Source organism: Sorghum bicolor, chromosome 4, assembly GCF_000003195.3.
Source record: "Sorghum bicolor cultivar BTx623 chromosome 4, Sorghum_bicolor_NCBIv3, whole genome shotgun sequence".
Lineage (NCBI taxonomy): Eukaryota > Viridiplantae > Streptophyta > Magnoliopsida > Poales > Poaceae > Sorghum > Sorghum bicolor.
This window is the reverse complement of record NC_012873.2, coordinates 51,464,228-51,518,147: the sequence shown is the minus strand read 5'-3', so window position 1 is coordinate 51,518,147 and position 53,920 is coordinate 51,464,228. Positions and strand designations below refer to the sequence as shown.

The following is a 53,920-nucleotide window of genomic DNA, read 5'->3' as shown; positions in this document are numbered from 1 at the left end:
AAAGAAAAGAAGGGTATAACTTAATGAGACCAAATAAGAGGACCTACAGCCAGTAGGGGGTACTAGATTTTTCATTAGTGAATAGCTTTGTGTTTGAGAGACAAATTAAAGAGAAGAGATGTCTTATATAATATGTCATTGTTGTTCTTGATCATATGTTCGAATTCCTCATGGAATTAGGCCAGTCATCAGCCTTTTGCATAGTAGTTAGATGCATATGTATCTTTCTAAAAGTTGCCTCAAATGTAATGCAATTAAGTTTATATATATATATATATATATATATATATATATATATATATATATATATATATATATATATATATATATATATATGCACATTCGCTTTTGGAGCTACACTTTGAGCAATTAAACTTCAATCTGCTATTTGTGTTAAAGTAGCCGGTCATGTATGCTTTCAGGGCTAGTGCAGGCGAAAAGCTGCACATATGGTTGGCAGTAGAAAATGATAACTATAGACCCTTGTTTGAAGGAGCGTCTATAGTAACTATAGAACCTTGTTTTGAATAAGTGTCTGTAGTATAATTGTTATAATACGGACCCTTGTTTGAAGGAGCGTCTGTAGTAACCATAGACCCTTGTTTTGAATAAGTGTCTGTAGTATATCTGATGTACTCAGACCCTTGTTTGAATAAAGCGTCGCTGGAATTTTCTTACCACAGACGCGTCTTGTTTCTTGTTACAGACACTCAAACTCAAACGCGTCGGTAGTAGTTTATTATTACAGACGCGCCGTAGAGTGTCTGATCAGTTATTATCACAGACTCCTTATTAAAGACGCTCGTACATGCGTCTGTGATGACACTTAAGGCGCGTCTGTAATAAGCTTTTTTTACATTGATTTTGTACCTCGTATACGTCTATAAATTGATTATAATACTGTCTCTACTGGTGGTTCATGATGCACTCGGAATAACCTTAGAATTATCTAGTGGATAGCCTTCTCGTAGTTTTTTTTGAGAGAAGTTACATTCTCATAGCAAATTAATGTAGCACTGTTTTACTACGGGATCGGAATATGGAGATATTGGTACAAAGGGGAAAAAAGGACAAAGCCGAGTAATCTGCAGCAGATTAATTTGCTGGAGTAGTGTACAGCCACTAGTTGCTATATATACTACAGTAGTTGGTAATTACTTTGTGTCGACTATCATATTTAATTTGTTTCGGCTAACTACATGCTCCTGGAACTAAACAATTCGTAGAAAAAAAAAATTAACCCTCCTATATCGGTCATCCTTTCTCCAATAGGCATATGCATATGTACTGTACTCGCAACTGTCCTCTCGATGGTCAGACGATGGTGTGTGATCTACAATCATATTTCAAGTGGCTACTATACATGTACACCCGTACGCGGTGCTAATGTTTGGTATGTACAGTGAGCGCAACAGTACTTATTTTTTAGCCTTATTTTTTTTTAATGACTGATGAGGACTAGCTAGCTATACATTGACTAGTCGACAACGTGTACAGTAAATTGAGGAGAGGAAGAATCTGTTCCACAAACGGAAAGACGATCGAATGAAAGAAGGGCAGGAGGCCACGTCGGTAAGACGTTGATGCAGAATCTGGTGAGGATCGGATTCATCATGGAAGATCTAAAGCTGCGCTCCTGCTGGTTAGTTCAAGCCTCAGCTCGCTACAGATATTGTTTGTCTCTCTGTCACATTTCTCGGTAGTTTATAAAAAAATCTTACAATATAGGAGTATGGAATTAAGCAGCAGGCATGCATGAATTCATGATTAGGAAAACCCATGAGTGCATGCAATAGCACACACTCCGTGTTTAGGTGCTCAAAAAATTCTAGATTGTGTTCTAATAGATGGATTTTGGTGATATATATAGATGCTTTGATGGAATGAAGCCAAAAAAAAAAATGAATTGGGAAGATCGAAACTATATATGATGACACAGCAAGAACTCTAGCTCATCCGCTGCAAATAAACAAGCAGATTGCTTAAAATGGTGATCAACTACATTAATTACAACCACCAGTACTAAAGCATGAGTATAATTACTCGGTGGTGTGTATTATCACCACCGATCAAATTCAATATATAGTCCGATCGATCACGCAGTAAAGATTCAAATAGCTAGTAGAGTTTGAAAAGCATGTATATATGTACGCCGCCGGTATAATCATCATCGGATCGGATCGGAGTAGCAAATAATTAAAAAACAAAAGCAGTCTCAAGTACTGCATGCGGCGCCCGATATGCATGATAGTAGCCGACGACGTACGATACGAATCGCCGATCTCAGGAGCAGCCGTTGTGCACCCGGAGCGGGCGGCCCGTGGAGGCGTGCGAGACCGCGGGGCCCGGGCGGCGCGCGGTGGCGCACTCGGCGACGAGCGCGTCGCGGGCGTTGAGCAGCCCCGTGGTGGCGGCGAGCGGGCGGTCGAAGACGGCGCAGTCGACCCAGTCCTTGAGCAGCCGCTCCTGGCCCCACATGTCCGGGATCCGCACCCGCCCCGCCATTTCGGTGCGGTGCCGCTTCAGCCGCTCCCGCGCGCTGATCTCCTCCGTCCGCCGCGCCGCCATCGGCTCCCCGCCGCCGCTTCCCGCCGCCAACGCTGCAGCTTCTGCCGACGCGCTGCTGCTCTTCTTCTCCGCGCCCTCCGCCTCGGCGGGAACCACCGCTGGCGCCTCGGCCTGTTGGTGGTCGGGCTCGGTCCACGACGTCCCTGCCGCCGGCGCCCGATCGCCGCCGCAGCTGGCAGCCGGCGTCTGCTGCAGCAGCAGCTCGTCCTCCGCGGGCAGCCGCTGCGTGCATGGCGCCTCCGAGTCGTTGGTGGGCGGCGCCATGGCCATGCAGTGAGTCCCTGCTGCTCTCCGATACAGATGTGGCTTCTTCAGTACGTAGGCGAGAGGAGATAGGAAGAAAAGATCGGCTGGGTGGGTAGTGGGTGGGAGTTGTGGGACTTGGGAGCGAGCGGAGGAGGGAGGGATCGGGAGGTCGACGGGCGGGGTGGCGTTGTCTGGGTATATAGACGTTAAAGAAGCGCTGGGCCGGGGGCGGGGGGAGCGGGCGAGGCGAGGTTTATGGTGCGCGGGAGGAGAGCGTGGCGGGGCGGTGTGTGGCTGCGCTTGCCTCGGCTACGTGGTGCGCGCTGGGTAGTGAATATGCATGGCTGCGCGTCGCGCTGCGTTCATTGGCCGGGGCGCGTCGTGCGTGTCAACGTGTGGGCTTCACTTTTGTGATGCTGGATCGCCCTCGCCCGGGGGCCGCCAGTGGGTTGATGCGAGATCGACGAGTAGCTAGCTAGGGGGCGGATTTTTTTTTTGGAGGGGCCGCCACCGCCACTTGCCTGCCTACGCCGGCCGCTCTCAGCCGCCCGCGCCCGCGCCCTTCAGATTCTCCTCCTGGCTAGCTAGCTACCCTCTCTTTCGCGGTCCGCGCCCTCGCAGTTCATCACAAAACCTGCAGGCGATGGCAGGGCATAGTACCTAGTACGGCGACATAGATTGGGTCCTCTTTAATTTGAGAAGTCCGCCATCAAGGACGGAGACATTTCGCGGCACATATACATCGAGATTCCAACGAAGGGTCGCCCAACGCAGGGACGGTCGACATCGCCTTCGCCTCTCCGAGATCCAGCGAGGTGAGCCCCTGTTCCTCCCCGCAGGTCCATGGTATTGCAGGCACACCAAAGGTGCTTTACGCCCATGGAGGAAGAAGCCATGATCCGGCAGATCCATGACATGGAGACACCACGAGTCCATGACCCCCCGCAAGATCTGTCTTCAATGTTCCCCATTCAACAGTTAAGTATATGGCCATATACGTGATGGAAAAGTACTTCTGCTTAATGATGTACTCCAGTAGTCTAGATTGAATTGATTTAGGTAATTTATTTACCCTTCTATAGAATGCTAGTACACTGAATTTGGTTTGAATAATCTTGCCTGTAACTGCAAGTGTACATGCAAGCATACACACTGGTATCCTCTTGTGTTCAACTGCATTTTGCATTCAGCAAGTACTCTTGCATAGTTATTTTTAGTATGTGATTTCTGCACAATGTTTGTGCTGTCCAGACAATCTTTTAAATCTAAACACTTAAAGATAAGTTCGTGTGTGCTTTTGGTTCTAAAAAATACTTTTAAGTGGGAAACTGCTTGCTGTAGTTGGAAGTCTTTTACTACTATGCATACAAGGGAATCCTTTTCTTAATGTCTGAAACTTCATGTCATGCACAGACCTATAAAAATATCATAGCACGGGACAGATTTAGCAATGTATCATTTTCTAACAATTCAGAATGAGCGACATGGTTATTTAGTACAAGAAGTTTAACTTGCTTCACTGCTGTAACGTTATCACAGAAAATGGATGCTGATTATTTTTGTCTAACATAGAAGAGCATGTTTCTGAAAATGAGCATGTCCATCAGTGTTTTAGACTGTCCAAGCAATTGCAGATGTTTGTTTATCCATTAGTGTTTTAGATATTCACTCTAGCTTTATGCTTTCAGTTTGATTGCTACAAGGTAATATTGCTACACAGATTGATGTGGCCGGTTTTCATCCAAACTTGGTAGTACATTCTGCTCCATCTATGATGAAATACTGCTTTATTGGGCAGCTGCATTTTTCACCTTTGTGAATTTACATTTGGCAAGTACTCCTGCATAGAAATCTGAGCAATTTTGGTTCTAATGTTTCAGGTGCTATGGAAAACAGTGGACAGTGCCTTCACCTGTGGAGACAAATCGTCTTCGATGGAAGAAGATGGAGGAACAATTTTGCAATTTGGGTTTGCTTTATTTTTCAAGGCCTTCACAGTGTACCTTAAGATTTGCTGACATTGTATGAACAACTTCAATGATGATTATATATGTATTAAATAGTTGAGTGTAACATATAATGTTGGCTGGTGTGTGGATGCATATAGTTAAATTGAAAGGATCGACAAATGAATAATTTGAATAGTTCAGTGAGCTTTATTGATATTAAAATTGTGGCTGATGGAAGGTTTGATTCTTCCCTGATGGGAGATGTCTGCAAGGGTAAGTTTCAATCATCCCTGACGGTGATGCCACTGACAGGGTAAGTTTTTAACCTTTCCTGACGGCATGACACCGACGGGAAAACTATCTCGTGACGGAAATAAAATAACTGACACGAAAATTCTCTCCTGACGGTAGTAACCGTCAGGGATGATTCTATGACGGTTTTCCATCAGGGAAGGTTCACTATCCCTGACAGTCTATCCCTGACGGGCCATCCCTGACGGTAACTGTCACGAAAACTTTTCCCTGACGGTTTTTGGTACCTTTCCTGACGGTTTCAACTGTCACGGAAAAAGTTTGCTGGGGTAGTGACTCCACAACATCGATGCATTATGTTGGGACAAAATACTTCTTGCTCTGATCCATCCAAGTTTTTCACTATGCCTCCACCCCACCCCCTTTATTAGGCCCCCACCCATATCCCAGCTACTCCACATCTTTAGACATGTGGACGACAATTGAACATTGAACGAAAAAAATAGATGATGATCTTCACAAGGGTGGTGATCTTAAATAGCTAGTCAGTCACATGTTAGCTACTGGATGTAATAAATTATGATGTAGGGACAGTATACCAATGGATAAAAAATAGAATGTTATATGTAAATATATTACTAGAAAGGCTATCTATCATGGGCTTAGCTAGAGGGCGTCGCAACAGTGACAAACCAATGAGGAGCATTTTTCTTGAGGTTTAGTTTGTCATCTCCAAGTTGTAGCTTGTAGAGGAGGTGATGGCAAGGAAGAGAGAGACATGAAAGAAGTTGATAGCTCGGCCCCTATGATACAGTTATGTTTATAAGTTCCCTCTTAACAAAATTAGGATCATTTCCCCCCATGAATATAAAAACACCATGGTGGATTTTGTTAAGAGGAACTAGGGGTTGTTGTTGAGTGCCTAGTTTTAGAGTTGGAGGTTGAAAGTCAAGCTTTTGAGACGGTTTGAGAATCTGAATGAACTTGATAACTATACTTGATGCTCTAAGGCACGACTCTATGGCTCATCCCACATATGATCCAAGGTTTTAGGGCCTCAAAGGTTCTCTCCTCAAGCTTCTCGAATGACATGTCTCTATCCCACTATTCCTCTATGAACTTTGCTTGATTCAAGTATTGAAAGGCTAGAAAGATATCTCAAAATACATTAGGTGTGAATATCATCATGATAAAATAACTACTGTCATAAATTTTTTTGAACTTCACAATTTGGGGATATTTCATTGAAAAGATTTAAGAATAACCAAATCTTGGGGGCTTTGAGTAATCTGTGCATGTCTGTACTTGCAACTAAAGTAATATGATTGGTTAGGCTATAGGAAACTACATACTATGATATTAGGCATAGCATGTGAATAGAAACGGCTTAGTATCACGTATGTAGTAAGTTCAAGTGTGATATTGGTTTCAGTTAGCTCATGATGCCAAACAAGGAGTTGACACTTCAACGTGTCAGGCATCTTTCAAGGCTAGAGAGGAATCTGATTTTGCTTTGATAGAGACTATGATGATAAAAGAGAAGGATGCACGGTTACAGATGGAGTCTATGATGAGATTCATCGGTCAACTCTCGTTGAGTGGCAAAGGCAAAAAGAAAACTCAAGTCCACTGTAAACATGGAGGTTCAACATGATGGTTTCTAGCTGTCAAAACATTTGCCGAGGTGGAGTTTCTTAGATATGTGTCGGATATTTTGTACGAGTTTGATTTTATTTGATTTGTACTCCCTCTATCCTAGTATAGAAGGCATAACTACCTCTAGTCAAAAGACCACATAGCATATTTAGTTCTTTCCCACAATACTAGTATGACTGTGGATGCACGTGCATCTTGATGAGAGAGAAAGAGAGTATGCCTTGTATTATAGGACCTGGATAAAAGTGGTTACATCTTCTACATCCGACTCGCCAACTCTATCCTGTATTGCCAAATAAAAGTAGGATAGAGGGAGTTTTGGCAATACAACGTAAAGTTAGAGTTAGTGTTTTTGACCCAATCTTATAAATGTGGAAGGAGGACGACTGCTATTGTAATTATGATGACAACAAGTGAGGAAGGCGGCGTCTTACCGGGACCTTCGAATGGGGGTAGCACTATATAGTCATGCCCTAGAGAAGTGGAGATATATGTTTTGGTTGAACCTCATCATAAATATTATGCTTGTAATGCTGTTCGTGATCTCATATATTCGTCTTAATAGATTCTGTCGACACTTTCATGTGTGGGGATTATCGAAAACTTTTGTTGTCGTGGGGCTAATTTCTAATCGGAAGAACTATTCCTCTCGAGCGCGCATTTTGTTTGCTTTTCTCGCGATAATGACCCTTGCAATTTGAAGGGTCTGTGTCGCCTTTATGACAAGAGTTGAATCGCTTCAAAGCTGTTGCCGCAGCAACCACAAGTCTTGGCGTTATTACAGTAAAAATACTGTAGTGCGTGGAAGCCTGCTGCAGCAATCGGCACCGATCGGAGCCGAAGATGTTGGTGCCGGGCAGCTTGTTTTTCAGATCCCTCGATGGCCGGGCTATACCTATATCTGTGGTGTTCAGGTGCCCGACGACGATGCATGGCCTATGAAAAATCGACAGCTGTGAAGGATACCAGTACTGCATGCACTTCCAGTGGCCTGGTACACACATTTTGTAGCTGCAAATCAACTAGTGTATATGTGGTACTATTTGCTTTAGGAGATCTTTCAGTCACATTGGAATAAATCTTGACTGACAAGCAGATGTGCAAAGCCACAAATGCCTATTATGCAAAGGTTAGCGGTCCTTTCTACTACCAGCTAAAAGAAAGAATATGCCTATTTCAGTATTACAACTAGAAGCTACTCCATCCATCCCAAATGATGTTTTATGTTGGTCTTAAGTCAAGCTATTCCAAATTTAACTAAATTTATAGAAAAGAACACATTAATATTTAGGACACGGAATAGGTAGAATATGACAAATATATTTCATGATCAATCTAATAATACTTTTTTGGTATCAAAAACATTAGTAATTTTTTATATAAATTTAGTCAAATTTGAAATAGTTTGATTTAGAATAAATCTAAAATATCACTTATTTTAATTTGAGACGGAGAGGGTATCGGAACTTCGGCATAGTCAAGAAGAATGAGCACGACTAAGAGTCCATGAAGGCAAAGAAACGCTCCAATACGTCCACTACTAAAGTATAGTCTAGCAGTTCTAATTAATTTTATCGAAGTCAAATTTATAAAATTTTACTTAGTTTAGAGAATAATATATTGACACCTACAATATCAATTAATTTTATTATATATAAAAATATATAATTATATAGATTTTAAATAGTTTAACTATAATTTAAAATAGAGAGTACCAGCCAGACCAACTAGTAACTAGGTATTTTCTAGAAAAGCTTGTGGTCAAACATGTAGAGATGCAAGCAATGGTGGTCAAACAAGTAGCCAACCAGACAACTCTTGAAGAGTCTTTCTAAATTTCACTCTCTAAATCATCATTTAGAGATGAATCATTATATATAAAAATTGTTTTCGATGTTTTTTTATTCTCCAAAAGTTTTTCTATATGTCGTATACGCACTCTAGAGAGCTATTATGGTCTTATATATTTGGCTAGCGAAAAATACAGAATAGAAGATGCCTATATTTGGATAACCATTTAAATAAGTTGTTAGAGGACAGTTTTTCATCAAAATCTATATTCCTAGCATTTAGAAAGAATATGGAAAGTCTCTTGGAGATGCTCTTAGGGCACTCACAATGCAAGACTCTATCACAGAGTCCAAAACAATTAATTACATATTATTTATGGTATTTTGCTGATGTGGCGGCATATTTATTAAAGAAAGATGTAGAAAAAATAAGACTTCAGGTCTTATTTTGACTCTAAGTCCACATTGTTCAAGGTAATAAATAATTTTAGACTCCATGATAGAGTCTGCATTGTGAGTGCCCTTATCCTCTAAATTTTAGAGATCTAAAAGCACTTTAGCTCACTTTAAGCTCTAAAACTCTAAGTGAGGTGGAAAAAATTTTAGAGCTAATATTTAAGATCACTTGTTTGGAGCTTTAGCTCTAGCTCTAAAGTTTAGGGGAGTAAATTTAAACAAGCCCTTAATTGTTCAATTAGCTAGTTAATGATGCTATTTGTGCTTTGTTTTCTTGTGCTCGCTCCACATTAATTTCTAATAGCATCTTATATAATTAAGAATTAGGTCTCTACACTATTTTCTCTATCTTTTTTGTTCTTTTTTATTAATAGCCAATATGCCCCGGCGCTACAATGAAATCCAATACGTCTTAAAATTGGATTCCGTATAATGGTTGGATGCAAATCTTTCTAACTCGTATGACTAAAGGTCGTGAGACCACGTCATGGAGGAGACAAAGGTATTTTGAGAAATAGAAAAGTATGGGTTGGAAGAATCTTTTTGCTCTTTAATAATTGGTATAGATATAGATTGCCCACTAAACATCTAGTCTGTTCTCACATTACACCATCTAATTGGCTAGTTAGCTATAAGTGCTTTGATTGTTTTCTCTCCCTGAACTGATCTTCAATGGCATCTATATTATTTACAATTATTTTTCCTATTATCTTCCTTATTGTCTCTTTTGTTCTTGTTATTGACATGATTCTTTTTTTTGGCCCAAGAATTAGACTTATCGGGTGAAGATTAATGACCTATACGAGAGAACTCTTTTTATTATTAAGAGGAAGATGCCCTCCTCGGATGTTGGGCTTTTACCCTAAACGAGATCTTAACCTGGTTAAGTCCTCACCTAATCGATTTTATTAGGTTGTTGCCCTCTAAGCGCGTCGTCACCTTCTTGGTTCATTGTTCGCCTCTCTCATTTGGGAATAAAATTCTTGGAATGTGAAACGAGACCATTTGTCAATTGTCACGTTCTAGACACCGCTGTCCTGAATATATGACAACTTGCATTGAGGCTTCAACATGGAGCGCGCGTGATTGAAATGAATCGATAAAGATCTTGGAAATGGACAGGACACTGGTGTTTATATCAGGCTGGCCTGTGAGCACCGGCCTGGGTATCGAAGAAAGAATTCATGAAAAACAACGAATCTACGTATATATATATATATATATTATAAAATAAATGCAACAACAATTTGAAAGGTACTTGCACGTTGAAACAAAGGCATCGAAATGCTATGCCTAAAAGGATTTTGAGAGGCACGCAAGCTTTGGTATTCAGCCACAAAATGCCAGCGGTTTGCTGTTTGCATCAGCCATTCCGCCGTATGCGCAGCAACGTTGCTCGAGATATGACTTGTGTCCATCCATGCCGCCAAAATCGTTTGCCATCTCGCAAAGAGACAAGCGCCGGTTGACACTGTTGGCTAGTTTGGAAGCTATTACTCCTTTCCTTTGGAGTTTGGAAGCTACTACTGCGCTATCGTATCGTCTGTGAAGACTGAAAGACTGTATTGTGCAATGAGCCCATTACATGAATTAGGCCCCGAATATTTGATATCTTCGCAGCCCATGAGCCCATGGGAAGCTCTTCACCCAGAAACTGAGGAGATGTACGAGATTCGGCCTGCCTGTGTGCCGCGAACCTGTGCTGGCCTTTGAGTCTCTCGACCATGTATCTAGTAAACCTTTTATTTTCCACTTAATAAAGTATAAACTTTCCTAAAAAAATTAATAAACTATAAACTTTTTATTTAAAAAATACTAAGATTCTGTTTGAATCCATAGGAGTAGCAACTAGTTAACTAATTTTTAGTCCCAAAATTTCTAAACAATCTCAAAATTTCGAGTACCGAAGGAAAAATGCTTGGGTCTTTTGTTCTATGCTCCGCCACTGCCATTAACTAGTTGTCAGCCTGCTAGCTCACAAATAAAAGCTAACGGTCCTAGTCTATATAAAAAATTATGTCCTAAATTAGTCATCTAAGCCGAGCCGGAATGACATGCCCTATCTACTATGGTCGCATCTTATGCATTAATGTGAGTATGTGAGCAGGGGCGGGTTTAGGCCTAGGACCAGCCCTAGTCGTGGCCCAAAAAATTTAAGAGCAACACTTTAGATTTGGCTCAAAATAGAAGGCCATTAAAGAAAATAATTAGGGCAGACAGGAGAGAACTCAGACGCTCACTCACCCGACGCCGCCGCACGCTCGCACGCCCGCAGGCCGCAGCTTCGCTCGCTCCGCCCGTAGCCAGGGCCATGCTCTCTCGGCGCCTTTGCCTCCCTCCTCTCTCGGCGCCACCCTCCTCGCGGTCGCAGCCAGGGCGTGGCCGTGGCCCGTGGGCGCCTGCAACAGCGCAGGCAGGCAGACGCAGCGCAGCCGAGCATGCTCCTTGGCGCCAGCTCGCAGCTGCGGCGGCCAACCGGCCCCCAAAGGCGCAGCGCGCAAGTAGGCAGCGCCGCAGGGGCCACGAGACAGGGCCGTAGGGACGCAGGCGTGCAGCGCAGGGGCCACGGCCATGGGGCAGGGGCGCAGGGCGTGGCCTAGCCGGCTGCCCGGCTGACCCCCTCGGCAGTGATTGAGTGAAGGTAGTTCTTTAATTTTTCAGTAGTTCAGTAGTTTTTTTCTTTTGATTTTTCAGTAGTAATTGAGCGAATGTAATAAATCTTCACTAGACAATAGGTATTTATTTTTCAATGTTCATTGATATTTCTTAGCTATTGTATCGTATTATTAATTATATAGTTTAAGAATTTATCTGAATTTGCAAACTTTGCTTGAGAATTTTTATTTTCTATGATATACATGTGTATATATGGTCCTATAAACTATACTATAGGTTGTATTTTTTTGATTTTGATCACTGGGATTTGACCCTAGTCTTGGTCGAATCTTGAGTCCGCCACCTGTATGTGACCATTGTCACATGTGCGTGTCAGGCCATTGCGATGTCTTAAGGCCATCCGAACAGTCCTAGCTAGTTGCTAGCTAGAAGCCATCCACGTCATACATGAAAAAGATAGCAGTCCAAAGAGCTATCTATATTGCTAGCTATTTATATTTTTAATACTGCCATACACATAAAGAAATAGATATATTGTGCATCATCTTTGTGCCTCTTTGTGTGGAGGATTCATAACCAACCAAAGATAACCAACAGGTAGCCTACACCTCAGGCCATACGTTACATAACCAACTAAAAATAATAACCAACCGGTAGCATAGCCAACTAAAGGTTTTAAACATAACTGGAAATTAAAATGTCCATTCGTTACTACATGATGAACTAGTTAATAGCCATGGCCCAAGCAATACATGTTTATCCAGGCCACAAAAGCAAACTGGACAACTAGCTGAACCGTTGAGGAAGAAGCACCAAAAGCCATCTATAATCCAACAACCTCCGTCATATCCTGCTGGAAATGCCAATCAACCTCATATCAACGATTCTAAAAAAAGGAAACAAACAATAAGTCAACTTACTCAATATAATTAAATTTTCTAATAAGAAAAGAAATTCCATAAAATATCTTACATAACGTTATTATAGAGAATTACTACTGGGGAGCCCTATGGCCAAAACATTGCCAAATATGCTCAATTAAATCATCTTTTAGTTGAGTGTGTACTGAGTGAGCACGGATATCAGAATTTCTATGTCGAACATAATTGAAATACGGGTTGCTGTTTGAGGCCTTTTGCACTTCTAGAGGAAGCACAATTGATGCTTTCATGATTTTTTCCAATAATCCTTGTGCTCCAAGATCATGCTGGACGACGCCTAATGTTGAAGCGAGCTTGCAGAACGCCAAAAGCACGTTGTACATCTTTCCTTGCACCTTCTTGTTCTGCTACATACACCTTGTGCTTTTCTAGCTGAGGTGAATTTATAGACTTCACGAAGGCTGCCCATTCTGGGCAAATTTCATCGGCTAGGTAATAACCAGTGTTGTATTGCCTACCATTGACAGAAAAATGAACTTGAGGAGCTTCACCCTTTATCACCTCAAGAAACAAAGGGGGCTAATTGAGCACGTTGATGTCATTATTAGACCCAGCAACACCAAAGAATGCATGCTAAATATGGAGGTCATGTGAAGCTACCGCTTCAAGGATGATGGTTGGGAATCCATAGCGACCGGTGGTATATTGCCCCATTCATGTTGTTGGGCAATTTTTCCATCGCCAATGCATGCAGTCAATATTATATAATGTTCCAGGGAATCTACGAGACTCTCCAACTTGGAGCAGACGCTCCATGTCTTCAACTGTAGGGCGTCATAGGTACTCGGAGCCAAAAACATCAATCACCCCTTGCACAAATTTTCTCGGAGCCGACACCCCTTGCACAAATTTTTCCACGCACTCAAGGGCAGTGCTCTCTGCAACCTTCAAGTACTCATCAAGCATGTCAGCTGCAGTCCCATATGCAAGCATACGGATTACTGTTGTACACTTCTGCAGTGGTGATAACCCTAGGAATGAATGGTTGTCCACATTGAAAAAAGCTCATAAAACCACCAGGTGGACAGTAATCCATACCTTAGCAGCCGGGACGGGAACATGGGCACGTTTCCCGTTCCGGGAACTTCGTCTCGAAACGTGGAACGGAAACATCATGGAACATCGTTCCCAAATACGGTGGAACACGAATCATATATAGGAGCAATCATAGGAACGTCAGTCCCAAGCGACTATGGAACTTCGTGGTGTGTGTGCATACTGCGCCATGTCCGTCCGTGAGCGGTTGGCGAAAAATCTAGATGGTGATTGACTCATTGGCCTAGACCTGCAATGAGCCTTAAGGTTGGAGTTGGACAACCCTAAATGAAACAAAAATACAATAGTAAACTATATCACGCTAGGAATCGAACTCATTTGGTTCAAAACAACACGTAAAACTATCTGAGCCAACCACTACGTCCCAAACACGTTCCTTTAGAAAGTGGAACGCGTTCCGCAACTTAAAGAAACGAGACGAAGCTATATACCCCCTACGTTCCATAGTTTATGAGAATGTCGTACCGCGTACCACGTTCCCGTACCACGTACCTTATGTTCCGGGAACTTGGCTGCTAAGATCCATACCACTGGAAAATCAAGCAACTCATATCATTACTTCTAATGAAACTAATATAGTCAGTGAACTAACTATTTATGAAAAATAATAAAACGACAAGAGCAACTCCCCCAATAAATTAACTATACATTCTACCAACAAATTATGGATATGGCAGCAAGAAATTTACATAAAAAAGAAACTTACCAATTTGTGGATATGGTTGCTGAAGGTGTGGCTTGTGGCAGAGGGCTAGTCCACCATGCTGCAGAGAAGCCAAGTCATGGCGTCATACCATCAGTCAAGAGCAATTCCCCCAATAAATTAACTGTATATTCTACCAACAATTAAGCCTATGCAGATCAGACAAAGTGCTAGAATTATTTGAGTAGCTTAGTCCTGGATGGTACGTTCAGTTGTACTCCACATTGCAATCCTTGCATCCTTATACATTGTCTCCTGAAATAGCCTTCTCAAAAAGCACAAGAAAATAGAAAAACTACTACTACGGATTTTGCATAGCTAACATGGATCTATGAGTACCCTTGTATAAAGAAATAAATCCCCAAGTAGAATACCTGATTCACCTCCTGAAGTAGGAACAATAGTAGGAGCAGAGCCGGTCTGATATGCAGGAGCAGGTCCGTCCTAATATGGTGGCGGAGCCATTTGTTGCTTGGTTCATTGGTTTATCATCGGCAGCCACGACTTCTCACGCCCTCGCCGGCGTCGTCAGCTTGCGCCTGCATCAGCTTTCGTGCCGCACGCTCTCTGCTCGCCGAGCCCTCTCCATGCCTCTGTGTCGTGCCCTCTCCACTCCTTATGTTGGATACGACTCCATCTAGGGTTTAGAGTGGGGAATAAATCAGAGGAGGAAGCAGGAGTAGCAATATTGAGAAAGATTTTCGCGCGCTTGCATAGAGGATTCACGAGCAGCTATGAAGAATTCACGGACAACGGTGGAGGATTCGTGCGCACAGTGGATCCGAGTACGGTAGAAAACGTGAGTGAAAAAGCTAGCAGCAGATGATTTGGTTGGTGATTTGGCACATCATGTTGTGTGCGAGATAAGCGACGAAAAAGTCGTTGGCTCGATTTTTTGCATGTTATCTTTCCTCTAAAGGATACATGCATGTTGAGCTGTACACCCAAATAGCTAGTTGGCTCAGATTTGTTGGGGATGCCCTAACAAATACCAAGTTAGCTGACTCATAAGTGTACATGTCATCATTTGTCCTAGGTGGAAGAGAGAGAAAGAAAGAAAAACAAACCGACAAGCTCTTATTCCTATTCTAGGCTCGCTCAGAAAACGAGAACGCTATGAGTCAGATGCTCTTCTGGTGAGATCGGATCGACTCCGCTCTGTGCTCCCTACATCTCCCTCCTGCTCCCCACCGCATGCAATGAAGAGAGCTGCCTTTTATCACAAATCGAATTAATCCAGTTCATTGCTTTTTTTCTGGCCCCTTTCTCAATATGTTCCTGACATGACTATTTTTTTTGTTTGCTTCTCAACCTTGCTGAATGATGTGTGCTAACAGTTAGAGGTGAGTTCATTCACGAAGTAAATTGTTGTTGTTGTTGTTGTTGTTGTTGTTGTTGTTGTTGTGTTCACTCCTAGATGTTAGCAGCACACATGGGGCCATAGAGAATGGTGTATTGTTTATTCAAATCGAATTAATCCAGTTTATTGCTTTTTTTCTCCTTCCCAATATGTTCATGACTATTTTTTTCGTTTGCTTCTCAACCTTGCTGAATGATGTGGGCTAACAGTTGGAGGTGAGTTCATTCACAAAGTAAATTATTGTTGTTTATGGATGTGTTTACTCCTAGATGTTAGCAGCACAATGGGGCCATAGAGATGGTGTGTAATTTATCCAAATCGAATTAATCCAGTTTATTGCTTTTTTATCCTTCCCAATATGTTCTTGACTATTTATGTTGTTTGCTTCTCAATCTTGCTGAATGATGTGGGCATACAGTTGGAGATGAGCTCATTCATGAAGTAAATTATTGTTGTTCATGGATATATTTACTTCTAGGTGTTAGCAGCACACATGCATGGGGCCATAGAGATGGTGTGTAGTTTATCCTCATGTTTTTTTTTTGTACATACAGCCATTAACAACAACAAAGAGACAACCTCAGATAGCTTATTGAAGAAATTAGCTTTTGCATTATATCTTAGATGATGTGGCAAATTATGAGCTAGCAAGCTAGCTCAACTGTTGAGGGTGCCCTAAATTGCATGACACGGTACAGTAGTCGACGTTCCTTTGCTGTTTTAAAGTTTTTTTTTTCTAATCCAAACAGATAATTTATGAACCTCAGAAAATGCTGTAACTTTTAAAGTAGATGCCAGAAATCAAGAGCAATTTCATTTTATTTCTACCTAGTACCTAGATCATTGCTTTTCTAGGTTTGGAACTAAAATTCTTCCCACAATGTGCTATAGTTATTTTTTTGCTTAAGTTGTTTAGCCTCAAAATGGTCTCCAAAAACCCAGAAAAAAACATCTAAATTCATGGTTCACAATTAGTGTCTTATCATATAATTTCCCAGCATATGGACTTAAGTAATTCAAAGTTTCTTAATAACAACTCACGTCTTTAAAATGGCAACACAAAAGGCATGCCAACACAAGGACTTGCGTGTGCTTAATCCATGGTGTGGGATCTCTTCGTGTTCATTGCATAGGTGGTTGTACTCTGATCACTGATACAATGTTAATCTTTGGCCTTGTTTACTTCCACCTAAAATCCAAAAACTTTTCAAGATTCTCCGTCACATCGAATCTTTAGACACATGCATGGAGTATTAAAAATAAACGAAAATAAAAACTAATTGCACAGTTTGGTCGAAATTTACGAGACGAATCTTTTAAGAGTAGTTAGTCCATGATTAAACAATAATTACCACAAACAAACGAAAGTGCTACAGTATCCCAAAATCTTTTCGGAAAGGAACTAAACAAGGCCTTTAATGAAAAGGACATATCCTGTACACATTCTAATCACCGTGTCTTGTGTAGGCAATGATGCAGGAGATGCTGCAAGCAAGTTGCGTCAGTGGCAAGTGATATCCAGCCGATACGGCGGTAGCTAGCTGCCTAGCTTCCCGTTCGGCGGCGGGCATGTGTCCAGTCTGCTACGCCACGAAAGCATCATTGCCCAGATGTGAGACGTTGGCACGATTTATATATACTACCCCTGCAGCTCACAAAAAGCAGGAGAACGTTGCTACACACAGGTCAGCATCGGCTCCATCGATCGGCACCAAAATTACCTTCGTCTTGTTTAGTTGTGAATTTTTTTTTGGATTTCGCTACTGTAGCACTTTCGTTTTTATTTGATAAATATTGTTCAATCATAAACTAACTAGGATCACAAGATTCGTCTTGCGATTTACAGACAAACTATATAATTAGTTTTTGTTTTCATCTATATTTAATGCTTCATACATATGTTGCAAGATTCGATGTAACGATAAATCTTGAAATTTTTTTGAATTTCGGGGTGAACTAAACAAGCCCCTTGTGAGAAATTTGCATTCATGGAGATTGGAGCATGATACTCCCCCCAAAAACCAAGGCATCATCGAAACCCCAGTGTTGACGAAAAATAACCCAAGTCAAGTCAGGCCCAATGGTCCTCATCTCCTGACACGACAGAATCACATGAGGTCTTGCTTAGTTCCAAAAAATTTTGCAAAATCGATACTGTAGCACTTTCGTTTGTATTTGACAAAAATTATCCAATCATGGACTAACTAGGCTCAAAAGATTCGTCTCGTCAATTTCGACCAAACTGTACAATTAGTTTTTATTTTTATCTATATTTAATACTCCATGCATACGTTTAAAGATTTGATGTGACGGGGAATCTGAAAAATTTTGCAAAATTTTTTTAACTAAACAAGGCTTGAATTCGTGCATTTCCTTGAGGATATTTCCTGGAATCCACACGGGCGATGACTCATGACCTGACGTCCTGACCCAAAGGAAATTTTCTCCGGTCAAAGATGCCTGCCAACCGCAAGGTTCCAAGTACTCTGTTTTCTACCCTTCGGCCTTGTTTAGTTTCCAAAATTTTTTGTTTTTAGATAATGTAGCATTTCGTTTTTATTTAACAAACATTATTCAATCACAGAGTAACTAGGCTCAAAAGATTCATCTCACAAATTACAGATAAACTGTACAGTTAGTTTTTATTTTCGTCTATATTTAATGTTCCATACATACGACCAAAGATACGATATGACGGAAAATTTTTGCGAACTAAACAAAGCCGAAGCCGCCATTTTTTTCTCCACGATTTCTTCACTGCACCCACCGGCCCGACACTCAACAACAAGATCTGCACATCAGCGCAGTCGCAAAAAATCCATGATTTTATGGAACCAACCTGTACTAAATGCTACGCGTAGGACAGTAGTGCGTCGCAAATCATAGTTTGGCCTTGTTTAGTTTTTTTTTCCAAAAATATACACTGTAGCACTACCGTTTGAATATTATCTAATGAGTAAAGTCCACCACCGGTCTCTAAACATGTACTATCGTGTCATTCCGGTCCGTAAACTTGCAAATCAACCATTTAGGTTCTCGAACTTGTTTGTTTGTATCATCTCGGTCTCTAAACTTAGAAATCACCCGTTTAAGTCCTCAAATTTGTTAAGCTGTGTCATCCCAATCCCTAAATTTGGTTTTGAGTCTCATCTTGGTCAAAACAAAGCGATCTAAAAACTCTATATCAAAATATATTTCATAACTTTTTCATATAAACTTGAATCAAGACAAATTTTATATCAAAGTTGTAGTCTTCAACGTGATCTACAACTTTGTAGTTGAAAAATTTTTTATTTGAAGTTGTTTATTGTCACAAATTTAATTTTTAAATTTTACATTTCAAAATTCTATAAACTTATAAAAAATATTTTGAAACCCTAAATAATTTTAATTTTAAAACTTTTCAACTACAAAGTTGTAAATCGCGTTGTTGGCTATAATTATGATATAAAGTTGATCTTTATTTGAGTTTATATGAAAAGGTTATGAATTATTTTTCGATATAGATTTTTTAGATTCATCATGTTTTGATTCAGATGAGGCTTAAAAATAAGTTTAGGGACCAGGATGATACAACTGAACATGTTTGTGGACCTATATGGGAGACTTTTAAATTTAGGGACCAGGATAACACAGTCGAACAAGTTTAGGTACCTAAATGGTCATTTTGCGAGTTTAGAGACTGCGATGACACACCCGAACAAGTTTAGGGACCGGTGATTACACTTTACTCTTATCTAATTATGGACTAACTAGTTTCAAAAGATTTGTCTTGTAAATTACAGATAAACTATATAATTAGTTATTGTTTTAATTTATATTTAATGCTACATGCATACGCTATAATATTCGATGTGACAGAGAATTTAAAATTTTTTACAAATTTTTTTGAAACTAAACAAGGCCTTTATAGAGTATACAAACGTGCGTTTATATATATATATATATATATATATATATATATATATATATATATACGCATTCCACACACCAGTCGCCCGCCCTCCTCCCCAGGCAAAGCTGCACTAGCGCACTAAAAACTCGAGAGTTCGGTGGTGACCACGCACCGTGCACCGACGGGTGACACCTGCTAAGTGCTGACCAACCGTGAGCCAGCCAGCGACCGACGACACTAGCTAGCATTAGGAACCAGCAATGGCTCCGCGTGATCTCCTTCTCCTCCTGCTCGCCGCCGTGCTGCTCCCATCGTCGTCCACGGCGGCGGACCCGGACGCGGTGCAGGACTACTGCGTGCCAGAAACGGGCGCGGGGGCGCGGGATCGTGCCGTGCCGGTGGATCTGTCCCTCCTCCCGTCCTACCCGTGCCGGAGCCCCGCGAACCTGACGGCGGCCGACTTCGCCTCCGCGGCCGTGCGCGCCGCGGGCAACTTCTCCGCCGACACCGGGTTCGCGGGGGTGTCGGTCACCCCCGCGACGTTCCCGGCGCTGCACACCCTGGGCATGTCCTTCGCGCGCGCCGACCTGTCGGCGGCGGGCGGCGTGAACCCGCCGCACTACCACCCGCGCGCCACGGAGACGGCGCTCGTCCTGAGCGGCCGCGTCTACGCGGGCTTCGTCGACACGGGCGGGCGCGTCTTCGCCAAGGTGCTCGAGAAGGGGGAGGTCATGGTGTTCCCGCGCGCCATGGTGCATTTCCAGATGAACGTCGGCGACGAGCCGGCCACGGTGTACGGGAGCTTCAACAGCGAGAACCCCGGCATCGTGCGCATCCCGGCCACCGTGTTCGGGTCCGGGATCAAGGAGGGTGTGCTCGAGAGGGCGTTCGGGCTCTCGCCGGAGGAGCTTCGCCGGCTCGAGAAGAGGTTCGGGCCTCCCAAGACCAAGACGGCGGAGATGGATGATTAATCTGTAGATCAGGCATGATTTAATTAATTATACTAAGAGCAGAAGACTTTGTGATCTGGAATGTATGTCTTTTCATTTGTTAATGTCTGTATGTATGGATGGATTATTTGGCGGTGGACGGTGGTTATTATGGATCGATGTCGTGGTAGACTTTGGAATGATTTGAGCCTTTATGGTTGGAGCAGCAACTGTAATGCTGGTACAGATGGGATGGGTAGTTACGTGTCACATTCAAGTGTCTATGAGATGTTTATTATGGGCTATATATATTGTTAATAAAGCAGGGCGACTTTGTTGGTTGTGGATAATCATTTTGTTTACGCATATATGGAAGTGATCGATCATCATCATATTCATATAGTAAAGAACTAAAGACATGATGGTTATCACTTCTTTACAAATTAATTGTATGTACCCTGAATTATTAGTTTTTTTAGCAAAGTACCCTAATTATTAGTGGGCCGGCCGGCCTAAAGCTTCTTTTTCTTTTCAGCTATTTTTTTTTTTTTGTATACAAACCTTTTGAGACTGGAAACGCACGTAGCTCGTTTTTCTTATATATATTTCGATCTCTCTCTCTATATCTTGTATAATAATATAGGACAGGAACAGAAGAAACAATATCGCAAAGACATGTCCGTAGCATTCTCACTGCACTCCAAAGCAAGACTCAAGAGTTGCACCGGGAACAGGAAACCCAGTAGGATCGGACGGAAGAAGAGGGAGAGGGAGAGAGACTCGATCGACGAGTAATCGACGACGGTGACAATCGTCGTCGTCGTCACTCGTCGCCGAGCAGCAGCGACTTGACGATGACGTCGGCCATCCCTGGTGCCATGGGGAAGAGGTGTCCGGCCGTGGGCAGCTCGTGGTATCGCACCCACGGCAGGCTCTCGGCGATGTACCTCGACATCCCCACGGGCACGATGAGGTCCTCGGCGCCGTGCCACAGGTGCACCTTGCCCTCGCCGCCCGGGAACGGGTCCTCCAGCTCCACCGGGCTCCAGCTCCACTTGCCGAAGCCGACCATCATGTCCCGGTGCAGGCTCTCGTACTCCCCCTGCTGCCGCACCTGGTGCTGCAAGCAGTCCACACAATTATGCAAGCTAAGTGAGCGAGAGCGATCGACATGCATCCCATCCCATCCCAAATCCCAACAGCAAAAAAAGCGAAATGAAACGCATGCATATATTACGGCGTGGGTTCTGTAGGCGAAGCTGGGGATGATCGCCATGTCGGCCCTGGACATGATGGCCGGGTTGAAGGCGATGACGCTCGACGCCGGGAACAGCTTCTGGGTGTTCCACCAGTAGGTGAGCCACGGCGCGTGGTGCGCCACGCCCACGGCCCACTTGTCCTGCGCCACCTGCACGTTCCAGGCCTCCATGGACACGTTCGCGGGCAACCCGGACCACCAGAAGTTGCCCACAGGGCCCAGGATCGCTACCCCGGAAAGCCTGCAAATTTTTGGTAAAAATCCATTAATTAAGCCCACGATCGACCACAATTATTAGTTTGCCTTCAAAATTCAGACCTGTGGGGGATGTACTTGAGGCAGCTCCACATGATCTCGCCGCCCATGGAGAAGCCGACGAGGTGGAACCTGGGGCCGAGCTCCAGTGCGTCGGCGAGCTGCTCGATGTCCAAGGCGACGCTCTTCTCCGACCGACCCGGGTGCGGGTCGCTCTCGCCGTACCCGGGTCGGTCGAAGGAGAGGAGGTAGATGCCCAGCTCCTGTGCCAGCTCCGGCGAGACGCGGAGCACGTCGTACCGGCAGGAGTCGAAGCCGTGCATGAAGATGATCTTGTACTTGGCCTGCTCCCGGGGCACGCCGGACTCGTGGTAGGCGAGGTGCCGGCCGTCCTTGAGCCTGATCCTCGGCGACGTCACCGGAGGACCGCCGGGCGTTCCGGGGATCTTGGGTGGCGGCGCCTGGAGCTGCCGGTACACCAGCGCCAGCAAGAAGACGAACGCCAGGCGCGGGAGCCTCCTCATGATGCCTGTCAACGGTAGAGCAGAGAGTCAACCACCCGTCCTGACACTGCTCTAACGTACGTTCCGAGGACGTCGGCAAGTGCACATGGACTGCTACTGCTACCACGTGGAACCAAATTGAACACGTAACTGTCGTTCGTAATAAGGCCTTGGCTTCCGAAAAAATTTCGGATTTCGCTAAGTTTTTATTTGACAAATATTATTTAATTATGAAATAACTAAGATCAAAAAATTCGTCTCGCGATTTACAGACAAACTGTGTAATTAGTTTTTATTTTCGTTTATATTTAATGCTTCATGCATGTGCCGTAAGATTCGATGTGACGGAGAATCTTGAAAACTTTTTGGATTTCGAAGTGAACTAAACAAGGTTCAAAATTTTAAAAAATTTTGCGAACTAAACAACGCCTAACAGCAATTCTCTGCTACCGGATTCGACTGTGCTAGAGCTGCCTGTATTCGGCTCAACTGGTTGACCCACACTTTGGATGTATCGCATCGCATGTGTTTTGGATCAAAAGTCGTGTCTTGTTTTGGTACCCCAATATAATGGGCCAATAGTATAACATATATCCGATTCCAACGCAGAGTGTCGCCGTCTCGCCGACGGCTAGTGTGCCGTACTTTTCTATGGTCGTCTCTTCGCCGGCCCAAAAGGTCCGGAACAGGGCGGCTGAAAGCAACAGGTTGCTCAGATTGCAACAAAACGGAGACGACCTGAACGCTACGGAATGAAGTAGTGTCGCTTTCGGGATCTCCAAGAAGCCTCGAATCAGAAGGCTCATCGGTCGTGCAAAAAGTCCAAATCCATGACGACACGCGAATGGGCGATGCCTCTACGTTTTGCCGAGCTTGGAAGACTATCGAGGACACTCGACACCATCGCTGAATATGAATCCATTAATCCATTACATGGGCGCAAAAAAACAAAAGAACAGCACGCTAATGTTTTGACTTTTCAGTTGTACTCCGTTCCTTAAGGCACATGAGTGACTGTTGGACCGCTAACGTTTAATGACTTAAGTCTTGTTTAGTTCACCTTAATAACCAAAATTTTTTAAAAATTCTTCGTCATATCAAATTTTACGACACATACATGAAACATTAAATGTAGATAAAAACAAAAACTAATTACAATGTAAATCGCGATACGAATCTTTTAAGCATAGTTACTTCATGATTGGACAATTGAGCATTAAATATAGATGCAAATAAAAACTAATTGCACTCTAAATCGCAACACGAATCTTTTAAGCATAGTTACTTCGTGATTGGACAATGTTTGTCAAATAAAAACAAAAATGCTACAATGTCAAAAATCAAAAAAAAAATCTAAACAAGGCCTTATATATATATATGAAGAAGACATTTACAAGGGCATTTGGAACTTTGGTACTGCTGTCTTTGACAGGGCAAGCGCGCTAGTTATCTCTAGTCCTAATTAAAGGATAGCAGGTTTAGGTTAATATTGTCGAAGGCATCAGTGTTTCGCATGCGAGACGAATACTATGAGCGTAAACAACGGCATATGGACGTATGTATCTCAATGAGTGAGATGTGACGTGTGTATCAGACCGACAAATAATGACAAACAAAATTTAAAATACCGGCTGCCGACTTGACCAGTTGCAGCCATGCACATATATATTGGCGGTCAACTCCCATATCCTAACACTGGAATGTGGCCACGACATATGGATCATTTACTATACCATGTACTCCAACTTCAGAAATTAAAATCGAATGTTGTAGACAAATTTAAAATAGCCTGTTGCAGAAATAACAATGCTTTGCCGGAGTAAGCAATTGCCTATTGGTGCAGAGGGCACTTGATAACTTCCAGATTCGCATCTGTACGTACGCAAATGAATATGCTAAAAGGTAGGAGTACTACTACGTATTATATGGTCGTACAATATCATAATAATGAAGGAAATAAATGGACGTGTCACGGTGTTTTAGGTGCTGTGTGCTGTTTGGATGTATACGCCACAGCAAGTCACGCTCCATCTGCTGCAACGCTGCGGTTGAGGCGCTGACGACTTGATTTGACTACGTATTTTTGAATTATTTGGTAATTAGTATCTAATTATGATCTAATTAGATTAAAAAGATTCATCTTATAATATATATATATATATATATATGTGTGTTTTTAAAGATTTGATATGATAAAATAAAAAAATCTTTTTGAAAACTAAATGGCTGCCCCAGTTGCGGCAGAATCATTGACTTTTTTGAACTGCAGATTCTTGTGGCTGTCTTCGTTGAGTCCTGAACTAAGCAGTTACGTAATTTTCTGTGGCCGCCAGAAAGTGTGGTCTGGTTGTTTGTGGTGTGGAACCAAACACGTCCTAATTTGAACAAGGCACCCCGCAAGTAGTAGTAGTATTACTGTAACTAGGAAAATCACGTGTAAAAAAAAGAGAGCCAACAGTGTCGCAATATCTCCGACGCAACTTGTGTGTTTGTGTTTCCCTCGTTTTCTCGCCATCTTCACAGCGAGAGAAGGACAGAAGCTGTGCCACTCGGAAACAAGCAAAGCCAGCGTGGTGCAGACTGCCCCTACGACGCAGCAGTGACCAGCAACGCAGTGCCCCCGACGCTGTCCATGTTGCCTGCCTTGTAGTACTACTAGTATTACTAGCGGTGACAGGGGCGGATCAGACCAAGAAGAGGCTAAATAGTGAAGTTTTAGGAATACAATTAGAGATTAAATGGTAATTTAAAGTTAAATATTATTGACTTAAAGACATAAATTAGGCTCAAGGGGGACGGCAGCCCGGGCAGCCCACCCAGTGGATCCGCTCCTGAGCGGTGACAAAGACATGGTCCATCAACCACGTCCTAGTTTAGTTTGAACTAATTATGTTTAAAAGATTTCAAAATCTGTTGTGATGAAGAATTTTGAAAAGTTTTTGAATTTTGAGATGAACTAAGGGGTTGTTTAGTTTTTAAATTTTTTTATAAAATGTAACTGTAGCACTTTCATTTGTATTTGACAATTACTCAAAAGATTTATCTCGCAAATTATTTACGAACAATGCAATTAGTTATTTTATTTATTTATATTTAATGCTCTGTGCTCGCAAGATTTAGGGGCTGTTTGGCAGCACTTTTTCTTCGGCTCTGGCTACTCAAAGCAGAGGAGCCAGTGCCGTTTTGGCGAAGCCATAATTTGTGGCTTCACTAAAACAACTCCGGCTCTAAGACGTTTTGGTGAAGCCATAATTTGTGGCTTCACTAAAACGACTCTGGCTCCTCTAGAGGAACCCCTCGTGACAAGTCCTGCTAAATAAGCCCTTTACATTTTACAAAATTTTTCGCTGGCCCTGTTTAGTTCTCCACCCAAAGATTTTTCATCCATCCCATCGAATCTTTGGACACATACATGGAACATTAAATGTAGAAAAAAATAAACTAATTACAAAGTTTGGTTGAAAATCGCAAGACGAATCTTTTAAACCTAGTTAGTCTATGATTAGTCTTAAGTGGTACAGTAACCCACATATGCTAATGGCAGATAAATTATGCTTAATAGATTTGTCTTGCAGTTTCTAGACAAGCTATGTAATTTGTTTTTTTATTAATTTCTAAAACCTCTCTTGATATCTTTCCGACATATCTGATGTGAACGCCAAATTTTTTTTTATCATCTACATGGCCGGCCTGAACAAGGTCCACACATGGGCGCTTTGGGGGCAGCAAACATTGGGTTTAACGCCCACGTGGGTAAGAAGAAACCAAGAACTACGGGGTGAACATGGGCCTGTCGCCGCCCACCGCGCGGGCGTTACATGCGGACAAGGATCTCTAGGCCCGGCGGAGGACGGAGGTGGAGCCTGCTGCCTGCCTGCCTGGTCGGATGGACTCCGGAGCACACGAGACGAGCGAGGAGAGACACCCGTGACTAGCTAGCTAGTCCGATGATGAGCACCCAACACTGTACATAGAATCGAGGGAAGAGATGCTGCTGTCACCCGTCGTCGTAACAACTAACCTACTGCCGAATGACGGGTGGATTCAGCGGTGAACATGATTGGGGCGCGGCAGAGTTTACCATGCTGATCAAACAATCTCTCTCTCGCTACTGTGGCTGTTTATATTTATTACTCGATGATCATCCAACCCTTGCCACTGAGGTTGGAATAATCTTTACCTCTAATCTAATCATGTAAAAAGGTACGGTGCAAGTCAATTGCGTGCTGTTAGTCACCCCGATCGCCGCTACTCGACGATGATGCACAACGCATGCATGCGTTCCACAGGATTTCACTTGGCGACAAATCCCCTCTCTTTTTAATTGCGAGCGAGATGTGTTTTTATTTTATTCCGAGACGAGAGTACGAGACAAGATCTCCAAACAGAGACTCTAGAATGGGAAACGAGAGAGAGAGAGAGAGGCGTACCGGAGTCGGACGACTTGGGCGGCGCCGCCGTCGCCTTGGCGCCGGCGGACGGCTTCTTGACCGGGTCAGCAGCAGCCATGGTCGGGTCGGACGGTACGGTACGGTGCCGCGGAGGGACGGAGCGCCAGGGGCCAGGGCAGCCGCGCAAGGCCTCGCCTGCCTTGAGCGGTGGGACGGTTAGATCGGACGGATGCGAATGCGATTGGGGGAGGGAAGCCACGCAACCAGAGGCCGTTTTATAGCGACTAGAGATCCAAGCTCCACCCTAGCTAGCTAGCTCGGCCCCGCGACGATGCTGCGGTCGTGCCTGCTTTTACTAGCGTAGCGGGGCCAGAGCAGACCTGTGCTGTGACCATACCGACAGAGTCCCAGTCCCGGTCGACGGTCGTCCCGTCGGTGGACCGGTGCCTGCGCTGCGCTGCGCCTGGATCGTGGCAGCACAGCAGACGCAGGGAAGGGGAAGGGCGGAAGGCCAAGCCCAGTCGACGTCCAGGCAAAAATGACCCCAAACGCACGCACGCACGCACGCACGCACGCAGCGCCGGTTCGTGCCCGGCGGCTACGCAATTCCGGATTGCACGCAGGCAGCCGGCAACCGGCAACCGGCAGCCCCCTGCGACTCTGCGACCCGCCCCGCGCGTCGAGCTTGTGTTGTGTAATGTAAAAAAAAAGAAAAAGTTACGTACGTAGTGCACATGTTTACCCTAGTTGCTGTTTTAGAGGATTTGAAAGCTAAATAATATATGCACATGCTTACCCCAGCTGCCGACAAATGTTTTTAGCTGTGTAACAGCTCTTGGCTCCATTTGCAAGAGCCGTACGTGGAGATCCATGGGTCCATGGATGAGGTGTCCTCTGGCTAGCTAGTCAAACACGTGGAGCAACACATGCTAGAGCTCGGGAGACTGACAGACGTAGAAGATTGCAGTTTGATTTTTTGTAACCCTTGTTTGTAATAATTTGAGAGTTTGTACGTACGGTCAATTTACATGGTCGCGGGGAGCAAGTGCTGTGGTGTCCTTTTCCTGGTCAAAAACTTGGAGCAGATCGAGCAACACATGCTAGTTCCTTTTTTTTTCTTTAATGATTACATAGTACAAAGAAGGGTTTGTAATTTCACCGTACAATCTTCAAAAACTCTCAAATTACAAACATGGGTTACAATCATGAAACTGTACGTACGCACAATCATCAAACTAGCAGTTAGCCTAGTACACACACAGAAGAGTTTGTGTGTGCACGTGATTACACAGTCACTACTAGAAACACGTTCTTTGCCGAGGGTCTGAGGCTTTGCCGAGGGCCAAATCTCGGACACTCGGCAAAGATGTCTTTGCCGAGGGGCTGGCCCTCGGTAAAGAACGCCCCTCGGCAAAGAAACTCTTTGCCGACGGCCTCGGCCCTCGGCAAAGACGCCCTCGGCAATTTTGGTATACTGAGTAACGGCAGCCGAGCCCCGTCAGCCTTTGCCGATGGCCAACCGTCAGGCCCCCGGCAAAGATTTTTTATTTTTTTATTACAAATTTCTTTGCCGAGGGCTTGTCCTGTGGCCCTCGGCAAAGAATTTTTTTTGGATTTTTGAGTCAAATTTTTTTGTGGGCACAAATCACATTATTTTAAACACAATTTTAAAAATTGGCACAAATTTCACTTTTTTATATATATATTTCTTGAATTTATTTTAATTTGTCGTAATTTTCCCGCTGTTATAAATTTGAACTACAGGTGCATTGAATAATTCACTGTAGTCTTTTGAAAAATGTTATTCATGTTATTTGATATGTGTGGAATCCCTATGCACAAACTCGTGTTTGGATTTGATGAACTTATTGTAATAAACATGTGAACGATGATGAACATGCTGAGACTTGTAACATGGTTGTAATATTATGATTTGTGTTTCATAATTATAGTTGTGATATATTGTGAGAAATTGGATTATGCATGATATACATATGTGATGGTTGATATATATATATATATATATATATATATATATATATGGAAATTCCTTTGTACACGTACGTGTAGTTACTCTCATCTTCAATAAACTACATTGTGTATGTATTCATACTTGTTTATCAGTTTGAGTATGTTTATATACTCATATTAAGATACTCTAGATCTTACCACGCGAAAAATTTTCAAAAAAAATTATATTTTAAATATATTACTAAAATGCCACTACTATATTATATACAATAAGTATAACCATATACTCTATGCATGTATGCATACTTAACATACATATCACTCTAGATGGTCTAGTATGATCATATACTTTGTCTATATACATTTCGTCTGGTCATATACACCTTAAATCTAGAGATACATAGATGAGAGTAACTACACGCGCGTGTAAAAGAAACACACACACACACACACACACACATATATATATATATATATAATATGAAATGTTTATGTCGATGAAATGTAAAAAACAAATAAAAAATAAAATTTTCTGTCTCTTTGCCGAGGGCCTTGACCATAGCCCTCGGCAAAGAAATTGAGGGAAAAAAATTTTGCGTACTTTCTTTGCCGAGGGCTTCCTTGTAGCCCTCGACAAAGAATTTTTTTAAAAATAAATCTGCTCATTTTCTTTGCCGAGGGCCGCTAGAGGAGGCCCTCGGCAAAGAATTTTTTGAAAAAAATTCTGCTCAATTTCTTTGCCGAGGGCCGGAGGTAAAGGCCCTCGGTAAAGACTCCATCCCGAGAAACGGCGCCGTTATAGTTACTTTTCTTTGTCGAGTGTCCGATAAACGGCCCTCGGCAAAGGTCATCTTTACCGACTAAAAATTCTCCGAGAGCCCTTTGCCGAGGGCCGCTCTTGGCAAAACCTTTGTCGAGGGTTTTTGGGCCTTTGCCGAAGAGGGCGCGTCCAGTAGCGAGTAGAACTTTCTACAACTGCAGCGTGGTGACTTTGTGATTTGAGAGTTTGTACGGTCAACACATATAATCTGGATGTTCGCTTTGTCTGCAACACGTGCTTATATTTTCATATATATCTTGTTTTCAAAGTGCCTCATATTTTCCATATCTTCTTTAGTTGTGTTTCAAAAGTGCAACACGCATGTGCTTATATTTTATTACCTCATTTCGTGGTTCATCCAACTCGATCATCTTCTACTGTGATCGTACATCTCGGCGGTCTGTGCAATCAAGCAAATCATCACGGATACTAAGTACTAAGTAGATGCCATTTACACGATAATCAAAGAAAATATTGGTTTAAAAAAATGTACATGTGCTGTCTGCACCGCATCTTCTCTATGACTATTTGTGATCGCGTCGTCCCCGAACACCATAAGTCCAGCGGCCGTGTCGTCATTCTGACACGGTACTTTGGCAAGGAAGACAGCGAAGCCTGTGTACTCGCCATCAGGATGCCAACGGATTGGATAGAGATAGATATCACCGATATTAAATTTGTTTTTATATATTTCTATTCAGATCTAGATTTAAATTTGAATAGTATCAACTATAATGTATAGGATATAATTGAATATCGATATTATAAATATATGATTTGAGTATTCGAATACAAATATAATATCAGATGTTGAATTTCTAGAGTCACATATAGACAAATCTAAATTGGCTATCGGATAGGGTCGTAGGATATTTATACCATTTGCACCCCTACTCATTATGGCAGTGGTGACAACGATAGAGAAAATTTATGGTCTCCTACCTTGATAGTCATTAGCGGCTATGTCGTAGTCTTCCATGGTTCGAGTTGAGACGTTTGTGCGACGGTATGAGCTCGCACCTTCTTGATTTTATGAAAAGAAAAGAGTAAAGTCCATCAGCGGTCCCTAAATTTGTTTGGGTGTGTCATCCCAGTCCTTAAACTCGCAAAACGACCGTTTAGGTACCTAAACTTGTTCGGTTGTATCATTCTGGTCCCTAAACTTAAAAATATCCCATATAGGTCCCCAGACTTATTCAGTTGTGTCATCCCGGTCCCTAAACTTGTTTTTAAGTCTCGTCTGGGTCAAAACAGGACGAATCTAAAAACTTTATATTGAAAAATAACTCATAACTTTTTCATATGAACTCAAATAAAGATAAACTTTATATCAAAATTGTAGGCAGCGACGTGATCTACAACTTTGCAGTTGTAAAGTTTTTAAATTAAAATCGTTTAGAGTCCTAAAATATTTTTTATAAGTTTATAGATTTTGAAATTTAAAATTTAAAATTAAATTTTATAACACTAAACGACTTCAAAGAAAAAACTTTTCAACTACAAAGTTGTAGATTGTGCTTTGGTATAAAGTTTGTCATTATTCGAGTTTATATGAAAAAGTTATGAATTATTTTTTGATATAGAGTTTTTAAATCGCTTTGTTTTGACTCAGATGAGATTCAAAACTAAGTTTAGGGACCGGGATGACACAGCTGAACAAATTTAAGGACCTAAATGGGTGATTTCTAAGTTTAGGGACCGGAATGACACAACTGAACAAGTTTAGGGACCGAGATGACACAGACGAACAAGTTCGAGGACCTAAACGATCGATTTGTAAGTTTAGGGACTGGTATGACACGATAGTACAAGTTTAGGGACCGGTGGTAGACTTTACTCAAAAGAAAACTACTTGCAGCCAAGCCAATCAAGGGAGCCGAAGAGCTCGAAAGGGAGGGGAGCTATAACTAGCCTAGGCGCTTCGGAAAACATGGCTTCCTTTAACATGTCGGAGAGCCAGCCTGCATCAAATTTTCTTCCGCCAGTCTCAATGCATGTTTCATGAGAATGTTATGCACATTAAATAGAGTGCCACATAAGCAAAAATGTTGACTTGGCAGGATCATTAAATGAAGGAGTTTCATCAGATGAGAGAGGAGTTTCATCCCCATAAAACTCATATGACTTGGTTACCTAGTTTATAGTCTTGATAACTGTGTCATGAAACTATACATTGAGACTGGCCTAATATTACATGAGATTGTCGCACTAGTACAACAGACATTCCCACTAGCGGTTCAAGAGACATTTTTGCAAGCGGTTGCTAGAACTGCCAGTGACAAAGGACAATAGAAAGTAACTAATATAGAGACGGTTACCTAAGAACTGCTGGCGGTAATCAATTTTCCCTACCAGTTCACTTAAATCAGTCGCTAGCGATAATCAATTTTCATAGGCGGTTCTTACAAACAGCCGTCTGCGTACATCGGAAAACTTTGGTGGTTGTATAAGCCAACCGCTAAAAGCCCTAGTTTGATTTTGGGTAATTGATGAAACCTACTAACCTCTATACTAAGTGTGTGTAGACTTAATGAGGTTGGTACATGTCAAGTGATGGAGCAAGAGATGATCGTGGTAATGATGGTGACGACCACAAGATAATCAAGTGCTCAACTGAAAAATGAAGAAAGAGAAAAACAAAACCCTATGGAGATCAAGACAAAGGTATTGCTTAGGTTTTTAGTTTTGGTGATCAAGACACCATAAAGTGTGTGATCACATTTAGGATAGATAGCGTACTATAAAGAGGGGAATTCTTTGGCTAAGCGGTTATCGAGTGCCACTAGGTGTCATTGTTTTTGTACATGTATTTAGAACCTAGTGAGCTAACTTAACTCATTTAAAAAATTGTTTATGAAAATGCTAACACACTTGCACATGTTGATACACACATGGTGGTGTTGGCACACTTTGAAAAGGAGGTGGAGTTTGAAGGGTAGAGAGGGGTTTGGGTTCACCGGCGCTTTTGAGAAAATGAAACACATATTTTCTTTTGTGCCGGTGTAAAGTTTAGAGAAGTCGTGGGAGTGTTTTTCACTAGAAAAACACTCACCAGACGCTGGCCTCGGAGGCATCGTATGCTGATCCTGTGTCCGTTGCGCTGTCGGTCTCTAGCATAGGAGAACAGCGAGCATCGGCCGCTGGTGTCGGACGTGAGCCAGACACTATTCACACGTCTGGTGTCGGACGTCAGCAAGTGCGCAAGCGAGGGTTTCTAACACAGAGAGCATCAGACGCCCACGGAGCGTACGATGAGAGTGGACTAACTACGCCGGTGCCCCTGCACTTTGCAATGCTCTGTGCGTACGAGTCCAGTGTGTACCGGACGCGACCGGTGCCTACTTAATCACGTCCGGTGGTTTAAATATGACCGTTAGAGATTGACGTATGAGATTCAAGCAGGGGATATGTGGCTGTCTTCTGAGCACCGGACGCAGGGTTCGAGCGTCCGGTGGCTCCTGTTTGCGCGTCCGGTGACCCCGTGTTCTATACGGTGAAAAAGCCAACGACTCTCTTTGTTTGAGGGGCTTATAAATAGTTGTTGGCCGGCTTGGGACTTACACCCCTTGGCATTCTAGCATACTTGACATCCTTGTGAGCCTAAGCAAACACTTTTCACTCATTTCCTTCATAGATTAACCATCTTTGTGAGATTGAGAGTGATTCCAAGTGCATTTTCTTGAGTGATTGTATCTGGTGGCACTTGGGGATCGATTTGGCTGTGGTTTTCTTGTTACTCTTGGTGGTTGCCGCCACCTGGACACCTTGGAGTAGCGGAGGAGCATTGACATGAGTTGGTGATTGTTCGTGGCCATCTTCTGGTGATTGTGAGGGGTCTTATACCTTCCCTGACAGAGAGCTGAAAGGTAACTCTAGTGGATTGCTCGTGTAATTGAGTTACCTCATTTGTGGGTAGGTTCTTGCGGTGTTCTAGTGAGGATGAGGTTCGTTGTCACACCCATATTTTAAGAGAAAAATAGGATGTATAAAAGACTCATATGTGCCCTAGAAATAGTCGCACACATAAGTAGACAAATCTCAAATGTACCATTGCAGTGTTTATTACATAGCGGAACATAATAAAACACATAGTCTTATACATAAATGATAGCAAGAAGTAAACAACGCTCTCGACGAAAGCTCCACACAGGGACACTGTTGACTGGTTGACTTCAAGCCTAATACTCATAACGGTAGTCCTCATTCCAACCATCATCATTAGCATAACCTGGGGTGTTGGGAAATTGCAAGAGTGAGCACATATCATACTCAACAAGTATAACCAGGGGTTCATGAGGCTCAAGTAGCTGACACTGGTTTGACTGCATTTAGCTTTTAATAGTGGATAACATGTTCATAAATAGATAGCAAATGTCAAGGTAACATTTATAATCCATTAATCAAATGATCAAGTGTAAGCATAATTATTTCATAGCATAAATGATAATCCAATGAACATAACAACTTAACAAGCTCATCATCGTTGGTGCAAGAACCCCCAAGGCCGCTCTTAACCGTGAGCATGGCTAGTATACCTGTTTTTAACACTCTGCAGAGGTTGTACATCTTTACCCATGAGTCATGATTTACCCTTTCGCCCGAGGTAGCTAATCTCTTAACCCCCTTCCTAGGGAGGTCGGCAGGGATCACTATGAAGCCTTTCAAAAGTTCGTCTAACATGTTAGGGCCGCAAGGTTTCTCGAGCACGCAGATATAGAGCCCCCCTTCCAATGGCATAATGACTCGCAGCCTATACACATTAAGACAGAGGCCACACTATACCCAAAACGGTTAGGCCCCTCTAGCACCCTTTCGGGTAACCACTAACAAGCTAGAAAAGGTCTTCATACTGAGCTAAAGCCAGAGCCATTATAGCCCTCATGGTTACACTGTTGTCCCGGGGATCACTTATAGACAAGATCTCATATAGTTATTTGTCATCTTTCAACGTTCATTGCATAGCTATTAATCATCTTACAAGATCATGGATTATATCAAGCACTAGCACATCTACACCAAATGCATATCAAGTAGGTAGCAAGGAATCCAGGTAACAATCATCTATGATTTTGCTAAGGTCGACAAGGTGAAAGCATGCATATGATATATATGTGTATTTATAAGTGTATAGGTAACAAGGATGATCCCAAGTTATACTTGCCTTGATCAAAGCTCTCCTGAGCCTACTGGTCTTCAAAGTTTGGTCTTGATCACCAACGTACGGCTCACCGTCTATTCCCAAACATCAATCAACAACACGCAATCCAATGTAGACAATCATACACGAAGCAAACAAGCTATAATTAGAACAATACAACAAACAGTGGTAAAACAGATATAAAAGTGTATAAGAATATTCTACGCAGCGCTACGATCACACAAACGTAAAGTTCACGAAAATCGGAATTAAAACGTAGAAGATGTGAATTTTCTAAGATTTCCTATAGATAAATAAATAATTAAATACTACTGCGGAAATAAAAAGTTTCAAAACAGAGAATAAAAGCTTATAACATGTAGAGCTCGTAAATACGAATCTAACGAAATTTGAATGGACTAAAACGGAGTTAAAACGAATATTTTATAAGCAAAACAATTTTAGTGGCAATTCTGTGAATTCTGGAAAGTGTAATTTGATTCAAACCGACGAAAAATACGCTTTTAGAAAATGAAAACGTAAACCAGAAAGTACGTAAAGGATGGCGGGTTGATTCCTCAGATCCTGGGGTTGTCTTTAGCAAATTAACCCCTGAAGGGGTATCTTCTGTTCTCGTGCGTCGGATTTCGATTGGACGGTTGAAAACCCACAGGGGGGAGCTAGGCAGTGGCTGGCCGACCGGCTGTCTGCTCCGGCGCGGTGGCGCCATGGCCGGAGCCCTTGAAGCTCACCGGCGCCACTGATCTCCCGTTTCCGGTCGCTAGGGAACAAAAGAAAAATGCCAGGCGGAAGAGAAGCTTACCCCGAGCTCACCTACGGGATCGGCTCGGCCTGGGAAGGAGCAGAGAGCTCGGTTCGCGGTGTAGAAGAAACACGGTCTTGGCGAGATCCCGAACGCGATGACCTAGGCGGCTAGGGCTCGATTTCCGCGGCGTGGTGGGAAAACGGGGTGCGGGCGAGGCTTGAGACCATTATAGGAGCTTGCTGCACACGTTTGTCAAGCAATCCCGAGGATCATGGGATCGAGTGCGTCCCGGCCGAGTTCGGGTCGAACCCGTCTGGAGGAAGGGGACGGGCGCCGCCTGGTGGGGCCCAGGTGTCGGCGGGTCTAGAGAGAGGAGGGGGGAAACCAGCAGGGGGAAGCGACTGGGCTGCGCCCTGGGCCGAGGCGAGAGAGAGTTGGCCAGGGGGAAGGCTCGGGCTACGGGGGAGGGGGAGAAGGGACTGGGCCGAGCTGCCTGTTGCTGCGCTGGCTGAGGCCTATTCCTTTTTTTATTTCTTTTCTAAAGCATTTTCCTAGTGGAATTTGAACCAAGCAAATTCAAACCAAAAACCCAACAACACAGAATTAAATATGCTCCAGCATAAAATGCACTAATATGTTTATTAAACTTATGATAAATTATATTTTCAACAAAATTTATTTATTTACTACAGTAAATGCTCACAAAAATACTTAATTAAATCAAATTAAATCCTATTATTTCAAAAGCAAATTTTTGTGTGTTACATTCGTGCTACACCTCTTAGCCGCCGAACCACCAAGTGTTGGTCGACACAACAGGAACGTAGTGTGCCAACAAGCACGTGAACCTTGGGAGAAAAATTGGTGTCTCAATTGTCTTTGATTGGCATTCTCCCAGTGCTTGATTGTTCATATATTGATGATTGGGTCATCCTCTACACGGCGGTATAAAGATCAAACCCTCTCTTTATATTTCCGCAAACTAGAGTAGCTTACTACTTGTATAGAAACTTTAGGTACCTCTCTAGTGTAAGTAGAGACTTAGTTCTTGTGTGTCTAGTGATTATAGCAACTAAAATTATTGATTAGGTGGCTTGCAAAGACCTCTTTAGAGCTAGAGCAAAAAGTTTCGCTTTGTTATTTACTAACCTCTTGCTCTAGTGAGTTTGTAGAATTTTAAATAAGCTATTCACCCCCTCTAGCCATATTAGGACCTTTCAACCGCCAGTGATAATTCTAGCTACATAGGCGGATAACATTAGAAGCCGTTAGCGAAATGTGTCCATTTATACAAGCGACTGCCCAATAAAAAGCCGCTAGTATAAATACATTTATGTAGGCGGATAAAGACAACTGCTAGAACAAACTTTACATTTCTATAGGTGGTTAGCTTACACAAACCGCCTATGTAAAATATGTTTACACAGGCAGTTTGAGTCGAGGGCCCACCATTTTCTTTCTATTAGCGCATGTTCGTTTCAAACCGCCAATAAAAAGGTTGGTTGTACTAGTATCGGCCAAGGATTGAGGAGGGCCCATTCCCCAAAGTTTTGCACCCACACGACTGAGGGAGTTATTATTATTTCATTAAGTTATAATAAACTTTGTTCAAATACTACCTTCATTTAAAAAAACTAAAGTATTTCAAAAATAAAAGTAATTCTTCAATCCTCAAACCAAATAGTAGTAGGCGACGTGTCCATTGATAGTGAGACCTTATAATGACTTCGTCAATCTCGAGATTTCTCGGTCCAACTCATTTCTTCGGTGGTGCTCATAGGGGTAGGGTATACATGCTAGCGTTCGTAGAGGTGAGTGTGCGCTCGTGTACATGAGCATATGTGTCTGTATCGCAAAAAACAACATATGTTTGTTAGGTTACATTGAATACTCTATAGGTGTGAAATATGTAAGCTAAAAATCATACTATAACCATTGCAAGTTGCAACTATACATATACTCCCTTCATACCTATAAGGAAAGTCGTTATGGACAAGGTTTGGATCAAACATTGGGAATATAAATCGTGAATAATTTTTAAGTTGTTGAGTTTAAAAATATGAAAACCACACGAATAAATTTGTCTTGAAAAATACTTTCATTACAATATACATATACTACTTTTGATAAATATTTTTATAAAAACAAGGAGTCAAAGTTATACTTTGGAGACCGTGTCGCTATCCTAAACGACTTTATTTATAGATACGAAGGGAATAGACTCACGGCCAGTGAAAGCCATAGTTTGGTTTTGGATAATTGATGAAACCTATGTGATGGAGCTAGATGATGGTCATAGTGATGGAGGTGACTAGAAGATGATATTCAAATGCTCCAACTTAGAAAAGAAGAAAGAGAAAAACAAAATGAGCTCAAGACAAAGGTTTTTTTAATAGAGCTATTTTGTTTTGCCATTCAAGACACCTAGTGCGTATGGGTGGATTTAGAATAGATAACCGTACTATAAAGAGAGGAAATCTTTAATTGTAATAGTTATCTAGTGCCACTAAGTATGAATCTCATTTGCATTTACCTAGCGCTTAGTGACGTGCTGAGCTGCATGAAGAAGCCATGGAAAAATATTTGTGAAAAGCTAACTTATGTGTTTAATTTATTTTGGAATATTTTGGAGAAGTTAGCTACTTAAAAATGTGCTGAAAATTCACACAAGATGAACTGCTGACCAGACGAAAAGGAACTGCAAGCTACTGTGGCAAGCTGAAAAGTTTTTGCAAGTAGGTGAAACAATCGGAACCAGCAAAAACTAGTGCACAGTTTAACAGCAGGCAAATGAAGGCTTTTGCAAGAAGTTGGAAGCAGTTGCGACCAGTTGGAACCAGTTAAAATCAGTGCATTGCTCAACAACAAGCAAATGAATGTGATTTGGAAGCAGTCACAACCAGTTAAATCTAGTGTACAGTCCAAACAACAAGCATGAGAAGAAGCTGAAAGCAGTTGCAGATAGTTGAGATCAGTTGAGTTGAAAGAATTTACAGCTACTGCTTGTTGCCTGTCTATTGCGTAAGAAGGAAAAGGCTGACAGAAACTATGCTTGCATATGTTGCATGTTATAGAGCTCTTGCCACAATAAATGAGAGAGAGAAAAAGAGAGGTGTTTTGTATGTTTGCATGCATGTGTAAACACGATTTGAGAAAAGAAGGCAATCATTGACCTTTGCTATTTATAGTGTGGGTCTACTCAAGTATAAGGAGATACATAATTATTTTGAGGTGCAACTCATCTCATTCAGAATTAAGAGTTGTAGGCGTGCATGCGCGTGGACTGCTGGGAAGTTATAGCTCTTTGCTGCTCGCTCATTCATTTTGGTGGGGCCCAGTGCTGAGAGAGTATAGAGGGCCACTCAATGCTGTGCTGCTGCCTCTTATGGCAAACGGCACAGTTGTTGCCCGTTAGAGAGCTGGCTGGCCAAGTGTAGGGTCGAGATGGCGGACTAGAGGGGGGTGAATAGTCCTTTCTAAAATTTACTACGCTGGCTAACCGAAACAAATGCGGAATTAAAACTATCGGTCTAGCCAAGACTACACCCCTCTATCTAAGTTCTCTAGCACCTTGAAAAGATTCTAAACAAGCAAGCAAGGTGCTACCTTAGCAAGAGCTCGCCTATACAATTCTAGGAGCAAGGTCACACAAACCTATGCAGCTAGTACTTTGCAAACCGGGGGAGCTCCTACTCAAACTAGTGAGGCAAAGCGCACAAAGCCTAAGCTCACTAGCAAGCTCAATAACAAGGCAACCAATGCCAAATTAGAGAGCGCAAAATACTTAGCTACACAAACTAAGCAATGTGACTAACAAGGTTACACAAACCAAATTAGTCACGCAAGGGAACTACTTCTAGCTACACAAGCAAGAAGATAACTAGCAAGCTACACAAGCTAACTAATTACAAGAGCAACTACACAAGCATAAATATATGAATGTAAATACAAGCTTGTGTTAGGGACTTGCAAACCAACAGGAAGAACAATGTTGACACGATGATTTTCTCCCGAGGTTCACTTGGTTGCCACCAAGCTACGTCCCCGTTGAGACAAGCTCCAAGGTTGCCGCCGGTCCTCTTGCTAGTGGTGACCCGCAAGTCACACTCTCCCACGTGGAGTGCTTACCACAAGCTCTAGCACTTGACCCGGCCGGACCACTTGTCGCTCTTCACGTCTCGCTCAACTAGAGTTGCTCTTCGCGATCTCCGCAGGGTGAGCACCGTACCCCTCACAATCTCTTCTCCGGAGCACCGCACAATCTCCTTGCGTGCTTCGACGGAGTCACAAGCCACCAAGCCGTCTAAGAGGTGGCAACCTCCAAGAGTAACAAGCACCACCGGCTTGCAACACGAACACCTAGTGCCACTCGATGCAATCTCTCAATGCAACGCACTAGAATCGCTCACTCACACAATCGGATGATCACTATCAAGCATATGTGAGTTAGAGGCTTCACTAGCACTCCCCAAGCATGGACACTAAGTCCCAAGGGTGCTCAGCACCAGCCAAGGCCGGCCACCACTTCTATTTATAGCCCGGCCACCACTTCTATTTATAGCCCCAAGGGCTAAACTAGCCGTTGCCCCTTCACTGGGCAAAGCACGTGGGCACCAGACGCTCACAGGGAGCCACCGGACGCTCAACCCTCAGCGTCCGGTGCTCAAGCGTCGACCACGTGTCACTAGCCGTTTGAACTCGACCGTTGGCGCTAACGGCTACCACGCACTCGCGCCTGACACAGCACCACCAGACGCTCAACTAGTCCACACCGGACGCGTCCGGTGCACACCGGACCCGTGCGCAGAGAGCTCCGCAAACTCGCACGGTCACCGGACGCACCCAAAGCGTCCGGTGCTCACCGGACTCATGCGCAGAGAGGGTCAGGACGCTGGGCACCGGACTCTCTCCGGTGCGTCCGGTGCACTCTGCTGCACCCGACAGCACACCGGACGCTAAAGGCCAGCGTCCGGTGCCTCCGCGCATAGCGTCCGGTGAGTGTTTCCTACTGAGAAACACTCTCGCGACTTCTCCAAAATTCCCACCGGCGCAATAGAAAATATGCACTTAATTTTCTCAAAAAGCGCCAACACCAACAAGTGTACACCACCATGTGCAAGTGTGTTAGCATTTTCACAAACATTTTCCCAAAGGAGTTAGCCTCTCAGACTTGCCACGCGACTCGATCCTAACACGTATGCAAAGTTAGATCGCTCTAGTGGCACTAGATGACCGATATGCAAACAAGTTTTCTCCTCTTGATAGTACGGCCATCTATCCTAAATCCGGTCATAAACTTCTCTACACATCTATGACCGGTGAAATGGAAATGCCCTAGGTTATACCTTTGCCTTGCGCTTTCCATTCCATCTCCTCCAATGTTGATGCAACACATGCACCAACCAATCACCAAATGATATGATCCACTTCATATCATCACGTGACCGTATTGGTTCATCGATCTTGACCTCACTTGCTCTTCACCGTTGCCTCAGTCCATCGGCGCCAAGTCTTGCTCAAGCTTCACCGTCACACGCGGTCCCTCGCTTCAAAGCCTTCGACTTGCCCTTCACTCTTGCAACCGGTCCATCAAGCCAAGCCTCATCTTGATCTTCTCCACCTTGGTCACATGACTCCATGTCATGTCTCATATGCAATGAGCTCCTCCATCATCACATAATCACCTGTGGACTAATCTCCTGTGTATCTCACATAAACACTATTAGTCCACCTAAGTTGTCACTCAATTACCAAAACCAAACAAGGACCTTTCACCAAGTAATTTAGGCTGAGAACTCTTTTTCCTTTCTCTGGCTCTCGAGAACACATAATAGAAAATACTGCACTTCCTTCTTTTTAGAGAACACAGAACTCGAGCTCTCCTCTTCCATCTCTCCAAGTGCTAATCCTACGAGAGATTTTTGAGAGACCTTCATGATTGATCCAATGAGCTCGTGAGCATCTCCTCCCTCTCCTCTCCCTCTCATAGCTTGTGGCTCATCTGAGAGAGGATTGAGGGAAACCCTAAGTGTATTTAAAATTACATATTCTTATGGCACTAGGTGATTATTGTAGTTGTGGATTTTTTATTACTCTTGGTGATTGTCGTCACCTAGACGGTTGTGGATTTGTTGATTGGTGAGGGGATTTGGTGATTGTATCCGCCCCCAATCCTGGTGATATTTGTGAGGGGTTCTTAGGCTTATTCCCCGGTGGAGTGCCAAAAGCCACTCTAGTGGATTGCTCGTGTCATTGAGCTACCTCACTTGTGAGTAGGTTCTTGCAATGCCCATTTGTTGGGCTAGGTTTGTGAAACACCTATTAACCGCTGAATCATCAAGTGTTGGTTGACACAACGAGGACTAGCGTGCCGGCAAACACGTGAACCTCGAGAGAAAAATTTTGATGTCAATATTGTGATTGGTATTCTTCCGGAGAATATTTTGATATACATTATGATTGGTTCATCCTCTACACATCGGTATAATTATCACTCACCTCTTTACTTTCTTGCAAATTAGTTGTAAATAGTAGATCCTAGTTTTAGCTAGTTGTAACTAGTTGTAGAGAGTAGTGACATAGCCATTGCTTGTGCCTAGAGATCATTGGATATGTGGCTTGCAACCCTTGTAGAGCTAGAGCAAAATTGCTTTACGCCTTTTGTTATATTAATCCTTTGCTCTAGTGCCTTGTAGATTTTTTAATAGGCTATTTCTCTCTCTCTAACCATATTAGGACCTTTCAGCCAGTAATTGTTTTTTCCCGCTATAGAATATTTGACCATAACCTTAGCAAAGTACGTGCCAGAATATTTGTCCTTGATAATTAATACTTAATAAAGACTACACAAAATATTGATTCCAAAGAGGAGAAGTACTCCCTACATGGTTTATTTATCCTTAATTAAATTCTCAATTAAATGCTCTCAGAGAATAGTACTTATAGTATTACTCAAGAGAGCAACTACCTTTTCCGAAATTTAAAGCAGAAGACCCAGAAAACAACTGCAGACACAAGGGCAGACGTCACGAACTTATTGATACAGTATGCTTTGTCAACTATGGCAATTTTGACAGCCAAGAGCACGATAAACATAGAGCAATAAAGCGAAGTGAAGTCATGACAGCACCACGATTGTTTAGCTCTCACGCATGATCTTGAAAGCTTAGAGTTGACCCAGAAAATGAAACACGAAAAATCAGAAAGATTTAGACCATTAATTTAATAGATTTTCACCATTATAATAATAAACATTAGTTGACCTATAATCTCTTTTAAAAATACCCACCTACACCATTATTTATAGTAAAGTGAAGTAACTTCAAGGCTTTCTATTTCTCCTAAAGCCAATCTCAGTGGCAAGTTCCATAACGTTGTTTCTAAGAATGACACATCAAATAAAATGAAATATGCTGTTTTTTTTTTGTTTTTAGGGAGTTGTTTTTGGTTTCTTTGTAGTTGTGGAGGGGCAGATTTGTTTCATCTGGTAAATTTTCAGGATGTTTTTTCTCTATACATGTTTTGTTTTTCTTTTTATCGTCTAATAAAACCCACGGCAAAGCTTTTGCCGTCCTTTCTAAAAAATAAAATAAAATAAAACTTAAATGAAAGAACCACTTTCAATGTATAGTTTCATTCTATAGTTTCATAAACATTAATGCCATAGTTTATACAGAGTTCGTAATTGTACCAAGAGAATTTTATCTCCATGAAACTCATTTCTTCTCTCTTTTCTTAAATATGGTGACACATCATAAAAAATACTTATGTGATAGCTTATTAAATGCAGATAAAACTCGAATAAAACTCTCATTGAGACTAGCATAAATGTACATCTAACTTTACTATGCCATTGTAAATGACATGTATAATACCACTTCTATCATTATTTTAAATATACTACAATATTTCATTAAGTCTATACCTAATTTACCGATGTATATTATTAAATATTTAGATAACCATAAATTACTTATATATATATATTCAAAAGTACTTATTTCTATTACTATTAATATAAAAAAGTGACTTACAATTAAAATACATGTTGTGACATCTATCAATATGCCAAGTATATATACATGGAGAATGAGAATTATCTACATTTATGTTTTAGTGCAAAATTCCTGCAACGACTCATATACTAATGTGTTAAAACTATTTGAAATTATAAATTATGTAAACTTTCACTTTATAATTTATATGTTTTAACTAAAGCACTATGACATATAAGTGCAACAGTAAGCACTCTCTGTTTTTTTTGAGCAATTCAAAGCTTTCATTAATCCATGACAGGGTACAATCTTCGGCCGCTAATCCCACAAGCCACTCCGGAATACTATACTACTACGTATAAATTAAGAGGAAACTAGTATGACGGTTGTTATGACCTCTTTGTCTTTAAGATTCCTTTGAAGTAAACTATGATTATTAGAATTAAATACTAATATCTGGGCCCTCCTAAATCTCACTTCATACTCTACCATCATTATGTAGGATTTAACGACCATTTATGGTCATCATAGTAATAAAAAATATAGGTTACGGTATAAAATCCTTATTTTCAATAAAAAGTATAAAAATAAGAACTTTAAATAAAATATATAACAATAACAAGAGTTTTTATTGAATTAAATATTATAAACTATAGAAACTAATGAAATCAAAATTTGAAAATCAAAATACAGACTTATGGTACCATGAGACATGGACTGCAATGTATAGAGAAAACATACGGAGGTGTTGTGCATAGGGACAAAAACTATAGATATAAATGAAGAAAAGCTATAAGATAACTGATACATTTATGGTAATAGAGTATACATATGTACATTTTCTGTTAGAAAATGATCAAAGAAATAAGATAGCACAGAGAAAAGGGATGCTTACCCGTCGTCAGCGTGCATTAAACACAAACGTCTAACTTTTATGTCTCTTAAGATTCTAGCCTTCTCATGTAGAAGCACATGTTTTGTTGGACTAGTTCTTTTATAAAAGAATAAAAATATTTATTTTATGAACACAATATAGTTTAGACACGAACGCTCACATATGTACATACACAATCACCTATATGAACGCTGGCGCGTAAGCCCTACTTATATGATCACATTTGGCTATTGAATCTCAAGATTGATGAAATCAACGCACGTACACCGTTATCAAAAGGTATGTTGTTGCTACCGTTGTAAGAATAGTATCATTAAATCTTTAGATAATTTTTAAAAATAGAAGCACTCATATCAAGTCAAGAACATATATAAAACCTGATAAGTAAGTTCTAAAATAAGAAAGCTAAAAAGCTGAGTTACTCTCAGTTTGCATAGAGATGTGAAAGTAGGGCGACGAAATGGAACGGAGAAAATGGATGCTTCACGGGAAACTACATATGCCCTAGCCTCGTGTCCGTTTCTGTTGAAATATCCGATCTGGTCCTTGTAGAAGGTATTTCCCTTTCATCTATCTATGATATTTAATCAACCGTGCAATAAGATGTGGCCTTGTTTTATTGGTGAAGTTCAATGCTCCAATTCCGTATGATTGAGATTCTGTCCTGTGGATCTTCAAAAAAGAGATTCTATCCTGTGAAGAAATCAACAATAACAAGAAATAGTAAGTTGGCTTATTTGAAAATGTCATTGTAGTGACGGGTGGTTTATTTGATGGATGTTACACAATTTTGTGCTCAATGTATGGGAAAACGCATTACCTGGCAGTAGTAAACCATAAATAAAAAGTCAAAAACAAACATAAGTCTCCATCTGGTGTGACAACATGCTCCATGATTAGAAGGAAGTCAGAAAATTGTAAATTAGTAACACAAGTGGGGCTGAGGTTAATGTTACATATAAGAAAGGAGTGAACACTCCTAGATGTAGTTCACGTACGTCTTAGAACATTTTTCCTTTCAGTTCGCAAGCAAATATATTCGCAGCAACGACGATTAAATGAACTTCATTTCCTTGTACTGGCTGGGGCTGTAAAGCGTTATCTTACATCAAATGTGTTAAGCTGAAATTGGTAGGATATTGGATGTGATTCTATTTTACCATGAAACAACTACAAAATATGCTTGGTACTAAACATGTCCCCAGCCTTCCATACGCACATCCCAGAAAGCAATCACCCATGGTTGATTTGGTTGGGGGTAAAGGAAAGGAGGAAACGAGAGTTTATAATAAGTACTCTGTTTGTCCTAAAATACTTATGTTTTAGGGTTTTTAAGACACTAGTGTTCAAAGAAAATGAGCCATGTATCCCTATTTACTAAAGATGATCCGTACTAATTAACTAATATCTGATAGTTAACATAATGCATGGAGACATGCATGTCGCAATCTGAAGCTGATAAGGATACAACCTAGTCTCGTCCAAGCGCTAAAACATTAAGTTTTCTAGAACAATTTTGAATCCTATTTCTTGGATTGAGGAGGTAGTAGTTTATAAACCTTTTGTTTGTTTTGTGGGAGTGGAAATTTAGGTAGGAAGAAAAATGGGAGTTACCTCCTACCAATCACTTCCTAGTGGAGGGGGTAATTGAGTGGAATAACCATGTACATGGTCCAGGCTTCTTGTGTTATAGCTATTTTGTGACCCAACCCACATTTTCTAGTATATGGGTGGGTTTGTAGTGGTTTCTGATGGATCTAGAGTAGGCGATCTCAATGGGTTCCATGAGTTTCGTAATGCCATTGTCCTAGAGGCTTCGTCTACATTGGCATGTGTTGTGTGTGTTAGTTTGTGATCTGGATTTCGCATGGCATCATTAGCACATTGAAAGTCCTAGTTTGGTTTTGGATAATTGATGAAACACAAAGTACTAATCTCTATGCTGAGTGTGCGTAGATTAGATAAGGTTGGTACATGCCAAGTGATGGAGCAAGAGATGATCATGATGATGATGGTGATGACCACAAGATGATCAAATGCTCAATTTGGAAAAGAAGAAAGAGAAAAACAAAACCTGTTTGGAGATCGAGGCAAAGGTATTGCTTAAGGATTTTGGTTTTAGTGATCAAGATACCACAGAGGGTGTGATCACGTTTAAGATAAATAGTTGTACTATAAAGAGAGAATTTTTTGGCTAAGTGGTTATCGAGTGCCACTAGGTGACATTATTCATGTGCATGCATTTAGAACCTTGTGAGCTAACTTAACTCCTTCAAAGAAAACTATTATGAAAATGCTAACACACTTGCACATGTTGGTACACACATGGTGGTGTTAGCACACTTTAAGAAAGAGATAGAGTTTGAAGTATAGAGAGGGGTTTGGGTTCCTCTCTCAAGCTCGGCGGGATTCAACGCTTTTGAGAAAATCAAATACATATTTCTATTGCACCGGTAGAAAGTTTGGAGAAGTTGTGGGAGTGCTGGACGCTAGTCGTTGAGGCGTCGAACGCTGGCCCAGCGTCTGGTGTATAGTGGTTGAGCAGCGTAGTGTTGAACTATGCGTCGAAGCGTCCGTCGGACGTGGCTTCGACACTGTTCCCGCGTCCGATGAGTACTGACGTCATCGAGCGCACAAGTGAGCTTCTCTGTCTATGATTGTCAGATGCCTGGGAGCATCTGGTGAGGTTGTGCGTTTTGCAAAGCTCCCCTAGTAGGGTCTGGTGTGTACCACCTAACACGTCCGACGCTTTGAACATGTGAACTCGAACGTTTAAGTGATCGTTAGAGATTGACATGCGAGATTCAAAACCTAGACACATGGTTGTCATCTGAGCGTCAGACACTAGGTTCTAGCATCCGACGACTAATCGTCTGCGCGTCTGATGCCCCGTTTTCTATGCAGTGAGAGAGCCAACAACTCTATTTATTTGAGCTATCTATAAATAGTGCTTGGCCGGCTTGGAGCTCACCCTCTTGGTATTCTAGCATACTTAACATTCTTGTGAGCCTAAGCAAATACCTTCCACTCATCTCCTTCTTAGATTAACCATTTTTGTGAGATTAGAAGTGATTCCAAGTGCATTTGATTGAGTGATTGCATCTAGTGACACTTGAGGATCGAGATAGCTATGGTTTTCTTGTTACTCTTGGTGGTTGCTGCCACCTAGATAGCTTGAAGCAGTGGAGGAGCATTGGCACAAGTTAGTGATTGTTCATGGCCATCTCTATATGCCATAGTGAGAACACCATCTCTTAGTAATAGAGATGACACTGTATGGTTGTCTGCCTCCTCATCTTCATGGGTTACCTAGAGTTTTAACGAACTACATTTGCGCTTTCATTTGACAAATTGATATGCAATTTAATTAGGTCCTACCCTTTGTGTTGCATGTTTGAAACATTTCATTTTACTGAAAAGCATTGCTATTTATGGAAATGATAACTTTTTCTCCATCTATGCACTTGAACAGATTGAGTTAGTGGAAGAGGGCACTCATTTCCTTGCCGTCAGATGGATAACACACAATCTTTAGAGAGGACATAGTTGCTATACACCCACTTCAATGACATCACGAAAACCGGCCCTCAATACATTGATGCTCGGTTGACCCCTACACACTTTGTCTACTTTCCCTTGATATTTCCCTTCTAGGCACCATGTTTCCAATGGAGGAGGTGGAGTATATCATCAAGGACCTCTGCTTTAACGAGACACCTAGCCCTGATTACTTCACAAGGGTGTTCTTCAAAATGGCTCTTAGGCCAATTGACTTGACCCATAGTGTTGGGAAATTGCTAAGAAAGTTAAAGTAGCTAACCGTGTCACATTGTACCTACAACATCTAGTGGGTCATAACCTAAGTCGTTTGAGGCATAAACATTTACGACAACTTCATAATGGTACGGTGAACAACGTTGGGAAATTATTGATAAAAGTGGCTCTAGGCTTGGCAAGTCATCTTTCCCCTATGTTTGTGGTGGGAAAGTTTTGCATCTCCATTAACATGGATGAATGGGAAACAACCAAACAAAATGTGTTGAATACAACGGTTGTGTCTCAAACCTCATAGGTTTCATGACGATAACCTAAGGGAGAAACAGATTCTTGCGGCCGACATTATGACCAAGTCATGAAATGCATATTGGCTCTTGATACCCTAGCTGTAATTATTCTATTGATTCCCCGACGCACATGCGTGAGAACCGAGAAGTTCATAGCAAAGCAAGACACCATTTGTTTTCTGTTTACATGAAGCTTATCACTAGCGAAAATAAATGTGGTTACATCATGTCCGACAACAATGTAGTAGAGCAGCATGAGTAACAGACCTAAAATTAGCACATAATCGGTGGTATGATGTGATATAAAGATTAAATTTAGAAGAGGATCAAGGAACTAAATAATTTATGAGAGATTTATATGATAGTATTATTGAGAATGGAGATCAAGTTGAAGCCTACCTTGATTTTGCACCACGAAGATGAGAGAGAGAGAGAGACACGCACAGAGAGAGAGAGAGAGCGCACGCTTCAAGCCAAGAAATTAATCAACAATAGTCATAGAATTTGTGCAGATGGATGCAATGGGGTGTATGGTGAAAGAACCAATACAATTAAACAAATTAATTGAATTATTAAAAAGATATTTTTAAGAAAGAAAAAATGTTATAGTAAGAAAATGCTAGTATGCATGCTATTTGCGTGGCCATCTTGGTAGTTGTTTCGATTCCATGGTATTCCAGATCACCTGATGGTGCATATGAAATGAACGAAATGTAAAGGATGGTCGGTGGTTATGTTTCTTTCCTAGGGGAAATTATAGCCAATGTTCAGATGGAAGCAGGGACTTGGAGATCAACATCATTTTCAGGTCTTGACCATGGAGTGTTGTTGATTTTGTCATAATCTTTGTTGTAACTATGGCTTGTTCTTCTTCCTTTCCAATCTTGTGCACTTTAGTTGTTGTATATTCCTCGGTTGTCTGTTGCTGTTGGTTAACTCCTTGTCTATATCGCTTATAAGTCACTAAATCATTGTAACTTTTCTTTTTTTTAATAAAAAACGTGCGTTGTAGGCTTAGGGCCTGTTTAGATCGGAGATGAAAATTTTTTGGATGTCACATCGGATGTGTCGGAAGGATGTCGGAAGGGGTTTTTAGAAACTAATAAAAAAATAAATTACATAGCTCGTCAGGAAACTGCAAGACAAATCTATTATGTATAATTAACCTGTCATTAGCACATGTGGGTTACTGTAGCACTTAAGGCTAATCATAGAGTAACTAGGCTTAAAAGATTCGTCTCACGATTTTCAACCAAACTGTGTAATTAGTTTATTTTTTTATGTACATTTAATGTTCCATGCATGTGTCTAAAAATTCGATGGGATGGCTGAAAAAATTTTAGGTGGGAAACTAAACAGGGCCTTAACAAAAATTCTTTCATAGCAGGGCTTATACTACATGTCATACTTCAAACATGCATGTAAGCTGTCAATTTTTCTAGGACTTCACGTTCAGACTATTTTTAGCTGAATTCCTATCCTAGATAATATTGCGTACTAAACATTTGCCAGCGGTATTTGAATTAGTTCTCCTCATCGTTTAGTTTGATGGGTGACAAATAAATTTCCATCCTAACGGAAACTTTCCCCTATAAACACGAGTACTGATTGTGGACTGTTAGTTGTGTCTAACTGCGTCTTTATATTCAGAGAGGAAAAATACGAGCCGGGCATGCATACGAGAGTCTACGATCGTCCAGAACACGCCTCCTTAATTCTACCCGCTTACCAGTCAAGAACACGCCGATCTGACAACCAGATTTCTAGGATGGGCATTATTCTTGTGATCCGACAAATTTGCATAACCATGAGATGAATCAATGTTTTCTTCTGGTCCTCTATGCTAATCCTAATGCTTATATTATATAACCTCTTTGAAATGGCTCTTCTCCGTTTCCAAATTGACCTGAGCGATCAGCGATGGCATGCATGAAAATTGGAAATCACTATTGACCGTCCTGTGATGATCTTGTTTCAGGACTGATGATGTTGGTGACCGTGACCGTTCTTCTAGAAGGGGAAGGAGCACGGATCGACGCCGGTCTCGACGGTGCCTTAAAGTCGTTGCGGGTTGAGTAATATAATCCTGATTACGGTGACAGTTCTTAGCATCTACTTTGAACTTCGAGAAGCTAGCAGTTCAAACTTCAACTACCCAAAAGGAATCGATGCAATGCCCGATAAAAGGAAAAACAGTACGCCAACTGACATATCAGATCTTCATATCCGTACTAGAGGGAGGGCAGAGGCCTTGTTTAGTTCAAAAAAAAAATTCATGATTCCGCGTCACATCAAATCTTACGGCACATGCATGCATATAGTATTAAATATATACGAAAACAACTAATTATATAATTTACTTATAATTTACGAGACGAATCTTTTAAACCTAGTTAGTTCATGATTTGACAATAATTACTAAATACAAACGAAAGTGCTATAGTATCTAAAATCTAAAAATTTTGCTAACGCACAAGGCCAAACTTCAACCACCCACTTTTCTAGATCTGACAGCTCAGTATTTATAAGGTCACGGATGTTAGCCTCACCAAAAAGTATTAAGCCACATAGATCAAGGCAACTAAAATTTTTTATTCTTTTAATGTAGGCAACATTTTCTAATTCCACAGGTCGCATTAATTGAATGCAAGTGCAGATTGCTTTTCTAGAAAAAGTGATGTCACAATGTGTGCCTACTTGCCACAGCGCTCTTGCTCCATCCACTACCTCCACTTTTTTGTCAGCCAAGGAGAATGTAGCTTCTGCAGAGCTATCAAACCCTCTAACCTGGAGTGCTAGATGGGACGTGGCATACAGGGCAGTACGCAACCATGGTGCATTGGGCACGCCCTAAGATGCTCATAGGTGCATAATTTCATAAGACAGGTGTGCACATATTTGTAAGCAAAGCATCTACGTTAGTGCTTTGATTAAGAAAACATATTTAGATTTATCTTCATCATCTTATAATTTATCCGAATGTATTTTAAGGTCAAAATTACACTTTCTCGAGGACAGCTAAATTTTTTTTTTCGTTTTTACTATCCTAACTAGAAAAGCGCGCGGTACCACAAATGCAGCAGCTCACGGTGTAGGGATGCAGGATGCTCCCTCCCTTCTCAATTGCAAGTCGTTTTGATTTTTTTATACACTAAATTTATCACGTATCTAGGCTTAAATTTGATGTATCAAAAAATCAAAGTGACTTGTATTTTCGAAACGTAAAGAGAATGGGTCCTGGGCAAATACATCAAATGCTTATATGTGTGCAATTGAGAAAAGTGAAGAGAATGGGTACCGGGCAAATCTGATCCAGGTCAACTTAGACCGAGTCTGAATAGGCCCGACCCAAAAAGGCCTACTCGTTCCTTTGTTTGTTTATATATATATATAAATGGGCGGGCTCAGCATCTCTGGCTCAAAGTGATCCTGGCCTAGTGCAAGCTTGGCCCAAAATACTGTTTTCATTTTAAAAAGAAAAAACTGTCCAGCCGCTATTTTTAAGACCAGCGTGATAAACTCTCTTCAAAAAATATCGGTGGTTTTAATTTTGTCAGTCAAACTTGTATGCGTATGGACAAGACATGAGGCCTACACAATTTGCTGGGAAGCATGTACTTAATTAGCGAAGTTAGCTTTCTATATGAACTCTTTATATACATAAATCTTTATTAGTATTTTCCAGCTAGGGGGGATGGAGCCCAATTTGGCCTCTGCCAGTGATACCAATTAAATGGCTAGCCTTGTCAAAAGTGTGAGCTCTAGTACAAACTGAAAGGTTCCGTGAGCACCTACAAACCCTGAAATCTAGAGCTTAAAATAAGTAACCACAAAAAAAACCATAAACTACTCTAGCATAATGCACACTTAAGTTTTTTCTGGTGTGCTCTTATATGAGTTTTACAACTTGGAGCCAAACTTATCAACTTGTCTATAGCTAATCTAAATGTCACACAAGCAAAATACGTGTGAAAAACTAAAAGTTTAGCATCTTTGTGGAATCAAACCTGCAACCCACTGCTCAACCATAACACATCTCTACCAATACACCACACTCATTTGTAACTATGTATAGGAGAGCTATCTTTTTATATCATCATTTTGTAATCTACTATTGAACATTTTGGCTACTAAATGAACACAATTGAAAAAAAATTCAACTAAATGTTTTAAATCTTGTCAAGCATTACAACTTTGGTACAAGATGTGTCTCTATCAAAGATTGTTTGAAAAATTCAAAACTTTGAATCTTAAACTATGAGAATTTAAAACAAATATTAAGACAAAAAACTTCAAATCAAAAACTTAACAACTAACTTGTAGATCAAGCCGGCAACCAAAACTTTGGTATTAACTCTTTGAACATTAAAGGTGGTTTAGAATTTCAAGAATTTCAAAATTTATAAACTTAAAATGCTTATTTTGGACTCTAAATGACTTTAGATTAAAAACCTTTTCAACTACAAAGTTGTAGTTTGTATTTAAAACTGCAACTTTGGTATAGACCATGCCAACATCTGAAGTTGTTTGAAATTTTTAAATTACAAAATTTGTAAACACTAAAACAATATTTTGAGACTATAAATAGTTTTCAATAAAAAAACTCTCGTGACTATGAAGCTCCAAATTGCATCAAGAGCTACAATTTGGATATAAATTTCGTCTTCATCTAATTTCATGTGGAAAAGTTATGAATAATTTTTAGATGAAACTATTTTTAGAGACACCTGCCTCTATAAAGTCATTTTTTGGAGACGCACATTTAGAATAGTTGCCTCTGTTAATAGCAATTTTCAAAGATGCGCATCTTAACATGTCCATCTCTTAGAATTGATTTATACATATAGGCATCCTAAGAATACCACTTCTTTTAAATGACTTTCAGAGACGGGCATTTTCTTTGGAGGCCACCTAGCTATTTACAGAGGCAGTCTTTAGATGTGTTTGTCTTTGTTAATCAGCTGAGAGGTTGTGCCTCCTAAAATCGTTTTTATGCTAGTGGTCCACAATGGAGCTCCACCTAGGTACTCTCGTGGTCACCAAGTCTTTTCTGATCATTTTGTTGGATATGACACACAAGGTATTAACCAACCAAAGGCTAGCTAGTGCCATGTGTCACATAGTCTCACCACTGCCACCAAGCTCTTCCTGTCACCTTAACATTGTGTCCACTATGGAGCTTCTCCACACTAGGAAGGGTGTCTCCTCATCTCCCACACAATGATATGACACCGGTCTATGCGAAGAATAAAGGGTCACTACCTCGAAGGCCACCACGCCTTCACTAGAAAGGAGTCCTCAAGCATTGGATCACCAAGATATAAGAGAAACACAACCTAGTCACTCAAAGTTCTTAAGCTCTAAGGCCTCATTGTCACAAGGATGCACTATAGTGTCTAGCCTAACCTGGTATGTCATGAATGCCTTGAGAGGGTGGATGGTGTAGAAA

The 53,920-nt window shown here is 41.6% G+C and overlaps 3 protein-coding genes and 2 long non-coding RNA genes across 6 annotated transcripts; 2 read left to right on the top strand and 3 right to left on the bottom strand.

Moving 5' to 3' along the window:
* On the bottom strand, window positions 1,927-3,045 carry LOC8059628 (protein BIC1). Its single transcript, XM_002452156.2, has one exon. The coding sequence runs from the start codon at window positions 2,836-2,838 to the stop codon at window positions 2,284-2,286; it is 555 nt and encodes a 184-aa protein (XP_002452201.1). The 5' UTR covers window positions 2,839-3,045; the 3' UTR covers window positions 1,927-2,283.
* Window positions 3,148-4,979, top strand: LOC110434383. Of its 2 annotated transcripts, none has more exons than XR_002451838.1 (2): window positions 3,148-3,791; window positions 4,503-4,979. It is a non-coding gene; the product is annotated as an uncharacterized LOC110434383 (long non-coding RNA). The 2 variants fall into 2 exon arrangements; XR_002451837.1 differs by having other exon boundaries at window positions 3,162-3,791; window positions 4,695-4,979.
* LOC110435070 lies at window positions 12,075-15,051 on the bottom strand. Its single transcript, XR_002452730.1, has 3 exons — window positions 14,608-15,051; window positions 14,237-14,294; window positions 12,075-12,419 (listed from the first exon to the last, which is right to left on the bottom strand). It is a non-coding gene; the product is annotated as an uncharacterized LOC110435070 (long non-coding RNA).
* Window positions 19,588-20,767, top strand: LOC8058641 (germin-like protein 2-4). The gene has a single exon (XM_002453887.2). It carries the CDS (start codon window positions 19,749-19,751, stop codon window positions 20,457-20,459), a length of 711 nt encoding a protein of 236 aa, XP_002453932.1. The 5' UTR covers window positions 19,588-19,748; the 3' UTR covers window positions 20,460-20,767.
* On the bottom strand, window positions 20,980-27,184 carry LOC8059627. Its single transcript, XM_002452155.2, has 4 exons — window positions 26,864-27,184; window positions 21,994-22,459; window positions 21,655-21,916; window positions 20,980-21,537 (listed from the first exon to the last, which is right to left on the bottom strand). The coding sequence occupies exons 1-4, from the start codon at window positions 26,940-26,942 to the stop codon at window positions 21,241-21,243; spliced, it is 1,104 nt and encodes a 367-aa protein (XP_002452200.1). The 5' UTR covers window positions 26,943-27,184; the 3' UTR covers window positions 20,980-21,240.

Coding starts and splice junctions, on each gene's coding strand:
- LOC8058641 (XM_002453887.2), top strand. CDS start 19,749: ATGGCTCCGCGTGATCTCCTTCTCCTCCTGCTCGCCGCCGTGCTGCTC.
- LOC8059628 (XM_002452156.2), bottom strand. CDS start 2,838: ATGGCCATGGCGCCGCCCACCAACGACTCGGAGGCGCCATGCACGCAG.
- LOC8059627 (XM_002452155.2), bottom strand. CDS start 26,942: ATGGCTGCTGCTGACCCGGTCAAGAAGCCGTCCGCCGGCGCCAAGGCG. Junction 21,917..21,993: donor CTCAAGTACATCCCCCACAG/GTCTGAATTTTG, acceptor AAAAATTTGCAG/GCTTTCCGGGGTAGCGATCC. Junction 21,538..21,654: donor TCGCCTACAGAACCCACGCC/GTAATATATGCA, acceptor GACTGCTTGCAG/CACCAGGTGCGGCAGCAGGG.